Here is a 72,089-nt window from a genome sequence, read left to right on the forward strand (position 1 = left end):
TTTAAATAAATTGATTTCAAAAGACCTTGTGATTGGTTTGCCTAAACTGAAATTTGAGAAAGACAAATTATGCACTGCATGTCAAAAAGGTAAACAAACCAAATCTTCATTTTCATCCAAAAGCATGATTTCAACATCAAAACCTTTAGAACTTTTGCATATGGACTTATTTGGTCCATCTAGAATTAAAAGTTTTGGTGGAAATTACTATGCTCTTGTAATTGTTGATGATTACACAAGATTCACTTGGACTTTCTTTTTAACTCTGAAAAGTGAAGCTTTCAAAGCATTTAAAATTTTTGCTAAACGTATTCAAAATGAAAAAGATTTGAAAATCAAAACTTTGAGAAGTGATCATGGTGGAGAATTTGAAAATGAGTCATTTGATAAATTTTGTGAAGAATATGGCATAGCACATAACTTTTCTGCACCTAGAACTCCCCAACAAAATGGTGTTGTTGAAAGGAAAAATAGATCATTAGAAGAATTAGCTAGAACACTTATGAATGAATCTAATGTGCCAAAATACTTTTGGGCTGATGCAGTAAGTACTGCCTGTTATGTGTTAAATAGGATGCTTATTAGGCCAATTCTAAAATTAACTCCATATGAACTGTTGAATGGTAGAAAACCAAATATATCCCATTTGAAAATTTTTGGATGCAAATGCTTTGTATTAAATAATGGAAAAGATAATCTTGGAAAATTTGATGCAAAATCTGATGAAGCAATTTTTCTAGGATATTCTTTGACTAGCAAAGCTTATAGAATGTTCAATAGAAGAACACTAAAAATTGAAGAATCAGTACATGTTGTCTTTGATGAGATTGTAGACCTTGAGGTAAATCCTCTTGAGTCAAATAGACCCATTGCAGGTGATGAGGATTACTTAAAAGAAGCCCTTGAGGAGATGTATCTAAATGAAAATTATCCTCCGGAGCTTCAAGAAACACCACAAGTCGTTGATTCCAAAAGCTATCAACAACCAAGAGGACTATCTTTGGACAACATCATAGGACATATATCAAAAGGGGTAACTACTAGAAATAATTTAAATAATTTTTGTCTAACTGTTGCTTTTGTGTCTCAGGTAGAACCTAAAAATATAAAGGAAGCTCTTCAAGATGACAAGTGGTGCATTGCTATGCAAGAAGAGCTAAATCAATTTGAAAGGAATGAAGTTTGGGAACTTATTCCAAAACAAGAAGAATTCCAAGTCATAGGAACAAAATGGGTATTCAGGAACAAGTTGGATGAGGATGGAAACATTACAAAGAATAAAGCAAGGCTAGTTGCTAAGGGATACTGTCAAGAGGAAGGTATAGATTATGATGAAACGTATGCACCGGTAGCCAGGTTAGAAGCAATTAGATTATTACTTGCATATGCATCTTTGATGAAATTTAAACTGTATCAAATGGATGTAAAAAGTGCTTTCTTGAATGGTTTTATAAAAGAAGAACTGTATGTTAGTCAACCTCCTGGCTTTGAAGATTTTAAATTTCCTGATCATGTTTACAAATTGAAAAAGGCCCTTTATGGTCTTAAACAAGCACCTAGGTCTTGGTATGAAAGACTTAGTACTTTTTTAATTGAAAATGAATTTTCTAGAGGAAAGGTTGATTCAACCTTATTCATTAAGAAAGTAGGAAAACACATTTTAATCGTGCAAGTTTATGTAGATGATATCATTTTTGGGTCAACTGATGATTCTTTGTGTGAAGAGTTTGCAAAAATAATGCAAGGTGAATTTGAGATGTCTATGATGGGTGAGTTAAACTTTTTCTTAGGACTACAGATAAAACAAATGAATGGTGGAACATTCATCTCCCAAACTAAATACTGTAGAGAAATTCTTAAGAAATTTGGTATGGATAGCTGCAAAGAAGCTAGTACACCCATGGGTACTTCATGTTATTTAGATAAGGATGAAATTGGAAAAGGAGTGAATGAAACCATGTTTAGAGGCATGATAGGATCCTTGCTATACTTAACTGCTAGTAGACCAGATATTATGCAGAGTGTTTGTGTATGTGCTAGATACCAAGCCAATCCTAAAGAATCTCATTTGACTGTAGTTAAGAGAATTCTAAAATATCTTAAGGGAACTACTTCATTTGGACTTTGGTATCCCTCTGATGCCTCACCTAGTTTAATAGGATACTCTGATGCAGATTATGGTGGCTGTAAAATTGATAGAAAAAGTACTAGTGGAACCTGTCATTTCTTGGGATGTTCTTTAGTGTCATGGCACTCAAAGAAACAAGCATGTGTAGCTTTGTCTACCACCGAAGCTGAATATATTGCAGCTGGAAACTGTTGTGCCCAAATTTTGTGGATGAAACAACAATTGGAAGACTTTGATATCTTCCTTGACAAAATTCCTCTAAAATGTGATAATACCAGTGCGATAAATTTGACCAAGAACCCCATAATGCATTCAAGAACTAAGCATATAGAAATTAGGCATCATTTCTTAAGAGATCATATTCAAAAAGGGGATTGTCAAATTGAATATGTTGATACTTTACATCAATTAGCTGATATCTTTACCAAGGCTCTACCTAAAGATAGATTTTTTGAGCTTAGAAGAGAGTTAGGAGTGTTAGACATATCTTAGAATCAAAATCTATGCGAATTTTTGCATTTTTCGTAAACTTAACGCTTCATAATCGATTATCACTAAGTTATAATCGATTATTCATGCATAAATTTCAATTCTGGAAAATCTTGAGCAGATAATCGATTATCATTATGCATAATCGATTATCATGCAATTCTGGGCAGTAATTATTGAATTGATAATCGATTATCACGAGCCATAATCGATTATCGAGCTGACAGTTTAAAAAATAGAGCCGTTGGAGCATCCCATAACGGCTATAAACGACCATAAAAATCTAAGTTTGATTGTTATGTTATTTTCTTTATGGTATTTAGTTTCTTAATGAATTTCATGTAATTCCTTTCTGTTCTTAATATAATGAGCTTTTATTTTTTGCATATATTCTATTTTTGAGGGGGAGCTCATATTAAGGGGGAGGTTATTACATTATTCTTTTTGCTTCTGATCAAAAAGGGGGAGAAGAATAATACAAGGGGAGAAGTATAAATTATTACAGGTATTGCTAACCTTGTTGTTGTTTGTTAGCTTGTATGTTTTGCAGGTAAGCCAAACTTGCTTTTAAAATTGAATTTTTGATTATCATCAAAAAGGGGGAGATTGTTACCAATAAGGAGTATTGGTAAATCTTGAAGAAATTTGTTTTGATGATGCTACAAGAAGTTTTAGTTGAAGAAGATATTAGAATTAGTTAAAAGCAATTTGTAGAAATTAAATGTAGTAGGAAATTCTTGTAAACCTTGTAAACTTGCATTTTTAACTGCAATAATCGATTATGATTAAACAATAATCGATTATCACAAGTCATACTTGAATAATCGATTATCACTTCATATAATCGATTATCACATTTTTGAAAACCTATAACGGACTTGAATAATCGATTATCACTTACAATAATCGATTATTCATGGCAGTTGGGAGCTGACCTTTGGCACTCAGTGTACTTGGCTATATATTTTGTTTTGGAGAAATTAGAAAGTAACGTTTTTGAACTGAGAAAGCTTAGAACACTGTGTGTCAGAGGAACGTTCTTAGAGAGCTTTTTGTTCATCGTTCCCTTGCTTGGTCTTGTGAAAGGAGAGGCTCGCGTATCGTGTGTCGATAGTCGGAGCAGACTCTCTTCAAGTTAGCAAGGTGCTCTGCCTGGTCTTGTGAAAGGAGAAGCTTGTGAATCGTTGGTCGATTGCTGAAGCGGTTCTCTTCAAGTTGGTAGAGTGGTTCTATTCATTTTATTCCTGTTCATTACCTTGTAATCTGTTAAACCATTGTTAGTGAAAAAGGTTAATCACTATTTATAGTGATTAACGACTGGACGTAGAATCTTTTGATTCGAACTAGGATAAAAATTCTGTGTTGATCTTCTTATTCCCTACACTCATTTTATTTTACGTATATCAACTGTTTGATTAATTTTCTGAAAGAAAATTATTTTTACTAAAAGGACCAAATTAAGTTTAATTGTGATCGAACACGCTTTCCGCTCTCTGAGTGTTAATTCCGCTGCGCTATACTCTTCGAAAAATACCCCCTCCGATACCATCAATTGGTATCAGAGCTTGCTTTGATAGTTTTTCAAAATTTGCGAAAATGGCTGGTCACAATCAAAACCATGTATATGCTGAGGGTGCTTCCATTAACAGACCTCCATTGTTTACTGGTGATAACTATGCTTTTTGGAAAGTTAGAATGGAGATTTTTATGGGGTCTGTTGATAGAGGTATTTGGGAAGCTGTACAAAATGGCCCTTATATTCCTATGAATACTGTTGATGGTGTAGAGACTGAAAAACCTTATTTTAATTGGACTGCTGAAGAAAATAGACGAGCTCAGTTTGATATTAAAGCTCGCAATATAATTTCATCTGCTGTTGTACTTGATGATCGAACATGCTTTCCGCTCGCAATATATTTTTACTAAAAGGACCAAATTAAGTTTAATTGTGATCGAACATGCTTTCCGCTCTCTGAGTGTTAATTCCGCTGCGCTATACTCTTCGAAAAATACCCCTTCCGATACCATCATTAATATGAGTTGATAGCACTTGAGACATGCTTAATATTATAAAAGAAACTTGTCTCATGCTTTAGACACCACAAATATGGAAAGAAACAATATTGACCATATCAAACCAGAAATTGATTTTTGATGCAGATTTTTGAAACTGAAATAACTCTTTAGTAGTTGTTTAGCTCATGTGATCCAAGCTAGACAATGTCTCATTGCTTTACATGATCAATGAATGTCTATCACTGCATTGAACTTGACTAAAACGAAAAAATTTGCAAACTGACAAAATCAAACACTATGACAGAGGTAAAATTGCAAAAGAGAAATTGCACATGACTGTGACATAACTGGAAATGATTATTAAAGCTAAATTGAACTCAAACAATGGATTTGCACCGATTAAAATGAGAAACAATTACTAAGGAACATTGAATGAACACAAACAGCAAGCTCAAGGACGAATTAAGCCAAAAAAAATAAAAAACAGTGACAATATATGGACTGCACAACACGTACGTGAAAAACAAATGAAGAGAAAAATGATTTAGCTCTTGAAGCAAAGCGTGGATGTGCTGGCTCTTGATACCAAATGATGGAAGCGGCTCCACTCTTCAAGATTGAGCAGCTTCACGATTCAGATGTAGGCAGCGAAATGAAGAGATGGTTGATGAAAGACTGTGCACACAGGTGTTTGATGAATTGTTTGGTGAAGGTTGGATGTGTGTGTAGTTTCTCCAGCTCAGGAAGCCTTCCAAAAGGGAAGGAAGCTAGACGAAACGTGCTAAAGAGGCACAAACGTTGAAATCGAAGCAAGGAATAGTTGGACAAATCTCAGCAGCATTTCACTAAGGCATTCAAGTTGGATTTACAAAGAAGAGAGTCTCTCTTTTATAGAGGAAGAGATGACTCTGAAGTGTGCCTAGCAAGCTACTAAAATTACAAGAGAAGTGTGCTAGAGAAGCTACCAAGCTTGGGCTGCACGTTCCATACAAAAAACATTAAAAACGTGCTTTTTAAATTTGAACGCTAGTTCGTCTTGGCTGAGCGGCCTGTGGTTTTTGCTGGGCGCATGATGTAATCCAGAAGCATATCAGCCTTGCTTTTCCAATCCGGAAGTCAACTTCTCCAATCCGGAAAGCGCTTCCTTTCTTCCTTTCTTTGTCTCCTTTGCTTCCCTTAGCTCACCAAGCTTCTTTGGTTGATTGGCTATGGTTTCCAAGCTTTATTATTGTCCTACAAAACAATGTAAATGTGTTTAATAAAGAGAAAATCCATCTAAGACTTAGATAAGGAAAGAACTTTAGAAATCTTTATTCTACTTCCCTTTCTTTAGTCTTAGTTTAAGTTGTTTCTTCTTTGGATGGAAAATGCTAAAGGAGTTGCCATCAAGGAATGTAGATTTTTTCCATAAGTAGTGGCCATATGTCACTCTTTCATTTGAGAGGATTTTTGCCACTTGTCTCCCTCTTATTGGAGATGATTTCTCCTTACTCTCCAAGCCAACCAAGGTGATTCTTTTAGGTCTAAGTTTTTTCCCAATTTGAGACACCTTATCCTATAAATAAAGGTTCTCTCCATCATGTAATCTCCTTTGAAATAGAGTACAATTATGCTGCTAATTAATGCACACATACTCTTGTAAGGTCACCCTAGGCTAGAGCAATCTAAGTAGCCTCCTCTAGCCACTTTCCTCCAAGAGTTGGCCCAACCTCTCTTAGAGAACCACCAAACACACCTTCCATCACCATTCAAGACATTTTCTTGAAGCCTATAAATTGAACATCTCTTAAGACAAGAGTAAGAAAATAAGCACACGCATACAAAAGAAAAATCTTAGAAGAAAAGCAAGCTCAAAAGAAAAAGAAAATACTCTCAAGCTTCATAGAATCATAAGCTTATTATTGTAAGAAGAGAGAAAATGAAAAGAGTCTATTTGATTTAATTGTATTGTAAACATATCCTCTTTGCGAGAGTAATCGTCTTAGGACTTGTAAGAAATATGTTTGATTGCATATTTTGAAGAGAATTCAAACACTTAATGCTTAACTCGGTGAGGTTAAACAATAGCTAGATGGGTTTGTCTAGTAGAAACCAAGAGTGGGAGAAACTCAACTAGACAGTGTATCGAGAAGATGCCGATAATGTCTAGGATTACTGGTAGTGGTGAAGAATACTGCACAATTAGGTGTGAGTGGGTTCTAGTCAGAGTAAGTAATAAGTGTTACTAGGATTGACTAGGTGATACTAAGAGTGATACGAATACAGTTGTAATCTTGTTGAAGATTATAATTGTGTATTTATTACTTCAGTTTTGCTAGATATTTTTCTTACAAACTCTGTAATTGTTTATTATCCTAGTTGTTTATAAAAGCTCTCACCAAATGTTATTCTTATCAAGAGCTATCTTTCTCAAAACACTACAACAAATTTAACTAGAAGACTGAAAAATATTTATCTAACTTGCAATTTGAGTGGAAATTTCCAACTCAAGTGTTTAACAACTTATACAAACCATTTAATCTTTAACAAGGTTGGTAAACTACCTTTTCGATAAAAAAAATTTTCTGTAACATTATTAAACCCCGTGTTTTCTAGGTATTTCTTGAAATGGTACTGATATAAGAGAAATATAAAGGGTTACATCTTAGCTTCAACACTAGAGAGGTTTAACTCCTCATAATAGATGAAAACAATACACTGCTTTGAAGAATCATACTCTCTTATACTTTCTATGAGCATTTACTAAGTACAGAGAATAATGTTTACAAAAGTTCTCTCAAAAGTCTCTCAAAATAGCTCTCTAAAAAGTTTGCCTAAACAAAGATGCAACTCTATTTTTATAAATTGTCCAGGATAATGTTTTGTAGTACACTTGTGGCTTCAGTTGTAAAGGTTTCCTTTCTAGTTGGGTTTTCTTTTATGCCTTAAGCCTCATGATTTCTTACTTCAGCTCTTGAGATAACTTCTCTAGGAATGAGTCTTTATAGCTTAGTCTCAAATCCTTAAGGTTTCCCTTTGTCAAAGATTTGCTTTGTGCCTCAGACCTCTTATTTGTCATTGCACCAGTAACAGTTTTATCCAAAATTGTTTGAAATTTATCCATTTTCTTCATTTTTCTACTTTGACTCTCTACTAGTGTTAAAAACCGCAAAAGAAACTAAATTGAAATGATTTATACAAAAACTTAAAATCAAAGCAAAATAAGTGTCAAATTCATCTCAAAATTAATTCATATTCTGCATTTATCAATTGAACAAAACTTGTCAAGAAAAATATCACTTGCATTTCCACCATCAAATTCTTTTGTTAGCATTCCTTCTGTCCTTTGTTTATTTTGACCCTTAACCGAATCTTTTGTAGCCTACTCTATCACTTTTGTTGATGTTCGGAGCATAGTATCTATGCCTCATCACTTTATGTATATATGTGGAATCATATTCTAATCTTTCAGGTGGCACATCTTCTCTTGATAAGAGTTCTTGATAACAAACTTAAATTTAAAATTTAAGTCCTATTAGAAAACCATCCCTTTCAAAATCCATATATAACATTAATTTGGTGCGTCATCTTTTATATTGAATAATGGAATATGGCATGTTTTCAGACAAGATATTGTAGAGAATAGCATGTTCAGGTAAGCAAAAAAACTTCGTTTTAATATATGTTTTCGAATCAATTGATAAAATCAGTCTCAAAAAATTTTAAATATATAAATTATAATAATATTGTTTCACTTTACTAATTTTATTAGTGATATAAAATCACATATGGAAGGATGAAAAATATATAGTTTTAAAAGTTCAGAGCAAGGATTCTATATTTTTATCTTAATAAATTGTTTTATTTGGATATTAAGATGTCTTTTATTTAGAGAAATTTTTTCTAGGTTTTCACTTATCACATTGGCCCCTAATTTATACTTAAATTTTACCGAAGTTTTCATTTCATATTAAAAAATATTACACTATCATTATTTTTTGTTTCATTATACCTCTACTTTCCTTAAATTTTAATAATATTACACAGACTTTCTCATAAAAGAACCATATGTATAAATGGTTAGAACAAAATTAAAGTATAATATAAGAAAATATGGTGAATGTCATTTTGTGATTTACTGTTTTATTTATTTAAAAAGCAAAGGGACTAAAATTAAATTTAATTAAAAGAATAGGATCTAAAAATAGATTTTTGTCCTTTAATTAAATTGGTTTTTGAGTGAATTAAGCGAGGGTAGTGGAACAGAAGAGAATAGCTTGAAGAATCTACTTGTGGCATGATATTTATATATACCATTTGATTAAAGGAACATATGCATATTCATAACTGTCAAACCAGTGTCAAGAATAATGCCCAGCAGTTCAAAAGCACCTTCTATTTTTGAAAATCAATAGATTTGGATGATCAACATGTGAAATTTAAAAGGAGAAAGAGACACTTTTATTAAACATTTTAGTGGGTTATAACCAATTAATGACAGGTCCTTATTCAATAAAAAATACAACTTGTTTTCTTTTTCTTCATTTTTGTACAATGATAGCACTGAAATTAGGACCTACAAATTTGTTTTTCTTTTTAATGAAAATATATCTTAAAGTTTAACAGTTAATTATACAGAGTACACTATTTACACATGTAATCGATAATGCTTATGGGAAATTTAATAAAGTAATTAAATACAGCATAAAACTTTTAGACACAAGACATGAGAAACTAATATGAGTACGGAAATATGGAGGAACAGTTGTTTAATCATGTACACTTAAAAAATCATTTTTATAATATCAATAAAAGCAATGTAATATTTGTTTCAATCTCAAGATTCGTCGAGTCACTCACTTCTTCTGAGACACACGACTCTTTATGTTTTGTATATCTAATAAGGGTTAAATATGTTTTTAATTCCTAAATTATTGGCCGTTTCTGGTTTTCGTCCCTCTTTCAAAGTAAGGTACAATTTGGTCCTCGTTCTTTTCGAAACGTTCGTTTTAGTCCTCGAAAACTAAACACTGTTTAAAAATTTGGTCCTCATTTAGCAAGAAATGAGGACTAAAACCAAAATTCCGAGGACTAAAACGAACGTTTCGAAAAGAATGAAGACCAAATTGTACTTTACTTTGAAAGAGGGACGAAAACCAGAAACGGCCAATAGTTTAGGGACTAAAAACATATTTAACCCATCTAATAATTTTACATTGTTTTTTATGTGTTGTATACCTAATGATTTTATATTGTTTAGAATTTGAAGTCAAAAAAAATTTATATATATTTTCTTCGCTAAAATTATATATGTTTTAAAATGATAAAACTATGAATTGATTTTAAAATAAACAATAACTTAAATATGAGGATTGATTTTAATAATATTATCTCATTAAACATAAAATTAGAATAAATATTTTTTAAATATAAAAATAGATAAAAGAAAATTATATTTGTAGAAATTATATATATATATATATATATATATATATATATATATATATATATATAATATACATTCACTAGTGTACATTCACTGGTGCAATTAAGGAAAACGACAACGGTTATTTTCGCCCATAGGCACACTAGTGTAGAAAGGGCTTTAGACGTATGTTATTTTGAGCTTTTAACGTTTGATCTCTGTCCGACGTCTATACGGGTGGCGTTAATGAGACTTCGAACTCAATAGGTCAGACGTCTATATAGATGTCTGATCCATACAGGTCAGACGTCTATATAGACGTTTGAGACTATAGATCAGACGTCTAAAATGTTGTTGTATTTTATTGGATCTTTTTTCGCTTAAGGCCTCTCGGGTCGCTCTTGGCTCATGGTGATTGAGTTTACAACTTTATATTTTAATTGAAGAGAATGTATTGTACGTTTTTTTGTATTGAATGGTTTTAAAAACGTAATGGAGAGAATTGGAGCAGTGCAAAACGCAAAAAATTGCCGCCTAAGGACACGAGCAAAAATGCACCAAAACCCAATGAAAACACATTTTAATATGTTCAAATGAAAGATAATGCATCAAAGAGTGATGTAATCAGAGAAAAATTAATTTAAAACGGTGCAAAAGTGAGAAAACGAACCTAAAAAACGTAACATGTAAAGAGAAAACGTGAGGAAGATGATAAACATTAAGTGCACGTAACTGCTGCCTCGCGTTCGCGGTGTTTTAATGCAGCCATATAGAAGTCGAATCCCCCCACATCAGACGTCTATATGACTGTAGAAGTCGGATTGGCGGGATCGGACGTCTAAATGGAGTTAAAAAGTGACTTTTTAGATTTCAAAAATGAAAATATAGAAGTCGGCTCCCCCCACATCAAACATCTATATGGTTGTAGAAGTCGGATTGGCGGGATCGGACGTTTAAATGGAGTTAAAAAGTGACTTTTTAGATTCCAAAAATGAGTATATAGAAGTCGGTTCCCCCCATATTGGACGTCTATATGGCTGTAGAAGTAGAATTGGCGGGATCGGACGTCTAAATGAAGTCAAAAAGTGACATTTTAGATTTCAAAAATGAGTATATAGAAGTCAGTTCCCTCCACATCGGACGTCTATATGGTTGCAGAAGTCGGATTGGCGGGATCGGACGTCTAAATGAAGTTAAAAAGTAATCTTTTAGATTTAAAAAATGAGTATATAGAAGTCGGTTTCCCCCACATCGGACGTCTATATGGCTGTAGAAGTCGGATTGGCGGGATCGGACGTCTAAATGGAGTCAAAAAGTGACTTTTTATATTTCAGAAATGAGTATATAGAAGTTTGTTCCCCCACATTAGACGTCTATATGTTTTTATTTACGGAAAATTCCACCGGTCATTTTTTACGTTGGATATTTGAGGGTCAGATGTCTAAAGGGTGACGTTAAAGACATTTTTTGCACTAGTGGCAGTGGTTCCACAACCGAGATATATACTGGTGAGGTGAAAAGTCTACCCCTTTTTACCTCGGTTCTGAACCGAAGCAAAAAGGTGTATGCTTTTTCCTCGGTTCAAATATAACCGAGGCATCAGAGGGTGTTCCTTTTTTACTCTCTTTTTTCGCTAGACTTTTGGCTTTGGTTTAAGACCTAATTAATCACATAAATTATAATATTTTTGTATCCAAACGAATCATTAAAAGAATTTATTATTATGAGCCACTTAGACAAAAGAAATGATTACTCAATAACAATATCTTCTTTAAGTTTTTTCTTAGTTTTTAATAGGCAGAGATAATATATTCTTCTGATAGGGATTATTTCCTAATCAGCAGTCATTTGGGCAAAGCTCCAAAGCATTGAAACCAAAAATTGTAAACAAGAAATGATGAGCTATTTTTGAAGTATACCAATTTCATTCACAAAATATACAAGTGTGGCAATGCCTTCAACCTTTGAGCATTTTCTCTCTCACGCACACATAATTTGCATTCAACGTTGTGTAAGGTCTAAATGAATTTATATGGTTGATTCTTAATACACTCCTCTTTTTCTCACTCAAAATTTTCCTTTGAGTGAGAAAAAGAGGAGTGTATTAAGAATCAACCATATAAATTCATTTAGACCTTACACAACGTTGAATGCAAATTATGTGTGCGTGAGAGAGAAAATGCTCAAAGGTTTATATATATATATATATATATATATATATATATATATAGCAATAAATGTTAACTATAAGTTTGTCTAAACCACCTGAGATGAAAAATTTGACGTCAAGAGTGTTCCATGAAATCCTGTCTCGGTATGCTCCGTTTCCATTACCTCATTACAAAGTTATAATGCAAAATACGAATATGACAGTGTTTATACGTTAAGAACCCAAAATCACTAATAACAAAAAATACAGAATGACAAAACGAAAGAAAAAGATGAAATTGTCATCGAAAGATGCAGGAAAATACAGTAGCAAACACACTATTGTCCAAGACCAAGGCTCCTAAAGAGAAAATGCATCCTCTCCCGTAACAAACTGGATCCTCTATACTATGGTCCCCTTACCACGACTTTTAGCTACTTCCACTTTTTTTCATTCACTCTTTGCGAGCTCAACATTTCCCCCTATTCCCTTCCTAATCTTTCTTCTGCGTACTTTCCAAACCCAAGGCCCGATAGCTAACTTCTGGTCCAAATTTCTTCCGCATTCCTCTAGCCTATTCGAGACTATAATAAATGTATATGAAAGTAACAGATATTCAAGTACAAGTATCAAATAACATACCTGCAATATCTCGATTTTCATGGATCTGAGAGTCCCTCACAATAATTTGATTTGAGAGTACCTTTTTAGCTTTTGTAAGAATCAAAGGCTTTTGGGTTTTGATACAATAAGCATTGCGGAGGTTGTCATCACCAACTCTGAGATGCCAAAAGAAACCCAAACGCAAATCAAACAAAAATCCCAAACCCAAATTCAAAAAATGGAAAATCTCACCTTCTCAAATCGCAAAAATATAACAAGATCAGAACTCTAATTTCATTCTTTTGCAATTCCGGATACACAAGAACATTCCTAATTAAGAAAGTAAGAAGAGGACCCCAAAGTCCCAAATCGAACCCTAGAACGCAATGCACCGCTGCTAAACTCTGACAAACCGAGACATTTTCCGCTACAGAGACGCCAGTGAACGGATCCATGCGTCACAGAGATGGGTCACACCGTAATTTTGAACTTGCATTCCCTCCTTGTGAGAAAGAACTGGAACTGAGAACGATTTGGGGAAGAAGGGAGGCTCCTGCTAGGCCAAACCAAAACAGAGAGAAGAAAAGATGGAGGTTGATGCCTCCCCTTCTTGTGAAGCCGGGACAAAGAAGAGAGAAGAAAGAAGCTGGAGTTTGAACCCTCACAGAAACGACACCACTGCAGGACGCCCTCGCAGCAACCTAGCCGTGACTCGTCGTGCTCGCCGCTAGCGTTGGGTCTGCCGCGGTGAAGAAAAAGTGCAGAAACTTCAAGCTTCTGGATATCTCAGGATGAAGAGAAAAAAAAATGGAGGATACCCAAGGCTCGCGAGAAAGGATACCTAAGGCCAAGGGTTTTCAAAATGAAATCTGATTTGGGTAAATTACCCCTTTCAGACAGAACCTTTTTGCCTCGGTTGATCAAAGAACTGAGGCAGTAGGGCAATTTCAAAATGTTGTCAATTGAATAGCCAGTTTTAGGTGGGAAGTGGCAGAACATTATGCTTCGGTTTGGCTTTAAACCGAGGTAATTTGGTTTTTATGCTTCGGTTCCCCTGCAACCGAGACGTATAAGTTCGTTGAAATTGCAAAAATGTCACCGCCTTTACATATGCTTCGGTTTTCATAAAACTGAGACGTATGACCCACGTTTTTAACTCCGTTTTTGCACTAGTGATTGAACTTTTTTTTATATGAAATTGTATTTTATGGAAAATTTCATGAAACATTTCTTCTATGAAAAATTGTTTTTGGATTTTGTGAAAAATATTTTTGATTCTAATAATGATTTTAAATTCTAATTTCGAAAGCGAAAACCTAAGAAAGTAACTTTTTTGCCAAATAGGGTGGTATAAGAGATATTATTCATCATTTAGATATAATAAAATTATTATTAGCAAAACAAATTTAATAATACTTGTTATACCTAACAGGAAAATCATATAAAAAGTTATCATGAAATGTTTATGCTTTATGATGATACATATGATCTGGGTGTTGAAAATGAAGCATCAATATATATGTATATATATCTATAATAAGTAAAGAATAAATGGGTGGGAATTTGGAATCCATTGTTTGTGGCTTCTAATAGAGAATCATTAAGTTCTTTGACTTCTAAATCATACCTCTACTGTACTTTCATTTTAATTACTTTCATTTTTTGACTTCAGATTTTTCTTCTGATGCCCTGCTTCCTACAATAAACCTTTTTTTGAACATAAATCTTATGTCTTATCATTATTCTTTGCAAGTGATTCTCATAATCAACTTCACTTTCCATATGCTTATATCAAGTGGACTTTTATTTTTGGTCAGCATATATAATAAAACTTTTATTGAATAAGAAAATATTATTAATCAACAAATTACTTACATTTTTTACATTTTTTTAAAGAAATAACAGCTTTTTGCAAAATTTTACTTAAGATTGATTAAAATGAAATTTATTATGAGCAAATTGTACGTTGCCTTGTAAGTTTTGTCGTTGATGTACGACTTAACACTTGAAAAGGAATCAATTAACAATAACTTTACAACTGCTTTTCCGTATCAATTTCAAGTTTCATATCCGTACAATCCGTGCCCTTAAAATATGTCAATTTCATGACAAACTTAATCTTAAATTTGATTAACTTCTTAAAAGGACTAATTTGTTAGCATGAAGCTCACATGATTATAAAATGTAAACTTTTTTAAAACCAAGTTAACACATTTTTCTGTTTTAAAGAAATAAAATACATATTGAATATATATATATATAAGGGTTAAATATGTTTTTAGTCCCTAAACTATTGACCGTTTCTGATTTTCGTCCCTCTTCCAAACTAAGGTACAATTTGGTCCTTAATCTTTAAAAAACGTTCGTTTTAGTCGAAAAAACGAACGTTTTGAGGACTAAAACGAGGACTAAAAACAAAATTTTGAGGACTAAAACGAACATTTTTCTAAATAATGAGGACCAAATTGTACCTTAGTTTGGAAGAGGGACGAAAACCAGAAACAGTCAATAGTTTAGGGACTAAAAACATATTTAACCAATGTTCAACATCTTGATATTTTGAAAAGATATTCCTGGAAGATATCTTAGTTTAGTCTAAAGTTTTAAATAATCGAAATCATTAATGAAAATATTTTCTTCAAGAATATTGCTTTTGGATATTTATGTTATACTAAAAATGGGAAAATATCTCAAGACAAATCATGAATGATCGACCTGCATAGTACCCAAACTCTAAGCCTGAGAAAAATTAAATAGTTTATTATAGAATATTTTGTGTGATTTTAAGCTAAATTATGTTTTAAAATTATACTATTTAATTAAGGACTCAATCGGTTTTAGATTAAACTCAATCTTTTATGTTTAAACTTTGAATTTAAGAAAGAATTTGGACTCTCCTCACTTTAGGTTTAAATGTGACCTTTTATAATCCTGGATAGATTCATTCATATGTTCAAATTTAAACTAAACCCTAAATACATTTTATTTTATTTTATTTTTAAATATTTATTAAAATTTTACCAAATGAAGCGTTGAGATCAAAACTATCACTTTCGGAAGTTATGATGCAGCACCTCTTTTATTATAGTGACACCAATGTTGCTCAATTGCTTTTTCAGGGCTTTTTATCTAGATGCAGGCAATGTCTTCGGGAATAATGCTTTAGCATTTATCATGGCTTTTGCAAATTCTTCCTAAACACATTATCAACTATTAAATCTAGATTGATTAATTCATCTTCCACATATAGAATTTATACCATCATCGGAGACTATTTAGTTTAGGCAAAGTTGACGTAGAAAATTCTTAAAATTAATTAATTAAGGTATTTCCTCATTAACACTTCTTTTATTGGCAAACGATAGTTGTTAGCTTTTGTTAGTGGAAAGAATTGAACTCATAATCTTTCTGGTCTTTCTTTTCCAACCTTCCAAACAAACCTTATAGTTTTCGAATGTTATTGGAGAAGTTGAACCCAAAACATCTCTCACTCTTTCTTTTATCACTAAGTCAATCTTATAACTCATCCTATTAATTCTTTCGTGTAGGGTAGTGTATGTTAACACTTAAAATTGTAGGTGGAGATTGATTTACTAAAATCTTGCTAAGGTTTTTTAATTGTCTAATTATACCATATCATTTAGTAGAAGATAACATTTAGCGAATAGTCTTAGTAAATGATAATATTTAATACTACTTATATACGTGACAATTAAGCAAGTAGTCAAAATTATTAGTATGGGATAATCCAATGTTATCTCTCCCAACGAATTCAAAATTTATTTCTAACAAATTAGTTCTTATAAAATTTATACAAAAAGGTACTCTAACAAAACAAAAATAACAAAAGAAAATAAAGATAAAAAATTTAAAATAAATAAAATAAAATAAAGAATTTTTTTTTTGAAAGAAAAAGATAAAAAGGTTTAAAGGAAAAAAAGATGAAAATAGGATTATTCTACAACTTTTCAAAATAGAATTCATCATTGGTTTTCTAAGGATTCAATTGATTTTTATCTCAAATTTCAAATTAATCAATATATATTATCAATTAATTTGTTGGTGTTCTTAGTATTAACCAAAGCATATTATTAATTAAATGTAAGAACTTTTTAGATCAATCATAATTTAATCGAAGCACATTTTCAATTAAATATTACTACATACCTAATCATGTCTATTCTTTTACCTATTTTACCAAGTGAAAAACTAATTAACCAAAGTAAATTCTTGATTTATTCTTGTTAAAGTATTCACCTTTAATCAAAATGTATTCTCAACTATTGGCACAACCTATTCAATCGCACAAAAGTTTCTAACTTTAATCAAAGTACATTCTCAATTAAAATTGAAAACTTTATATTCACATGATTGTTATATATTATGCTAAATTGCTACAATGTAAAAGTCATTATCTTTACTTGATTAAGAAATAAAAGACATTGATAAAAACTAAATCACAATAAGAATCAAGAAAATAAACAATTTTAAATTTCATATAACCTCATAATTTCATTAAAAAATTACAACAAAATCATCCAAGGGCTTAGCACTCTATGGATAGCAAAAATAACATCAAAATGAAAGAAGAAAGAGGGAAGAACATGGAAAAGATAGGGAGAGGCATGGAGGAGGTATGGCCAAAATTAGACCTCCCAAATGATTCCTAAGATGTTCCTTGATTGATTCCCTTTAGTCTTTTTATATAAAAATTGGGTTGGACCTTTTTCTGCCTTTTTTGTTGTTAAAATATTTTTTTTAATGTAATATCTTCCAAATATCATTTAAAGAAATCCAATATGCATATTTTGTTTGTTGTGGAGATTTTAAAAGATTTAAGAAAGATTTATTAATTTTTGAAAGAGTTGACAATTATTATCTGTTGATATTTTCTTATATAAAATAAATAAAATAATTATTTTAAAATATCAAATAATATATCTAAAGATACATTTCCAAATTATCTTTTATGATGAAGAGTATTGAATTATCAAAGCCCTTCCAATTGAAAAGATAGAAAAAATCACAAAGGCAATTTTTTTTTGGTTGCTCCCCATTTCTCACTTGACCGTGAAAATCTCATTGGATTCCACTTTTCATAATTAGCATGTCACTAGGTGCCATTTCCCTATGCTAGACATGGACCACTTTTAAGCAAACACCATTTTTTTACTTTTTCATGCTCTCTTTTTATTAAGACCAAATCGTCTATACGTATAAACGCTTGTTTTTAAGTTAACCAAATAACATTAAACAAAATAGTAATATAAAAATACCATAACATAAGACTTAGGTTCAAAATCTCAAACATAGAAAAACCTTAAGACAACACTTAGAATTTCAGAAAATGAAAAAACAACTAAGTCAAAACACACATACGCTATGCTAAACGATTGTTAAGTCAAAGCGTCTGAGAGTTGAAGCTAAACGCATTAAGTTTACTATACCCAAGGGGTGTTCAGTTTAACTCTCAAGAAAACAAAATAATGTCAAGACAATGTCGTTGACAAAAACATCCTTAAAGACTAAAACTTAAAGCACCAAAGAAAACACAAACAATGTTAAATGTTATTGTTCCAAAAAGGAAACATCACAAAAAGCGTTTACTCAGTTTAAATGATACCATGAGCTAAACTATTACTTCATCCAACGATAAAGTATTTACTCAACGCTTGGTATCTTTAGAAGAAAAGACGAACTATTAAACGCTACCTTAACGGTAGAAAATCAAAAGGCACTTTATTTTTCTCAGCAAACATTAAATGACATTGAATGTTTAACGTTCAAAAACAACAAAAGTGATAAGAGAAAAGACATATTTGTTACATGCACAATCTACTTTATTCTTTGCAGATAAGCTACTTTAAACACATCCACAAGCTTCAAATTAAAATATCAGAAGTGGACGTTAGAAAAAAAAAAGAGATATTCACATAATGTTCTTTACTTGAAACAGTGTCTTAAGAAAGTACAACCTACTTCTAGCAAAGTACTGAAAAAGCATGTCTACTCTGACAAGTTGACTTTAACTAATGGTTGTTGTACACCAAGAGAGAAAAGACACCTCTCTTGTTACCCCAAGAGATGAAACTCACTTCCCCTCCAACCCACAAGGGATGAACACCTCCTTTGAATCTTCACAAAGGATGACAGACTTTCAACTCAGCAACAACAACACTCAATCATACTCTAGTGAAAGTTCTCGCTCTTTGCCAACACGCCAAGTTCTCAAAGCCACAACACAAGGGTTACACAAACCCTACAACACTTATCACCGCACACTGTAGATAAGAATTTCGAAATACACTTATTTGGTATGTTGTATTTTAGAATGAGAGTCTCAATCTAATTTATTGAGATCTTACTCAAGGATACCTCCAAAAATCCGTTGTTAGTTGTTTAGTGTGTAATAATCGATTATGCATCAATGAATGCACAACAGTCAAAAACTTGCTTGAAAAATCTCATAATTGCTCATGATAATCGATTATGGCAAGGCATAATCGATTAAAATAATTGGTAATCAATTATCTTGAGTATAAAATGAGTTTTTATGATTCAAAATTATTTTTAACGCAACCTAAAGTAAACAATACACATAATCAAATATAAACCACACCCTATACATCAATCTACTAAAATACAAAAGTTTTAATATAAAAAAAAGTCATCATGAAGATCTTCCTACAATAAGAGCATTTGAGACTTGTCTTGACATCATCAAAATTTCTACTCTTCAAGATATTGAGGAGTTTTGCAAGTCATATGAGTTGTCACATTGATGCTAAGTCAACAAGCTGCCATGCTAGATAAGTGAAGTAAAAGCTACCCACTTAGATTTGAGCCATCAGTTGACATGGATTCTGCATAGTTGTAGGTTTACCTAGAACAGTTAGTCAAGGAACTTGAAAAGGCAAAAGTGATGAGCTTGGTAACTTGATTTGATGGGTGAGACTTGTGAATGCTAACTTGGGAACCTGTTACTTGGAGGAGTAGGAGCAAAACCACATTGTCGTGACTAAATGCACCGAAGGCTGACATGTTCTTAGTATAAGGATGACCTACTATAGGCAGTGTCTTGAGAAGCTAATTATATAGGTTAGTAACAAGGAGAACAGATAGACACGTACATATTACACATTTACATTCACATCAAACCACATTTCGTAAGAGATGACATTGCTCAAGGACTATAAATGAGATAAAGGTATTAACAAAACATAATCCTACTACCATTATTATGAAGGTGTCGTCAAGTAGTAAGATCTTTTATTGCTTGGATTTAATCTAGTTAATTGGTGATTAAGTCTATAATGGGCTTACTAGCAACTAGTGATTCCCTTTCAGAATATTAGTATTAAACTAAGGTAGAGCTTCATGTAGATTGGTTTAATAAAATATTGTTTTATATAAACCGTTTAACTATACCAAATCATCATGTAGAAGATATGAAGCTTCAAACATATATGGGGGATAATAGTAGTAGAACATTTGATTTCTTAGTTTTTACATAGAATAATATTATTTTAATAAGTTATCTAAGTAATATTTCAGTTTAATAATAGAAACATTGTTCGCATGCCTTTTTGTTAGTGTAGGTGCATGTTACGAAATTTTATTATAACAATTTCATTGTTAAACAAGAGTTGTTGTTCAACTATAATAACAAAAAACTATGAGAGTTAAAGGAGAGTTCACTAAGAGACAAACAATTGAATCATATTACTTTTGTGTGTGATTCTTTTTTATTGTTACAAAAAAGTTTAGCAATCATGATTTTAATTAAGGGTAGAGAAAAACAAAGCATATAACATAGACATGATTCGTGTATAGGACACGACATTTTCTCAAACAACAAGTGTTTATGTCTTCAAATGATATAACATTATGCAGTCTTGTATTTTTTTTTATAACCTAACATCACACTTCATGAATATCTATATGATTATTCTATGTTGCAATGAATGTTTATTTCTTATATTTAACTAAAATTATTTGAAAAGCTTACACCACATCAACAATATCTTGAAAATTGAGCTAAAGCTTTTCTCTTCAATAATTTCGAAGTTTATGCTTTGTCGACTTGGAAAAACTTTATCTTCTTTGTACGACTTTGTTCTTTTCACAAGTTCTAGTAAAGGTGTTATGTCTAAGGCTAGGTAAGTACAAATAGTTATTAAGGTGCTTCTTAAAGAAGATAATAACATTTAATGCATGCATGGAGTGAATTTAATGCATCTTCTGCGTGCAAGATCATTGGATGCAAGGAAGTTGATCGATGTGAAATTGGTCAACAACATGAAAAGATAAGAACATTCCTATTAAACACTCATAAGACAAACCATGATGTGTCAAGTATAATAGATTAAACAACATTTGACAAAAAGGCGTCTAGAGAAAGAAGCAATAAACGCTATATCTTATCAATTGTCTCTACTTGAAAAAACTCAGACTTTACAAAACATGCTTCAATACTTTATCAAAGTATTGGTCATTAAATGCATGTATGTATTGTACCTTGTCTGCTTTATTTTTTCTCTCTTTATCTATGCAAATATTGACAATACCAAGATATACTCAAAAGTACCGCACGAGGATCATAAATATGTTGAGAGATAAGAAGACATTCCTAGAATGTTTCCTAAAGCTTTATGTCCTACCATAGTCGTACAAGCTCTAACTACAAAATCAATGCTACTCTTCCCAAAGCGCAAAAAAGTACATATCTTCGTACAAGAAGTCACCTACTCTCAACAAAGTCAACCAATCTCTGAGTAACGATCATCTCTCGAAGGAAGCTATAAAATGAGGACTTGCATAAGAGAATACAAGACATTTTGCTATCATTATATCGCTACGTTGTTATTCTCTCAATAAGCATTTATCGTCTGAGTTTGTTCATTGAACAAAAAGGAAGAATTTCACAAGTTCTCATATTTCTTTATTTTGTATTTATCCTCTCATTGAGAGTTGTTAGAATCTATACTTGTATGCTAACACTTATTGTGTTTAGGAATTCTGAAGGAAATTAAAACATTTTTATTATTTAGCTCAAGAGAGTTAAACATTCTAGATAAGTTGTTAGGATTGATACCACGAGTGGTAAGAATACTTGGATACTAGGAGTGGTTAAACTCGGACTAATCAAGATTGGCTAGGAGATCAAAAGTGGTTAGAATACTCGGTGTATACCAGGAATGGTTTGTTACCAATAAGCAGTATTGGTAAATCTTGAAGAAATTTGTTTTGATGATGCTACAAGAAGTTTTAGTTGCAGAAGATATTAGAATTAGTTAAAAGCAATTTGTAGAAATTAAATGTAGTAGGAAATTCTTGTAAACCTTCTAAACTTGCATTTTTAACTACAATAATCGATTATGATTAAGCAATAATCGATTATCACAAGTCATACTTGAATAATCGATTATCACTTCATATAATCGATTATCACATTTTTGAAAACCTATAACGGACTTGAATAATCGATTATCACTTACAATAATCGATTATTCATGGCAGTTGGGAGCTGACCTTTGGAACTCAGTGTACTTGGCTATATATTTTGATTTGGAGAAATCAGAAGGTAACGTTTTTGAACTGAGAAAGCTTAGAACACTGTGTTTCAGAGGAACGTTCTTAGAGAGCTTTTTGTTCATTGTTCCCTTGCTTGGTCTTGTGAAAGGAGAGGCTCGCGTATCGTGTGTCGATAGTCGGAGCAGACTCTCTTCAAGTTAGCAAGGTGCTCTGCCTGGTCTTGTGAAAGGAGAAGCTTGTGAATCGTTGGTCGATTGCTGAAGCGGTTCTCTTCAAGTTGGTAGAGTGGTTCTATTCATTTTATTCTTGTTCATTATCTTGTAATCTGTTAAACAATTTTTTAGTGAAAAAGGTTAATCACTATTTATAGTGATTAACGACTGGACGTAGAATCTTTTGATTCGAACCAGGATAAAAATTCTGTGTTGATCTTCTTATTCCCTACACTCATTTTATTTTACGTATATCAACTGTTTGATTAATTTTCTGAAAGAAAATTATTTTTACTAAAAGGACCAAATTAAGTTTAATTGTGATCGAATACGCTTTCCACTCTCTGAGTGTTAATTCCGCTGCGCTATACTCTTCGAAAAATACCCCCTCCGATACCATCAATTGGTATCAGAGCTTGCTTTGATAGTTTTTCAAAATTTGCGAAAATGGCTGGTCACAATCAAAACCATGTATATGCTGAGGGTGCTTCCATTAACAGACCTCCATTGTTTACTGGTGATAACTATGCTTTTTGGAAAGTTAGAATGGAGATTTTTATGGGGTCTGTTGATAGAGGTATTTGGGAAGCTGTACAAAATGGCCCTTATATTCCTATGAATATGGTTGATGGTGTAGAGACTGAAAAACCTTATTTTAACTGGACTGTTGAGGAAAATAGACGAGCCCAATTTGATATTAAGGCTCGGAATATAATTTTATCTGCACTAACCATTGATGATTTTTTCAAAGTATCTGTTTATAAAAGTGCTCAGGAAATGTGGAAATTTTTAAGAGTCACTCATGATGAAGTATTGAATGTGGCTAAGTTGACTTGTTCGAACTCATGGTCTACATCAAACTCCTCAAGCTCAAGCGATTCTAATGAGCAAGAAAATCTATGCTTGATGGCCAACGATAAATCATCTGAAAGCAAAATCTTGAAGGAAAAGAAGGACTATCAAGGTTCCTCTTCAAGCTTCAAATGTTATGGATGTGGTGAAAGAGGCCATGTGAAAGCTTATTGTTCAAGCAACAAAAGAAGTAAAGAAAGAAAAGAAAAGAAAATTCACAAGAAGAAGAAGGTTCGCATTGCTTGGAAGGATAATGCATCAACCTCCTCTAGTTCAAGTGATTCTGTTGAAGAAGTAAACTTGTGTTTAACAGCTAATTTTGATGATGCTAGAAGCCAAGTAAGTAATTCTAGCTATGAATCTAGTGAATTTGATGTACAAAAGGCTTTTCTTGAATTGCTTGATGAATCTGAGAAATTGAATGCTACTCATAAAATTTTGAAAAAAGAATTTAAACAATTGCAAATTAAATATGAGAAAGCATTAGATGAGGAAGTAAGTTTGAGAAATAAAATTTGCAAGTTGGAAATGAAAGAGTCTTCAAATGTTGAACATCCTGTTGAATGTCTTTCATGTAAGAATCATATGCTTAATATTGATATTCTTGAAAATCTTCTTAAAGTTGCAACTGGAAACAATAATGTTGAAATGCCTATAACTGTTAGAAAGGTTTATAAAAACAAAAGTGTTTTTAAAAGTAAGAACAAAATTAAAAGAACCCGTAGGGTATGGGTTGAAAAAGGAACTGTGTCTTATAGAAACCCAAATGTTGTCACATGCTTTTATTGTATGAAAAAAGGACATACTTCAAACAATTGTAGAATCAAACATTTTGATGTTCCTGATGGAAAATGTGCTTGGATTCCCATTATAAAGTAATTTGTCTCTAACCCTGAGGACCCAAATGAGATTGTGGGCACCAAACCTCTCTTGGATGGTTTTGCAGGTTAAGTTCTCAAAAGGAGAGGAGAGATCCATGGTATTATGCTTTCGGAAATAATGATCTAAGAGCACGAAGTGAATCCATCAAATGGCATTCAAAGCCTTGGTTCGAACTCCATGTGATTGAGCTAAGTGTTGTTTGAACTGTGTTATTGCACTTTGTTCTGGTTATCTTTCTAATTTTCCATTATTTGATTACTGTTATATTCATTTAAATGAGTTGGTTGATAGATTTTCATTGGCATTTTTAGATAATTAAGTTATTTGATGATTGAATTGGCATTTCCATTTCAAAGATGTTTTCTGTGGAGATCTATTTATATGCATGCCATATGAGCTATGATTTGCTCCGCATAAAGCTTGATTTCAAATTGTGAAAATCACTGTAGAATAGTCTTTAAAAGCAGTTGTCGGAACTGCATTTCCTTGTTTGAGTCAATTTTCCAGTTTTAAATTCTGGTTTGCCAATATTTCATGGATAAAATCCATTGAACCAAGATAAACAATGTTATTGAATTAAATCTGATTACTGCATATTGTTGTTTTAATTTTTATATATGTTGTTTTATATGCAGAGTTGAATTCATTGGGTTGAACAGATTGGGATATGAGAGTGCATGAATCATAGTTGTTGTTTTGAAAGTTGTAAATTGTGTTGTCAAAGTTAATTTTTTTTTTAACTGATTGTGCTAGCTGAAATGCTTTCATGTCAAACCTGTAGCAGCTGTGATCATTTCCATTTAAGCTACTGTTGCATTCATTTTAGTTTATAAATTGGTTGCTTAATCATTGATATCTTAATTGTTTGAAAAGTGGTTGTTGATTTCGTGGGTTAATTGAGTATGCTAAAAACTAAATTTGAATTGCATATTTAAGGGGGTATCTTTACTTTTTGAGCTTAGAAGAGAGTTAGGAGTGTTAGACATATCTTAGAATCAAAATCTATGCGAATTTTTGCATTTTTCATAAACTTAACGCTTCATAATCGATTATCACTAAGTTATAATCGATTATTCATGCATCAAATTCAATTCTGGAAAATCTTGAGCAGATAATCGATTATCATTATGCATAATCGATTATCATGCAATTCTGGGCAGTAATTATTGAACTGATAATCGATTATCACGAGCCATAATCGATTATCACGCTGACAGTTTCAAAAATAGAGCCGTTGGAGCATCCCATAACGGCTATAAATGACCATAAACGGCTAGTTTGTCCATTTTTCTTATAAATAGCCCCCCATAATCGATTATTAGACACTCCTTTGCACCCAAATACTGCTGAAATCAAATCTAGAGCTCAAATCTTCTTCATTTCCCTTCACCTTCTCAAAATCTCATTTTCCCATTCTTCCTCCATGGCTGACTCAAGAAGGCACCGTCGCAGAACAGCTGGAGCCTCCTCTTCTTCTCAACCACGTCTTTCAAACATAGATGGATGGATTTCAGATCAAGGGAAACACGCAGACTTTGTTAATTCTTGGCAAGAAAGGAAGATCATGGCGGTAAAGTTTATTCGTCTTGACTTTTTCCGCTTCTATGGCTTTCAATTTCCAAACACTTTTGCTGAGCAGGGGTTATCGCATCTGTTAGAACAAAAAGGCTGCATTTATCCTGATCTGATAAGAGACTTCTACTTCAACTTGCGCTATCGAGATGGGATAATATCTACTAAGGTCAAGGGAGTACGCATCATTTTAGATGATGACATATGGACCAATGTTGCTCAACTTCCCATCTAGGATGATGCTGTCAAAGTCCACTTAGGACTTGAAGATTTCAACAGGATGATGACTTTTCAATCCTTCCTACGTCATCCTGAACGACAAACAAATAGAAGGCAATTACTGGTTGGAGGTTTTAAAGTTGAAGAAAGGATGATCCAGTACTTGATTGTCTGGATTTTATGTCCTAGAGCAACCAACCATGCTCAATGCTCTGAGCAGGATTTACTTCTATTGTACGGGATTCTAAATCACATACACATCGACTGGCCTGCTCTCATTGCTGACACAATGGTAAAAGCCAAGAAATCCCATTCATATCAACTTCCCTATGTTCTTCTTATCTCTAGGATTTTAGAATTCAAAGGTGTACCTGTTGAAGGAGAACTAGTTCAAAATATTGAAGCTGTGGAATTAGAAATTGGAGATACAACCTTTCGTCAAATGGGATTCATTACTAGAGGAAGAGTCCTTATTCACAAAGATGATGATCATCCTGATGTAGATGAAGATGATGACATGGACACTCATATGACCCAGTAAGTGCTGCTGCTCCGTCTGATGCTGAACCATCCAACATACCCTCCTCTTCCTCAACTTCTATGGAAGAACATTTTGCAAGGTTATCTAAACAATTGGAGGATATGAGTCTTGCACAAAAGACTTACTTTGAGGAGATTTATGAGTGGCAACGATCTGTTGATGAGTACATGGTTGATCAATTTCTTGATCTTGATGTTCGTCTATCTAACATCGAGAATCATCTCAACATTCAACCTCCCGAGAGATCTCCTAGTCCTGAGTTTTAGATATAGGTTCTATGTTAGACTGTTTTGTTGTTTACTTGCCATTTCATCTATGTTATAATTCTGTCTGTTATGTGTCTTCTTATAATGTAATCTTTATTTTCATAAATAAAATGATCTCTTGATTATATGCATCCTTTGATTAATTGAGGGGGAGATCATATTTAGGGGGAGCCTTTAACATCCGATCTTTTTGCTTCTGATCAAAAAGGGGGAGAAGAATAATACAAGGGGAGAAGTATAAATTATTACAGGTATTGCTAACCTTGTTGTTGTTTGTTAGCTTGTATGTTTTGCAGGTAAGCCAAACTTGCTTTTAAAATTGAATTTTTGATCATCATCAAAAAGGGGGAGATTGTTACCAATAAGGAGTATTGGTAAATCTTGAAGAAATTTGTTTTGATGATGCTACAAGAAGTTTTAGTTGCAGAAGATATTAGAATTAGTTAAAAGCAATTTGTAGAAATTAAATGTAGTAGGAAATTTTTGTAAACCTTCTAAACTTGCATTTTTAACTACAATAATCGATTATGATTAAGCAATAATCGATTATCACAAGTCATACTTGAATAATCGATTATCACTTCATATAATCAATTATCACATTTTTGAAAACCTATAACGGACTTGAATAATCGATTATCACTTACAATAATCGATTATTCATGGCAGTTGGGAGCTGACCTTTGGAACTCAGTGTACTTGGCTATATATTTTGATTTGGAGAAATCAGAAGGTAACGTTTTTAAACTGAGAAAGCTTAGAACACTGTGTTTCAGAGGAACGTTCTTAGAGAGCTTTTTGTTCATTGTTCCCTTGCTTGGTCTTGTGAAAGGAGAGGCTCGCGTATCGTGTGTCGATAGTCGGAGCAGACTCTCTTCAAGTTAGCAAGGTGCTCTGCCTGGTCTTGTGAAAGGAGAAGCTTGTGAATCGTTGGTCGATTGCTGAAGGGGTTCTCTTCAAGTTGGTAGAGTGGTTCTATTCATTTTATTCTTGTTCATTATCTTGTAATCTGTTAAACAATTTTTTAGTGAAAAAGGTTAATCACTATTTATAGTGATTAACGACTGGACGTAGAATCTTTTGATTCGAACCAGGATAAAAATTCTGTGTTGATCTTCTTATTCCCTACACTCATTTTATTTTACGTATATCAACTGTTTGATTAATTTTCTGAAAGAAAATTATTTTTACTAAAAGGACCAAATTAAGTTTAATTGTGATCGAATACGCTTTCCACTCTCTGAGTGTTAATTCCGCTGCGCTATACTCTTCGAAAAATACCCCTCCGATACCATCATGGTTTGTACTCGATTGTAATCTTGGATAAGAATATTGGAACCTCTCAAGAGTTCTTGAGGGAGATTGGACGTAGCTCAGAATTGAGTGAACCAGTATAAAATACTTGTGTTATTGTTCATCCTATTTAAAATGCTTTTCTTAAATGCTTTATTTTGAACACATGTCCAATAACTATTGCAAACAGTCTTTGCAAAAAATTTTGAAACATTATTCAACTCCCTCTCCCTCCCCCCCCCCCCCTTGCTTCTAGTGTTTCCCTGTGATTTCAGTTGGTATTAGAACTAACCTCAAAGGTTAGTTCTTTGTCGGACTTGAGGAAACGATCCTGATGGAGAAAAAAGGATATGTACCTCCCTTGTTCAAGGGGGAAAGTTCGATTATTAGAAGCAATGAATGATTGCTTTCTTTCAGTCATCCCACATAGACATGTGGGACGTGATTGAAAATGATAACTTTATACCTTTTGATGAAAAGGGTGATGAATTTCTCAGAAGAAAATGTCAGTTTCAGAAGAGGAGTACAAGAAAGTACATGCCTTCAAAGAAGCCAAGAAAATGTGGGATATTTTGATTATCACATACAAAGATTCCAACGAAGTAAAACGAAACAAGTTAAGCCTATTGACAAGACAATATGAGTTGTTCTCAATGGAGTATAATGTAAACGTATAGAGCATGTTCATCTGATTTCAAACGATCTTAAATGAGTTAAGATCATTGGGTAAGGTCTATGAAAATTTCATAATATTGATAAAATCTTATGTAATCTTTCCAGACAGTGGAGACCACAATTTACTATTCTAAGAACCTCAAAACATTTTGATGGGACAAGCTTAGAGGAACTTGTTGGGATCCTAAAGGTACACGAGCTAGAGCTTCAACATGATAGAGTGATGAAGAAAGAGAAGAGCATTGCTCTAAAAGCACAAAAACCTGTCAAAAGGACACCTACAAAAGCATTTAGTGTTGAAGAGTCATTAGAAGAGTTAGACGTTGAAGACTCAATGAGTGAAGAGGAAAAAGATAAACTATCGTTCATCTCGAGAAAGATATTCTCTATGTGGAGAAGAAAGAGAGGCAGACCTTCCAAAGGTAGACGTATTGAATCAGTAAAGACCTAATGGACAACAAAAAGGAAAGACCTATGAGTGTAGAAAGCTATGACATTTCAAGTCAAAATGTTCAAATCTTGAGAAGGCTAAGAAGAAGATGATCTTCAATAAAAAGGATAAAAAGAAGAAATCCACAAATTTCAAGTTGTGTTATTAAACAAAACAATATAAAAACATATTGAATAATTTATTTCCTTCCTTATCTTATTATAATTGTTATTCTAATTAAAGAAGTAGAAGTCTTCGAAGTCACTTTGTAAGAATCTTTATCTCTTTGTTTAACTAAAAAATGTATCATTTCTTATTTTTTACACTTATTCTTAATTTATCTTTTATCATTTTTTTCCCTTTATTATCGATTCTTGTTTGTGTAATAAAGTGACATTAATTTGAACTACTCCATAACAATATACATACTTATGATACTTATGAAAAACTACCAAAATATTTTAAAACACAATCCAACAATATTTTCTTGTGTTTTCCTTATTTTTTACATTTATTCTTTCTTAATTTATCTTTTATCATTTGTGGATTCCCTCTTTGTTGTTTGTGTAATACACGCTTTAACATTGACTTGAATTAGTCGGTAATAATACAAGATCCAATGATTATTTTAGGATGATGTTGTTTCTTATTTGTAGAAACAGAAAAATAAATGCTTAGGAAAATTTTTGTTTGACAAATTGTATCATTTATAGATTTCAATTAGTAAATTGAGTATCTAATAGCATCACGATTATGTATTGCCATATTTATTTATTATATTTATTATCTATTAAATTAATAATTTTTTTATTAATAATTAGTATTAATTTCTCAATATTGAAGGAAAGAAATTAAAAATTCTAATAATAATTTCAGGATTTTTTATATATATCACTTTACCATTCTATATCACCACTATATAGGCCACCATGAAACACAAAATGTATTGTCTTTATTTTTTATGCATTTTGATTATATCATGTTCCCATGTTTTTCTTATACATCCTCTGTTAAACAATAAGATAAATTGTTAATCCTAATAGCCTACATTTTATAAAATTGATAAAGGAAGGTTCGTTCTGAGTTTAATTTTAAGAGAAATACATACATAGAATAATTTTATATTATTTAATTTGGAAACATTATGCATATCATATTTATGATATATTAATCATAAAGTTTATAACTATCTTAAAAATTATACCAATTACTTTTCAATAGATTGATAATCTAAAAGGTTTTTACATTACCATCTTAATAATAATAAAAAAACTTATACTTAACATATTACTTGCATTTTGTCATCACGAGACACGATTAAACTGTTCTATTTCAACATTCGATTCTTTTGACATCTAAAGACACGATACTCTTGTAATGCAACATTCAATTCTTTTATGAAAACTGATTATTTTGTGCACTGATTCAAAGTTTAAGGATAATTATTTGTGTAGTTTGAGACTCTGAAATAAAAATCACATTGCACTGAGACAATTACAATGAAAAAGCAACTTAAAGTGGAGAACAACACAACCACTCAGCCACTACAATATCATGAAAGTGAGTTAAAACTTGAAAGTGGTTCTCCACTCATGCAACAATAAATGGAACTCAATATTTTCTACCACCTACTCTATTTTCTCTTGTCTCTCTATATTTTCTAGCTAATTAATTACAGAGACATACAAACATGGTCTGAAAGGAATTTAAAGTCTCTGTTGAGTTTTTCATTCCTGTTCTTTTCCTGTCTCTTCAAAATACATTGGATATTGATTTTGATGTTTTAAAGTATAGTAAAAAGATTTTTAAATTACCAAGTGTATTTAATGTTAAGTAAAAAACAACAAAAATACCCAGATAATTTGTACTCGTTTGAGAGGACTTATCAATTTTTAGATCATATTTTAATATATTTTTCACTTTTCCCTTTCAATAAATTAATTTAACTTGATGATATAACAAGGATAAAAAAAGGGCCATGAGATAAACTAAACAAAGTATAGAATGAATAGGTTTATCAGTTCAGGAAAGTGTAAATTTCATGTTCTGACACAGGTTTGGTAGAAACACATTTTACTTAACACATTGATGGTTAAAATTGATCAAAAACTTCAAAAATCAAGAAAGGGTCAATTAAGTAAGCTGTGACATCTGCCAAAGTTTGTGACCTTTAATAAATTTCAACCAGCAAGAGTGAGTTGGTTTAAAAGAATATGTGAAAGAGTGTGATCCTAGTATTCATGTGTATCTGCAGGGATTCAAAGAGAAAATGCAAGTCCAACCACTTAAAGACAAGTGTTCCACTCCACTGGTTACAAATGTCCTAAAAGATTTGCAATTATAAAGGAACCAAAGTACACTCACTAGTCACTAGTCTTTTGTCTTGTCATATGGTCCCAGCAACTTAGGATTCGTCAAGGCAAAGCCGGCAGCATGAATACTTCTACATCCTCTCTTTTTTTCTCAAGTTTATTCTCTATTGGTCACATAAGCACCAAACTTACCAGACAAGACAAAACAGAATGTGTTCTTATTCTGTTCCTTTCTTTCATAAAATAAAATCAAAGGACTTGAAGAAAAGCATCTCTCCATTATAATTCCTTTTCTTCAATGTATCTTCAACATATCTATTTCATGATTTTCTCATTACAACATCACTGTTTTCTACAGTTTCCAAGTTTAGCTAATTTTACATTTTAATCTCTCTCTAGTTTATACCAAACAAATTTTGTTTACTTTCATATTTAAAGGAAATATTTGATTAAGAAAATCTTTTTATTGGAAAATAGTATATCCTCTGACATACACAGTCAATGTATATAGAATTTTATATTTGTTTGACTAGACATTCTCTGTTAGTATTTGTAAGGAAATTTACCCAATCACAAATTGTTGATTTTTAGAATAAATACTTTAACACTCTTACCTGTCATGTTTTCTTATTGGTCCACACTAACCATATACTGAACTTAAACTCCTTTTTTTTTCAAAGAAAACATAATATTCTCTGTTGATGTATTACTTTATATTAAAGAAGTCCCAAGTGATTTGGTTTCCTCAGCTACAATCTCCAATGTAGATTGAATTCAGCAAATTTTCATTGGCATTATTGAAGAAATTGCTGGATAAATTCATCTACTATAAATTGTCTCAATTACCTATGCTAGTGAAAAGGACTAAGGGGTTGGAAGCCAAGAATATTTCTTGAAAAACATAGGGGAAGAAGTGTGGTTTCTGATGCTTTCAAGGAAAAAGGAAAAGTTGATTCTATAATTCTAGTCACAGAATTCTTCTCTAAACTTTTGGAATATGATTCCTGCATTTTCCAGTGGGACAAAAACAAATGCAGGTGCACACTGATATAAATTGATGGGTCAATTTTAATACCAAATGCAACGTGTGAGGTGAGGTGTCACAGAAAGTATAATGCACACAATTCCAATGGACAAGTGCTTCCTCCAAATCAAAAGTAGAACTGAAGAGAGCCCACATAGAAGAAAGTAAGAAGAATGACATCTCTTTTCAAGTAGCTACGAAATATATTGGATCAAGTTCAGTTTTTGAATTGCTTCTGTCCAAGATTCTATGCCTCACAAGGCCACTTTCCTAAGGGCATTTTCTTTATAAGGACATCATTGAGTACAACCAAGGCTTGTGAAGATCTTGTCAAGGAGAAAAAAAGACATGCAAGAGCAGTTGTAGAAACTTTCATATATTTTAGTTGAAACACCAAAGAAGTGCTCTTCAAGATTACAGGACAATCATATTTCACTTTATTTATAAGGTTTAGCTGTTTGGATCCAGAAGGGGTGTTACATAACAGGTAGATATATCATTTTATACGTAATAAAATCTTGAGGGCAACCCTCAAACAGTAAAGTTTTTGCCTTGTCAAAGTTTTAAGTTGGAGTCTTGTTGGTTGCCCTTTGAATATTTTCTTGTGCTTCTATATAGAGTAATAATATCATATTTTTTGGCTTGAAAGATAATGTACCATCAGCAGCAGCAGCAGATAGCAGCAAGAAACTTGCATGCTTTAAGGATGCACAGCCACACTGAGAGGCATATGATGATGCAAGGAGGCAATGGGGCTTGTGATTCAGGACTTGTTCTTTCAACCGATGCTAAGCCTAGACTAAAATGGACACCAGATCTTCATGAACGGTTCATAGAAGCAGTCAATCAACTTGGAGGAGCAGACAGTGAGTCAATGAAAATGATGAACAGTTTTTGAATCAGAAATCTACAATTTCGAAGCTTATATTGATTCCTCTTACTTTGCAGAAGCTACACCAAAAACAGTTTTGAAACTGATGGGGATTCCTGGACTTACTCTCTACCACTTAAAGAGTCATCTACAGGTAACATATTATTCCAATTACCAGAATAATTAAGATAACTTTTATTTCATTTTGGTGATGTTATGTGTTTCGGTATACCAATAATCTCGTTTAGGAGTCGAGATCAAGGATAATTTAAATACATTTTTCTCTTTCAATTATCTGATACGTTTTTAAAGATAAGACTTGACATAAGTTTCAAACTCTAAAAAAGATAATATCTCAGATGCGGTGATTAATCCAAACACCTAGACAATCTGTTTCTTATATTGCAGAACTTGCTCACTATTCTATTTTAACTGGTGAACCAATTAGCTTTTGTAACCAAATTAAAGTTCAATAACATCAAAACCTCATTCTAGTCACTGGCATTTACTGGGAAACATAGCTGAAATTATTTGTATTAGTTATCTTGTTAGTGCATATGTATTTGTGTGTACTTATTAGTTTCTCTTTCCCCTTGGCAGAAATACAGAATCAGTAAAAATATGCATGGACAAACCAATACTGGCAACAATAAAATTGGTGAGAACTTCTCTTTTGATGTGTTTTCCATGCATTTTTAATTGAATATCATGAACTACACAGAACCTATCTTTACTAATCATATAATTTGAAATTTAATTTATCTTACCGGTATCAACTACAGAAGCAACAAGCAGAATGTCAGAAGCAAGTGGAATTCAAATGAAACATTTAAGCATAGGCCTACAGACAAACAAGTAAGAAAACTTTCAAGTTCTGTCATCAAGCTTCCAATGTTCAAAATGAATTCTCTTTAATGGGAAGCAACACTAACAATAATAATCCTCCATCCAGAAATTCAGAAATTAATGATGCCTTACAGATGCAAATCGAAGTACAAAGAAGACTGCATGAGCAGCTTGAGGTATAGAACATCTTTGAACATTTAAACTTAATTTATATTGATAAACTACGAAATAAGTAAGAAAACATTTGCAATGGTCACTTCTACTTTAAATTTGAAAGTAAAATTTTAAGCAAAAGTAAAATATAATACATACATAATGAAAATGAAAATTTGTTGGAAAATTCAAATGTAAGTCTAAGTTTCACGTCGGATAGAAATAGAAAGTTGAGCAAAATATAAAGTAGAAGTCTCATGAATCCATTTCTTTAAGGTTTTGAGTTGGAAAAGCTGTCAATCTCTCATATGGATGGACTCAACTTTAATTGTTGTTGTGCTTTCCTGGTGAATTCTCTCTTTATATCAAAATTCATGAATTTGAACAGTAATTTTTATGTTATTTAATTCAGAATGTAACAGTAATTTCATCAGAACCACGTTAGAAAACTTATTGTTTGAGTCTTGTATCTCTATTCACTGGTCTCAAAACTTTCACTAGAAGCTGAAATACTTCACAATTTTGTTTTCAGAATCCAAAAATTTTCTGTTTTCAGTATACATTGGAGTTTGCAAATTGTTTCTGTTCTGATTCTTTTTCTTCACTCTTTAAGCAGGTACAGCGACACTTGCAGCTAAGGATAGAGGCACAAGGGAAGTACCTTCAGTCAGTGTTGGAAAAGGCACAAGAAACACTAGGAAGACAAAATTTAGGTGCAGAGGGTGTTGAAGCTGCCAAAGTTCAATTATCTGAACTGGCATCAAGAGTATCCTCTCAAAGTCTTGACACTAAATTTTCAGAACTGAAAGAGCTACAGGTTCTGTGGCCACAGCAAACACAAGAGGGCCAAGCCACTGAGTGTTCAATGGGGAGTTTCTTGACATATAGTGAGGATTCTCAAAGAGACAGAGAAACACATAACATGAGCCTGAATCTGATAGCCTTCAATGGCCCTCCATTTTCAGTTTCAAAAGATTGTGTGGAAGAGTCAATGCATTTGAAGCCTGATCTCACATTGAGTGAAGATGTGAAGCAGAATATGATGTTTCTTTCCTCATCAAGTGATGGTAAAGTAGTGAAGGGAGATTTCTTACAAGAAGGGCCTTCAAGCCTCTTATCCATGAATGTTGGAGTTCTAGAAGAGGAAAAATTTGGGAGAACAACTCTTTCAAAGGAAGAAGGGTGGAAGGTAAGAAACAGCACTGAATCTGGGAGAATGGCAGTTAAATTGAACCATGAGAAGATTTCTCCAGATTATAGACTTCCAAACTTTGAAGTGAAACTGGACCTGAATTCCCATGATGATAATGATGCTTCTTCCCACTGCCAACAATTTGATTTGAATGGTTTCAGCTGGAATTGCTAGGACTTTTAGTCTGTAAAATTTGGACATGAAAGGATAAGAATATTACATGCTTAGTTCCTACTCCATATGAGTTTTCACTTTTGGGGAGTAACTTGCAAGTAGTTTTTGGCACATGCCAATTACAACCCTTTGACAATAACTGAGATGAATAGAATAATTTGCTATATTCAAAAGACTGCATTTAGAATTACTTATGTACACTACACCAAACAAAAGGCAGTAAAGAATACACTATGACCCTTTACATGTATGATCTTAATTGAAGAGTTCATAGGTTATTTCCAAACTGATTTCATTAAAAAAAAAGAAGTAAAAGATTATTTCTTTATCACCAAGATAAACTTAGATGGGATTGTTGTTGGAATAAAAATAGTAACAATTAAACTTTTTGTTCTTACCGTTTTCTGATGGCAATTATTTAGTTTGATAACTTTTATCTGTCAGCAGCTTTCCTTTGTAGCCTCTTTTAGTTGTTGAATTTCATTTTCTTTTTCTTAGTCTTGAATCTTGTGATTACTCCTTGATTGTTGGATGCACTTCTTAGATCTTCATCCCTGTTGTGTTAATCTTTGGGAGCAAAATGGATATTAGGTTGCACTAGAGTCAACTGGAAATTGTTTTCCTGCAGAGGTACACGTTATGAGAAAAAATTTCTCTTATATTTCTGATAATCTTCTTTTTTTTTTATCGGCAAATTGCTGATAAACTTTTTCAAGAATTATGTAAAAATGTAAAAGGAGATTTATAAATCTTTCAACCTAGAGAAAAACTCTAAACATAAGCTTCTATTTCAAAAATAGTCAAAACTTCTTAAAAAGGTCAACAAAAACCTATTTATGCTAAGACTATTCAACTAATGGACTTATTAAGTTCATCCAAGAAGCATCTAATTAGTTGAATAACAAATAATGCTCAAATAAAAATTCTAATTACATTAACAAAGACACAAATATAAATGCCCAATACAAGATAAACAATTTCTATTATAGTTGTGATTTGCTTGAAAAGTACTTGGTATAATACTTGTCTTTAAGTTTTTGAGATTGTGGAGTCCGAAGAAAATATTTAGTTAAAATTACAAGAAGATTAAGAGAGTGATGTTGTAAGATACTACAATTTTTTTAATCGTTACTTTAGTGGTATATTTATTTATAGAGTTAAATATGTTTTTAGTTTTGGATTTCGTCCCTCCTCTTCGAAAGGATTTCGTCTTGAAAGGTTTGTTATTTTCGTCTTCTTACGGTACTTAAAATCAACAACCTTAAATTTTCTGCGAGGTGACAAAAGACAAGCCACACGTGTGTGATCCCACCTTCTATTGTAACTGTGTGCATTTTGCTTTTCTTTTTTGAAATGAAATTATGTTTTCGTTTCTAAAATAAGATTAGGGGTTTTTGATGTTTGAAAACAATTAAGGTTCTTACACTTAAGATTGAAAAGAAATAATTCTTGAGGGCTTAATTGATCCCTCTCACAATCTTCTATTTATAAGAATAAATTGATACACAAATACATGATAAATAGGGTAACCCTAGACACAATATAATCATGATAAATAGGGTAATCCTAGACACAATATAATCATGATAAATAGGGTAACACTTGACACACTATAATGATGATAAAATAGGATAAATATCCTAACACTCCCCCTCAAGCTGGAGCATACAAATTGTATGTACCAAGCTTGGAACAAATAAACTCAATCCGAGGACCCCTTAATGACTTAGTCAATACATCTGCGAGTTGATCGTTTGACCCAATAAACTCAGTACATATTTCTTTGGTCAACAACTTTTCACGAACAAAATGACAATCAATTTCTATATGTTTAGTCCTCTCGTGAAACACTGGATTTGATGCAATGTGGAGAGCAGCTTGATTGTCGCAATACATCTTCATAGTATGGATGTCACAAAATTTAAGCTCTTGAAGGAATTGTTTCACCCATATAAGTTCACATGTTAATGATGCCATTGCCCTATACTCGGCTTCCGCGGTTGATCGAGCTACTACATTCTGTTTCTTACTTTTCCATGAAATAATGTTTCCTCCCAGAAAAACACAATATCCTGTTGTAGACCGTCTATCAATAGGTGAACCTGCCCAATCTGCATCACAATACCCAGATACATGAATGCTTTCTTTATCTTCATATAACAATCCTTGCCCGGGAGCCTTCTTTACATACCTTAGAATGCGAATGAGAGCATTCCAATGGTCAACACATGGAGCCTGCATGAACTGACTAATCACTCCAACTGCAAAGGATAGATCTGGCCTTGTAATAGTGAGATAAATCAGTTTGCCAACCAGCCTCCTATACCTCTCTGGATCGGAGAATAATTCACCTTCTTCTGTCCTTAATTTCTGGTTTGGGTCCATGGGACTGTCTACCGGTCTACAATCAATCATGCCTGTTTCTTGTAATATATCAAGAGCATACTTCCTTTGGGAGATTACAACTCCATCTTTTGATTGCGCTACTTCAATGCCTAAGAAGTATTTGAGACTTCCAAGATCCTTGGTTTGAAAATGTCTACACAAGTACTCTTTTAGTTGAGATATTCCAACATCATCATTTCCTGTAATGACAATATCATCAACATATACTATTAAGTAAACACATTTCCCGAGAGAAGAATGACAATAAAAAACTGAATGGTCTGCTTCACTACGTTTTAGCCCAAATTTTTGAACAATGGAGCTAAACTTTCCAAACCAAGCACGTGGGGATTGCTTGAGGCCATATAGAGATCGATGCAATTTGCATACCATACCAGACTCCCCCTGAGCAACAAACCCAGGAGGTTGCTCCATATAAACTTCTTCCTCAAGATCACCATGTAGGAAGGCATTCTTGATATCCAATTGATGAAGTGGCCAGTGACGAATGGCTGCCATGGCAAAGAAGAGACGAATAGTAGTCATCTTGGCAACAGGAGAGAAAGTGTCACAATAATCAAGACCATAAACCTGAGTGTAACCTTTTGCAACAAGCCGAGCTTTGAGCCGATCAATTTCACCATCAGGGCCAACTTTAACTGCATACACCCATCGACAACCAACCGCCTTTTTTCCTGGGGGAAGGGGCACTAGCTCCCAAGTATTACTGTGGTCAAGAGCCTGCATTTCTGCAATCATAGCTTGTCGCCATCCAGGATGATCAAGTGCTTCTTTCACATTCTTGGGTATAACAACAGAGGACACTGAGGATAAAAGAGAAAAATAGGAGGGCGACAATCGATGATAGCTTAGAAAATTATAAATGGGATGAGGGTTCCGAGTGGAACGAGTACCTTTTCTGAGGGCAATAGGCCATGCTGAATCATTTGCACCAGGAGGCGTGGGAGGAGGTGACGAGGGAGAAGAATCTGAAGTAGGAGATTCACCATTGTCTTGGGGAGGTGGACTATCCATTGAGGCCCTGTGTGGGATGATCTCAGTATATGGAGAAACAGGTGTAGAAGGATTGTGATCAAGACTTGGAATGACAGAGACAGTGGAGCTATTCGACTCAGCCATTGGAATAGGAAGGACTTGCTGGAGGATAGAAACATCCTGAACAGATGGAGAGAAGTAAGGAGTCTGTTCAAAGAATGTGACATTGGCAGACATGTAATACTTCTTAGTTTCAGGAGAGTAACACCGATATCCTTTTTGAAGTCGAGAATAGCCTAAGAAGACACATTTGAGAGCGCGAGCGGAGAGTTTGTCTAGACCTGGAGACATGTCATGAACAAAACATACGCAGCCAAACACTCGGGAAGATGTATGAAAGAGAGGATCATTAGGAAACAAAATGGAGAAAGGGACTTTATTAACAAGAGAGGAGGAGGGCATCCTATTAATAAGATAACATGCAGTTAAGATGGCATCCCCCCAATGATGGACAGGAATATGGGCACCAAGCAAAAGGGTACGAGCAGTTTCAACCAAGTGTCTATTTTCTCGTTCTGCTATACCATTTTGTTGTGATGTATGAGGACAAGTAGACTGATGTAAGATACCATGGGAACTCAATATTTTGATTACTTGACCAAATTGATTCTTGATTTCATTCAAAAAGGATGTAAAGATAGCTAACAATTCAGAACGATTTTTCATAAGATAAACCCAAGTACATCTTGAATATTCATCAATAAAGGTAACAAAATATCTAAAACCAAAGGAGGAGATACGACTAGGTCCCCATATATCAGAATGGATGATGGAAAAACTAGAATTACATATTGATTGAGACCTTTTAGGAAAGGAAGATCTAACATGTTTTCCTAATTGACATGACTCACATTCTAAGGTTTGGAGACCACTAAGTTCAGGACACATCTTTTTTAATTTGGACAAATGAGGATGACCAAGTCGATCATGTAGCACTTTAGGATTAGGAGCAGCAACACAAGACACCCTTGGACGAGATCCAAAATGGTATAATCCGCCAGCTTCATATCCTTCTCCAATCTGTCTCCCCGAACCACGCTCCTGTATAACAAAAGATTTATGATCAAAGGTTATTGAACAATTTAACATTTTAGTCAACTGGCTTAAGGAAATTAAATTAAAAGGACAATTAGGGACAAAAAGGACTGAGTTGAGATTGAGGGAGGGAGACAAAGAAACATGACCGACTCCTTTGGAAGAAGTTTTAGATCCATTTGCAAGGGTTATGAAATGAGGTTTTTCTCGAAAGGAAATAGATGAGAACAAAGAGCTATTACCAGAAATGTGATCAGAAGCACCTGAGTCAATTACCCATGAATTTTGACATTCCATAGATTGAGAAACGCAGGCTGTTGATGTATTGGGAGATTGAGATGGTTGTGCCAAGATGTTAGACTTTAACCTTAAATACTCTTGATATTCATCCTCAGAAAACATAGAAGTGGAGGTTTCAGTTTTCGAAATATTGGCGGTTTTGGAAGGGAAACCATGTAAGGAGTAGCAATTCTCTTGAGTATGACCCATCCTTTTACAATATGTGCATGGAGTACGTCCCCGACCTCCTCGTCCTCCTCCTCTAGTGCCACGTCTTCCTCTTCCTCGTGTGGCAACCATGACAGATGGTTCCACTAGTTCATGCGCTTCTTGAGTTTGAGATACCGGGACACGCAGAAGGCGAGTGGTCAATGTTTCCATAGAGGGGACCTCATGACTAGTTAGAAGTTGATCTCTGAGATGATCAAAATCGGGATGTAGGGCACGAAGGATCAACACCATGTAAAATTTGTCTAGTTTCTTTTTGATATCCTCTAATGGATCTACTTCCAAAAACATCCTAAGTTCTTCGACAGCAGATTGGGCTTCAGCCATGAAGGACACCATATCATGGTCAGCCATTTTAAGAGATGCAAGCTTGTTCGTAGTGTCATAGAGACGTTGAATATCGTTGGCATAAATGTTTTGGGCATTCTTCCAAAAGGAGTGACAAGTTTTGAAAGCCCTCAAAGATACAAGAAGTTTGGGTTCCACTGATTGCCATAACAGGGTACACAACTGGAAATCTGCTTGTTTCCACTGAGCAGCTTTTTCAATAGGCACATGGCTTCCATCTCGCTCAAGGTGGTCATAATGCCCTTGGCCGAGGAACCACATTTCAACCGCAGCAGACCATGATAGATAATTTTTTCCATTTAGCTTCTCGGAGGTAATTGATGGACTTCCAGAGAAGGAAAGAGTACTGCCAGACGCCATCTCTGAAGAAGACAAATAGTACTAGCGAGGAACAAGAAAACCCTAAGGGTTTAGACGAAGGAAACTGTGACAGTGATGGACGACCGGTGGCCGGCAACGGCGGGCGGTGAACGGCGGCCGGCGACGGACGACGGTGGCCGGCGGCGACGGTGGTCGGACGGTGGCCGGACGGTGGCCGGCGGCGGCGACGGTGGCCGGCGGTTGACGGTGGCCGACGGCGTGCAGCGGCGGGCGACGAAGAACTGTGGCGCCGGACAGATATATATTACGAGACAGAAACCAGAGCGGGATCGACCCGCTCTGATACCAACTTAAGATTGAAAAGAAATAATTCTTGAGGGCTTAATTGATCCCTCTCACAATCTTCTATTTATAAGAATAAATTGATACACAAATACATGATAAATAGGGTAACCCTAGACACAATATAATCATGATAAATAGGGTAATCCTAGACACAATATAATCATGATAAATAGGGTAACCCTTGACACACTATAATGATGATAAAATAGGATAAATATCCTAACACTTACCATCCCCAACTTCTGGATTAAGAGTCACCAGCAGCAATGCCAACAGGGAAGCTTTTTCAATTCACGGCGCCAGCATCAAGCTTGTGCTTTGAAACCATCTCACTGTCACGCATACAGGAATCACCAGATTTCTTCTTTGATATAAAGGTTACAGATGAAAGATCATACAGAACATCATCCGCTTGAGATGCAGTTCCCTTATTCAACTGCGAAAGGAAGGTCATGTATGCTTCCTTGTTTGATTTGTCATCCATTTCACTGGGAGAATCATCAAAGGTATATCGAGTGTATCTTGAAGGATTTCGAATGTAATCCGGAACTGCTAAATTAAATTCTTGTGACTTTGACAACTGGTCCGAAGCAGAACCTCCCATTGACGAGGTCTTCATGCGAACATCCCTAGCTTCTTCGTGCCCATCATCATCATAATTATCTTTATCATCACATTTAGGGTCAAACCGAACCCGTTTCAGAGGCCTTCCATAATTATCCTTACTCTTCAAAATTGACTTGGGGTTAGTAGCATCAAAATCCCCTAATCTGACTTCAGAAACGAAGACGTACTTAATTTCATTTCAAAAAAGAAAAAATAACGTGGCACACAATTATCAGAGAATGAGAAAGTGACATCACACTTGACTCGCCGTTTACCACTTCATAAAAAGTTTTTTTTTTTATTTTTAAGAACTAAAAATATGAGTTTCCAAACTATGAGAACAAAAATGAACAAACTTTTTAAAGATCGACGAAACTTAAAATCGCTTGATAGTTTAGGGACTAAAAATATATTTAACCCTTATTTGTATATAGAAGTTCATGTAGTGTTTTAATTATTTAATCAACGTCTTATTTGGGTAAGGTAATTTAGAAAGGTAATTAATTTATTTGAAGAATCTAAAATTTTTTATATATAAATGATTTGTTTGGATAATGTAGTTAAAAAGAAATTAAAATGTTGGAAATGAATAAAATAGAACAATTTTATATACCATAAAATATATAAAAAAATTGAAATTTAACTTTACTCTTACTTTAGTCACAGAGGTCAAGATAAATTGATTTAGGTAAGTCTAATAGGCTAAAAGCTTAATTGAGTTGGTTTGAGTTGAAGGTCGAAACATGTTGACCTAGGTAGTTAGTTGGACTAACGATCATGACGAGTCAACATAGGTTGAAGGTCAAGCCGATTTGTACAGGCGAAGGTTGAACTAATTTGAGGCAAGTCGAAGGTTGATCCAATTGAGTGAAGGTTGAAGGTTAAGATGATACATCCTTGCATAAAGGACGAGCTCATTCGACTCGACACAAAGGAGGAGTCGAGTCGATCGTGGTCAAGGTCAAGATGAGTCAACTAGCTTGAAGGTCAAGAAAATTAGACTTAGTTCAGGCCCAACGTCGAGACAAGTTAGCTAGGCCGAAAGTCAAGACGAGTCAACATAGGTCAAAGGTCAATCCGATTTACACAGGCCGAAGTTCAAGTGGATTCGATGCAAACCGAATTCGAGCCGATTTGGTGTGGGACAAAGGTCGAGTCAATTTGGTGCAGCCCAAAGATCGAGGCGATTCGATGCAAACCGAAGGTCGAGCCATTTTGACACATGATAAAGGTAGAGTTGATTTTGCGCATGCCGAAGGTGGAGCCGATTAACCACAGGCCGAAGGTCAACTAGATTCTACATAGGCCCGAGGTTGAGCCGATTCGGCACAAGCTAAATGTCAAGCCAGTTCATCCCGGACTAAGGGTATAATAAATTTAACCTACACTACAGGTCGAGTCGATTTTGTCTAAATTGGAGGTCACGCCGATTTAACTGTTGTGAAATGTTGAGATGGGTGGGTTGGCTTGGACCGAAGGTCAGAATTGGTCGGCATGGGCTGAAGGTCGAGCAAAATCGATCCAAGATTAGGGTCATGACAAGTCAGCCTAAGCCAAAGGTCGAGACAAGTCAACTTGGGCTAAAGGAAGATGAGTCAGTCTAAGATAAAGGTCAAGCCGAGTTTAGTCGATCAAAAGGTTGAGATAGTCACTTTGAGCCGAAAGTTGAGCCAAGCCAACCTGGACTGAAGGTGAAGTCGAGTTTGTAACACCTCGAATTTTGGGATGTCACGGGTTTAAAAAAACTGAATATTTATAAATTTTCATATAGCGAAAAAACATATTTTTCAAAAAGCTTAACTTTTAAACATGCATAATTTATTCAAAACATAATAGTTCCAAAATTTTTGTCCAATTACATTATTCCAAAAGTAATTAAAATGACTAAGGAAATAAAACAACTATAATTACATTGTTTCAAAAGTTTATAGGAAAATAACTTTTTAAAGAAACCCACACTTTTCCCTTGTCATCTCACGAATCTATCATGCCTCTAGAACATTTGCAATATCATCTACTCATGTATAAAACATTATATCATCATCGCCAATAATTTGATTTTCACAAACACACACATGTATGGGGTGTTCGAATTGGTATCGCGCAGCGAAATGTTTTAAGGAGCGTGTAATCAGACAATAACTAAGAGGGGAGGGGTGAATTGGTTATTTTTTAAAATTTTGGATTTCTTTTAGAACTTTAATAGAACAATTTATGAATAAAAGATGCAAAGATAGATAAAAGCACATATAATTTTATCCTGTTTCGAATCAAAAGATTATATGTTTAGTCGTTAATTACTATGAAAGAGTGATTAACTTTTCACTAAAAATGAATTTGATGATTACAATTACAAGAGTGAAATAATAAAAACAGAAAACATCTTCCTTCAACACACTAGGAAATGAACATCAACTCAATCAACTTGAAGAGAACTGCTTGTACCTTTAGACACACTAAAAACAAGCTTCTCCTTTCTCAAGACTTGATCAAGCTAAGACTTAAACTTAAGAACTTCCTCAAAACTGATTTTGTGCTCTCAAGAGTTTAGGTAACTTGTAAAAGGTTTAGGAGGGTTCTATTTATAGGCTAGGGTTCAAAAAATGAAAAGACAGCTCCCAACTGCCAGTGATAATTTATTATCATAAGTGATGATCGATTATTTTAGGTTGTTATGGCTTTTGGAAAAACGTGATAATCGATTATCCTTAGTGATAAACGATTATTGTCGAACCTCGGACAATATCAAAACTTGCGGTGATAATCGATTATCCCCTATGATAATCAATTATTGTCGCGACAAACCCTTTTCTACTTTTGCTTGTGATAATTGATTATCCCCTGTGATAATCGATTATTACTGCAAGAAATCAATAAGTTATAAGACTTCTAAGTGCTTACAATTGTAAAATAATTCCTATACAATTGATTTCTACAGAAAATGCTTTTAACAATATATGTATTTGTTTCTTCAAGTCTTCAAGTGCATCATCATCAAAATCTCTTCATAGCATCAATGCTTCTCATTGGTAACATGGGCTACTCAACCGATAAAACAACCATAAAAACAAGATATATACATATTGATTATATCAATAATAATCAAACACCTCATACATAATAATAGGATTACTAATCCTCTAAACATAACAAATCAATCATATCTGATTACTCACTCCCCGAGCCTCAATCATTCATCATCGACCCTCGATTCTCGATCCTTGATCTCTAGCCATTGATGTCATCACTAACGTCTCACACATAAACCCTTGGTCTATCCGCTCATCATCACCTATGCTAACTACTTACTATGATCATTATAGTAACACCACTATCAACATAGCATAACCTGAAGCATCTTCAATACCATGATCATCTTCAGAGATACACCACCATCATAATTATCTCAATCATGAATAACACCAAGAGCATCACCAAACCATTAACTCTATCATTTTTAAGATTTAGTCACACTCTTGTACCCCACCTCAACTGACTATAGTCGCTTCTACAACCCAATCTGTAGCTTCCCCATACAGATACACTCGAGACATCCTTCTTCTAGCTTCGGGTTTGTTCTCCTATCACACAAGGCATAACATTTATCCCCATCAACAAAGAAGATTCAACAGTCGAATATCATTCTCTTTTCTATAACATTTACCGAAGAGAATGTCACTCTCTTTTCAACAACCAATGCCAAAGAGAGTCACCCATTTTTCAACAACCAATAGCAAAGGGGATATTCCTCCCTTTTCAACAACCGATACCCAAGGGAAAATTTATCCACAAATAGAGCTAGGATTTACTAGGTACAATAAGTAGACTAATCTCCCATGCCTCATGCTCATTATAACCACACACACTCTTGTGCATTCCATCTTCCACTCATGCTTCAACCTCAACCACAAGTCAAACCTGACCTTAAACACAACCACTAATCTCATTCTCTTATTAGCATCACTTTCCATTGCTCCTCAAGCTTAGTCCACTTTCATTCTTCACAAAACACATTGTTTCTAGTAAAAATACTCTAGGATAATCGATAATCATAAGTGGTAACCGATTATTCCCGAAACACGCACATGTACACAAAATACATTATGATAATCGATTATCAATGTTTCTACTCAGTAAATCACTAGAATTCATCACACATGAAAGGATAATCGATTATCATCCCAGATAATCGATTATTTCCGAAACCAAACTCAAAACAATTGCGCAAATAATCAATTATCATTAATGATAATTGATTATTGCTGAATTGAAACACATCGTGGACATAATTCAAGTCTGCAAACACACATGCAACAATCTTAAATTAGGAGGGAAACTCCCCCCAAAAATCATGTATGCATGCAACCCTCACGTAACCTTATGAATAGACCCTAATACATACATTACATCACTTGAATAATCCAAATCCAATTATTGACATGTTATACCTCAATAAAACCAAATTATACAACATATGATTATCACCACACCCTTACAATATATTTTTGCATGAAAAACCCGAAGCATCATAACTTTGTTCTCCCTTAGCATCAAACCCTTTGTTGGGATAACCCAACAAAACATACATAATACATTCATAAGGAAAACCCATCACAAATATTACCAAAAATATATTCTCATGCACACACAAACTCTTGTCCAACAATAACAACAGATAATCATAATCATAATCACATAAACATATATCAAATAAGGATTTTCATGCAAGTAAAATCAAGAATACATTACATACAACAAACAATGGTAAGTTTCCCCATATCCCTTAAGAAAATCAAGAATACCCATTTTCATCACACAATAAAACAAACAAACAAAGGTAAGTTTTCCCATAGCTTGGCCAATCCTAAGGCTTTCTCTATGCCCAAAGATCTTTTCCAATATAGTTGCACTCTCCTGTTCACTCTCTCTCCTTTCCTCTCACTTTTAAAGTTGGTCTTATATTCTTAATGGTTAGAGTTTCTGTGGAAGGTGTCTAATATAGTTACAACTATGTGTAGAACATACTTAGGATACTCTATTTATAATAAAAGTTCATAAGGAGTAATAACAACTAACTAAAATAAAAGATATAAATAAGATAAAATAAATTTATTTTTAACTTAATTAATGATGATAAGCCTTTAGATAATATATTTTATCTTAATATTTTTATTCTAATTAAGTATGATAAGTCTATCAATAATATATATTATTATTATCTAGCCATAATATCTAATTATATATAATAATATCTCAATATATCTTTTAATTAACTATATAAAAACATCCAAGAATATCTTTTAGAATATCTAATAATATTCTTTTCTAATAGTAATATTCCTTTTAATCTCAAGATTATATCTCCTATTTTGTTTCAACTACTTTTTAAAATAACAACAACTAAATATTTAAAAAGATTTATATAATATCTTTTTATGAAATTTCCACATTATTTAATTTTCATGTTTTTCCTTTCTACAACCCTATTTTAATTTCTTACACCACATAAATAAAAAGTAAAAGACCCTTTTTGCCCCTAAGCCAAAAATATAAATAAAATAACATAACAATTATGTTCTAATAAAGGTGTACACTCAATATATATATATATATATATATATATATATATATATATATATATATATAATACTTTAAAAAAACTACTAATCATTACCTTTATATAGGATACATACATCGATAATGAACTAGACCTCCAAATTTTGCTTCCTTTATTATATGGGTAGTTAAATGAACCATAACTGTGAAAAATGACGGTGAGAATAACATCTCTAAGTGGCATAACCATAATGTGATCTTAAAGCATTTCAAGTTCTTGAAGATTTAAATTTTTATTACAAAGGATTTTAAAGAATGGGGAAAACTCCACCAAGGTTACCGTGACATGGTTCGATAAGAAATTACATATTGCCAACAACAATAATTGTTCCATAATAATATGGTAATCGTGACTTTTTAGTCCTCATATTTTATGTTGCACCTCATCAACACATTTAGAAATGTTACTTAAGTAACCATCACTACAAAAATGTCCAATTTTAGCAGGGAGTTTTTTTTACATTACCGGGGGTTAAACCCCCGCTAAATACGTTTCCAACGGTTACGAAAACCACTGGGAAAACCAGCGTCACAATTACCAATGGTTATTTCCGGGGGTTTTCAAAACGCCGGTACTAGCAGGGATTTTCACAAAAACCGCCGGTATCGGTAGGGGTTTTCACAAAAACCGCCGGTAATCACTATGAGTTCCCAAAACCGCCGGTACTTCAGGGGTTTTCACGAAACCACCGGTAATTACCTGAGGTTTTCCAAAACCGCCGGAAAATCATTTTTAAAAATAAAAAATAAAATTATATATTTATATTTAACATTCAATTAATTTTTCTGTATTATGATCTTTTTCAATCAATTTATAATCAATATACTCTATTAATGAACATATTTAATTGAACAAACAAAATGAAATTCATTTCATACATTAAATCATGTAATAATATTTAATACATTATTTGTACATAAAACTATTTAATCTAATATTAAACCCGTGTAAAACGAAACCCTCATAATTACATGGTTGACATAAGGAGAAACGATAATGTGACAAGCTTGAAGAACATAATGTCATGGTTGTATAGGCCTATCAAAAATAAAAAAATAGCATCACTTCATAACACCAAACCAATCAATCCAACTAAAACTGAAATTAAATTATTAAGTTGAATTGTTTATGGGTTTTAGATTTGAAAGTCAATCCAATAAAAAATGAAACAAACTTGTTCATGTTTTTTATCATCTATGTACATTTAGATTATCTATCTTCATTCAGAAACTTTGTTATTATAGCTCAAGCCAAATTTAGTTGTCTCTCTAAAATTTGAACACATGTAGTGACAATTAATTTAAACAACTTATACATAATGATATAATTAAGGTCAACTACTCTATACATTAATGTTTAACTATACTTTTGAGATGATATTATGATAAATTTCATTTTAACATTTCCCAATTTCAGCAAAATAATAAAAGATTTTCACAAAAATGTATGAAATTTGTTTACAAAACAATAGCAAAGACTAGGGAAAAAAGATTTACTTGGACGGAAAGAACAACATCAATGGTGATTATCTCCTCTGAACACCCAAGTTGACTAGAAGCTATTATCATTTTTGAGACCATCGGATCCTAGCAAGGATTACTTCCCATTAAACACACCTAAGTGAAATTGTAAGAAATATATATGGATATGCTATGAACAACATACTAGAGTGTCAAATATAACAGGAATGAGATGAGAAGATACATAATAAATTAGCATCAGTCATTTGAAAACACGATGAAAATGAAGCATTGTAGTTCTTACGGCCCAATAATGTCGATTTGCAATGTCCCGACCACCTTGGTAACATCTACTTGTGCAACTTTATTCTTCCACAAACCCAAATTCTCTTCTCCTTAAAACAAAAAAGACAAGGTAAGAACAAAACAAAATATGGACGTTCATATGGTAAGAATAGGCCTATAAAATAATTACGTGTTATGCTTGTAGAACAGCTGATCTAAAGCCCACTTGTAATGACCTGATAAATGTATCAATTGAATATTCCTTTCAAAAAGAGAACACATAACATGAAAACAGAAAAATACTCTTACGTGCAATTTTGTAGTAAGCAATTAACTCTCCTGGTCGTTCAGTTTGAACTGGTTCAAAATCCAAGTGTTGCATCAAACTAATATTATCCACTTACACTGAAATTAAGAATCAAAGGATAAACTATCTTCAACTCTGGTCCAAGAACAAGCTTCAAATCATGGAAACAGATTTCTACATTTGGTTTAATCTGCACTTTCTCCATCTGCTTTTCAACCTGAGTTTTATTGTGTTTATGTACTGTCATGTTTCAATGGTAATCAAGGGTAATAGCTCTTAATGCGAACTGCCCCAAAACTTAAACTTTCCTATAAAACAACTAAAATTGCATCCAAAGAAAATAAGATAAAATAAAAGGATTAAATTGCTTATAGCATTTTACAACGTCATAGTCTTCCTAAGATGGAATGGATCAAAGGTTTTGACTTCATGAAACATCCTAACCAGGTCTAATTGCAGCATGATCCTGAGAAAAATGTTTTCCCACTAAAATAAAGTAAAGTTGCAGATAAATTAAAATTAATTTTTATATTAGATGATATATTCATTCACGTTTAAAAAAAATTCATCTCATCTTAAATAAAATTCATTGATGAAGAGGTGGTTTTTGGCAAGGAACGTGCACTGAAAATTTTCTGCAAAGTGTGTCTTGCAGTTTTAAAATAATTAAAAGGAATGGAATAAGTGATTTAATCCAGTCACTCCACACAATTCACTATGTTTTTCCTAAAAGGTGAAGCATGGTTTAATAAAAAAAAATATATCCTTTACTAATCGAACACAAATTGCAATGAATGGAATGATTCCACAAAAGCATATACATAAAAGGAAGTAGTTTAATAAATAATTGAATCCACTAAGAATTTATATTCGTGAACAAGACTCTCGGCTAAAAAAACATAATTCGTTATACATAAAGGCCGTAAAGCTTAATTAATATTGGCATCCAAATTCAAGCTTGTTCTATATACTCCAAGATTGACAACAGGTATAACTCACGGCAACCACTCATGGCAAACTTTCCCCCATATGGTAAGAGAGGATATATAAGATATGATGAAGTGTAGATCTGGAAGTGAAACTACCGTATAGCAATAACAACATGAGCAGAAACATATATTCAACCAAACATCACCAGATAATCATACATTTCAATCAAAGATTAGCTCCCCTACCTGGATTCCTTTGTTCTTTTTCGCGAAAATTAGCAGTTCCAATTCTTCTACATGATCTAAGGTAAGTCTTACTTGGCTAGATCTATAGAGTTTTGTCCAACCTCTTTACTTACTTCTTCCTATCTCTGACCAACCTTCTCTCCTCCCTTCTTCCTTACTATTTTCGTTAAGTTTTTATAAAGAGGAAATTAAGGTTTTATCCTTGAAGATAGCAGCCCTGTGTTTGGATGTTTCTCACAAAAGAAGGAACTAATTTTCCTTAATTCCAGCCTAATGTTTTCCTGTCTCCAATCAAAATCCTGTACATGTTTTGTTTCATTTAATTATTAGGAGATAAGTTTAATTATTAGGAGATAAGTTTGGAGTGAGGTCAAATCATAAAATTACAAAGAAATGAACGGTTGGAGTGTGGGAAAAGAAGACACTTTCATCATGAAAGAGGGAAAGAAAGGTACAAATTTGAGAATATGAGAAGAAGAGGGTGAAAAAAAGGTTAATTAAGTGAGCCAATGAGTCAACTCATTTGACCCACCAACCCGTGGTGGTTCGGGTAGGGTCGGGTTCAAATTTTTTCGACTCGCTAATAAATGAGCCGGGTTGGGTTGACTCACTAAGTGGCCAACCCGTGATGGATCGGGTCGGGTCGGGCTGGGTTACCCGTTTTGACAGCTCTATATAAGAGTATAAGAGGGAATGTAGGTTTTTGAAAATTTAAGTCAACAAGAAAGGTGTAATGATGAAAAGTGTATTTAATTTGTGGAAATCATAATAAACCTCTTCATAAAACAATTAAAACTCTCACTATTGTTAGTATTAAGACAATTCTTTTTAATCATCTTAAATAATATTAACTTGTAGAGGGTTTTTATCACCTCCACAAAGTAACTGTCACAAAATAATAATTTTTTTAATCCATTACTTCAACAATTAAGAAGAAGGATTTGGTTTTGTGGGAGGAAAACTTAGTAGAGAGAACAATTATATAATGCATAATTTCAAACTTTTGAAGAACCAAGGACAATTTCGGATCTGTGAGTACACTTCACGTTATTATTTATTGGAGAGGTGGTATAAATCAGCAACCAATGGCAAATGTGCCTATAAAAACATTCAAGTTTAAGCCTATAAAGGATATTATGTTGTAAAAATGTTGACATAATCACGAACAAAATTTCCATAGGCGTGTAGATCACTGTCCTTAATGACTTATCCGTGGTGTATTGCGCAAGTCCCCCAAGATACAACAGGAACTTCTCAGAATATTTCTGAGGATCTCAGAACTAGCAAGGATCTCTAAAAATAGTATAAAATAAACCCAGAATAATTTTAGAAGTGAAAAAGAAGAAAAGAAAAGGAGAGAAGACTGACTTGGGATGTTTTTGGAATGGGGGAAAAAGTCTCTATTTATAGAGTTAGGAAAGAATAAAATCAATAAAAAACAATAAAAACCATTAAATATTTTACCGTTGGAGCACTTAATAAAATGAATTTAAACGTTATTGGCAATTAAAGTTTTGAACGTTGCAATCCAACGTTGTTCTTTTGCAATAATCTAACATTATTACAACAATCTCCCACTTATTGCAAAAGAAAAAGATAAGAAACTTTTATTTTGGGTCTCATAGGATGTAATGCATCAGACTTGGTATAGCAAGCTATAGGAACCAATATTAGATTGAAATACTTAACACATAGTGTAGTTGGTATAGCAAGCTATATGAACCAAAGACACTTGACGTGTGTTAGAGGTTTATCAATCACAATACACCCCCACAATCATTGTCGTTATCGCTGTGTTGCGCTTAATAGGCCATGCGCGTGCCCGGTATTCATGAGTGCTCTAGAGATCATGCCAAGATCTCATGCAAGCGGCCCCACTCGACACTCATATAGGTGATTTCATCAAGTGTATGCTGCAAATCATACACCACCCGTAAGGGATGTGAAAATCATTAAAACTTTGTTTAAGCTAAAATTCTTTCACCACATAGAATTTTAACGACAAAGTTTAACCTCTCAATATTGCAGTCTCTAGCACTTTCACACACACCATAGGAAGGGACATAATTGATTAAAATCAATTTAGTGCTATCATAACTAACAAGTAACTTGTTTTTACCCATATGAACCTTATTCATGGGATCTCCAATCATAAAGGTTGGGTTACCATCACTTGTTTGTTTGTCAGTGGCTTAATTCTCATTCCCCTCGATGTTTCTAATATCATTTGTCTTCCTAGGGTTTTGTCAGAGGATCTGCTAGATTCCGTTCTGACTTCACATAGTCAATGGAAATAGTTCCACTCTTTAGCAGCTGCTTCACCAAATCTATTCTTTCCATTGTAATTCTTGTTTTTAGCTATAACTATTGTCGATTAGCAATCACAGTGTATTGACACCGATGGGGTTGGTTTCATTCCTAGTGGAATGTTTGATAAGAAGTTTGTCAACCACATAGTCTCACTACCAGCCATCTCAAGAGTGACAAACTCAGATTCCATTGTTGATCTTGCAATAATAGTTTGTCTGGCTGATCTCCATGTAATCGCACCACCCCAAGTGTGAATACATAACCACTAGTGGATTTTGTCTCATCTGAATCAGATATCCAGTTAGCATCATTGTACCCTTCTAGTACAGTGGGAAATCCACTATATTCAATGGCATAATCCCTTAAACCTCTTAAGTATCTCATAAGCCTGGAAAGTGCATCCCAATGTTCTTGATTTGGACATTGAGTGTACCTACTCAGTCTACCTACTGCATAACAAAAGTTCATCAAGTGCAGTAAGCTCCCAATTATCTGGGCATACTGAGGCTGAGATAATAATTCTCCTCTATTTTTCATTAATTTAGAATTAGCATCATAAGGGGTACTCACTGGTGAGGTAATAAAACCTAAACTTCTTAAGAAGTTTCTCAACGTATTGTTCTTGTGATAGTAATATACTATCTCTCATCCTTATGATTCTAATACCTAAAATCACATTGGCTTCACTTATGTCTTTCATGTCAAAGTTTGATCCTAGAAACAATTTAGTTCTAGCAACAATCTCATTGCGTGTACCAAAATTTTAAAATTAAGTAAAATTAAGTAAAATACCTGGTTGGTAAATTAAGTAAAATTACTTCACTTAATTTTCGAGTAATTAAGTAAAATTACCTACACCCCCACAATTTTAAAATATTTAAGATTGGTAAACGAGAAAATACCTGGTTGTGTTTTTCTCTTTGTAGGTAAAATATATGAAAATTTACTCAAGTACCTCAGCTTCTTCGTCCTCATCCGCAGTCCTTACAAATTCGATCAAAAGTCATCATTGTTGCGAGCACCTTGGCAGCCTCCGAAGTTATGGGTTTCGCAAACATTGTCTGAGTTCTGAAAACAAAGTTTTGATCCTTCGAGATTGAGTTGTTGATGTCAGCCATAAGTCCTTAAGATTGTTGTAAAAATGTTGGCATAATCACAAACAAAATTTCCTGAGGTGTGTAGATCACTGTCCTTAATGACTTATCCGCGGTGTATTGCGCAAGTCCCCCAGGATACAACAGGAACTTCTCAGAATATTTCTGAGGATCTCAGAACTAGCAAGGATATCTAAAAAGAGTATAAAATAAACCCAGAATAATTTTAGAAGTGAAAAAGAAGAAAAGAAAAGGAGAGAAGACTGACTTGGGATGTTTTTGGAATGGGGGAAAAAGTCTCTATTTATAGAGTTAGGAAAGAATAAAATCAATAAAAGACAATAAAAACCATTAAATATTTTATCATTGGAGCACTTAATATAATGAATTTAAACGTTATTGGCAATTAAAGTTTTGAACGTTGCAATCCAACGTTTTTCTTTTGCAATAATCTAACATTATTACAACATATTATTGATGGGAATTTCTTCGTTGATTTGTTGATTGGTAAGTTTAACAATGTATATTTCTGTCAATAAAGATATTGTTAAATATGACAACAACTAATTTTTATGTTTTTAACTTTAAGATGTTATTTGGGTGGTGGATAATATCAGAGAAAATAGATTACCTTGAGATGTTTTAGCAAAGTCACCAAACTCCTTCACAATTTGTCTTCTTGTCGTCCGGTCTCGCTCCAAGCTCTGCTCTCTCGCTCCTTCGTCCGGTAGGGAACCTGTCAAAGATCCCCCATGTCATAGTCAGTATTCAAACCGTTCGGCAATTCAACAGAGCAGTAATAAATGTGCAATGAATGCAACCTATCTACCACTTACCTCTGACTTGTATTTATAGTTTTCGCCATGGGCTTAGGACTAGTGAAAAGTTAATCACGGCCCAATTCTAGTCCAATGGCTCTAATCACTATTTATCTTAACCGTAGTCTTAATGACTCAGTTCACCTATCGGTTGATCTTGTGCAACTGTCCGCTACTCTCTAGACCGCCCGTTCCGTACGGTACATAGTTGTTACTCACCCGAGTGGAAGGATGAATGGTCGAGTAAAATAGCGCGCAGTGAATGTTTATGCAAGTTGTCCGACAATGCTGTCAGAGGAGTAAAAAGATAGAAAAAACCCCGACGGTTAGGTCGATATCGGCGCCGCTATCTGGACCGTCGGGCCCGTATGGTACACAAAGTTAATACATATCTCATACCACGGAAGAGGTTTGGCCATGGATAAGCATTTTACCATGGTAAACATCTCTAGGTTCATCCTGAGCAGTAGTTGAATTATCATCGTTACTGCCATCCAACTCTTCTTGAGAATATTTAATTTCAATGCCTTCAAACCAAAAAACCTTAAATAGGAAGACATTGTCTTCCACATAATTCATATGGATCATATGATTTTCCTATATATTCAACAAAATGGGAGATTAGAAAACTTGAACAATACACCATAACCACTGCCCCTCTAGTAACTCATAATATAGTTATATATTGTTTGTCATTATTGATGTTTTCACTACTCGATATGTTTTCACTAGTCTTTATTCTTGTAAATAGTTTTATTATTTTATTTTAGAACTATTTTTTAATTCAATAATTACCTCTAAAGAAACTACCAACTTATAATAAAGTTTTAAAAAAACATTTATTTTATAATTTACTTTCTATTTTTTTATAAATTTAACAATAAAATCTATGTTTTAATTTTTTTATTAACATAATAAATTTGGATCATACGTTGCTAGCAACATTTAGTGTTTATATAATGTTTTTTTAAAATGAAACTATATTTAATTTATTATAATTTTTAATAATTGTGAATTAAGTTGTAATTACATTTCAGTTTAAATTACTATATCACTATGATTATGTTTAATTTAAATTACTATGTTATATGGTTATTTTTATAATGAAATATTTTTAATGATATATTTGAACACTTTGATAAAAGTTTGTCATGTCTTTTATCACAATTAAAACAATTAAACTATTTGAAAGTAATTTATAAATAAATATTATTGATACAAAAATATAAATATCTCAAATGATCTCATACATTGTCATTAGGAGTTTGTAACTACTAAAAAATTATTATATTTAGGAAACTAGAAATATGGTAAAATATGGTAAGAAAAACAATGTAATAAACCCACAAAATAATTAATACAAATGGAGGATTTAAATCCCTACAGTAAAATAAGTACAAATAAAAAGAGATTTCAAACATTCACAAAATAATAATCACTGATAAGAGAGATTAAAACCCTCCACCTTATAAATCAAATTCATTTGCAAAACACCCTCAAATTAATTTGCAAATATTAAAAACTCCCGCAATTTAAAATAAAAACATCCGTAACTTAAAATAAAACCATCTCCAGAATAGTTTTTTTGTAGTGTAAGATGATATCATTTTAAATCTTGAACATTTGAAACCAGTACAATGTAGATAGAAAAACTATATAAGTAACTAAAAGGAAAAAAGGAAATTTGTTTAATATGATAGATTTTAGTTGGATAAAGTTTTAGTTTAGCATATTTTTTAGATTAATAGATTTCACATTTGACAAATGAAATAATAAGTAAATAAATTTCTCCTCAATTGATAAATTTTCGGGTTTTTTTTTTAAATAGTTATGATGATCAATGGGCTAATTTATTTACTTCCGATTTTTATCAAATTGAATGTTTATTTATAAAACAAATTCATTTATTTCGTAAATCAAACTTTCTCATGCGACTTACTCACCCTATAAAGATTTATTTCTTACAATAAACTTATTTTTTACTATAATTACTTAAAAAGAACACACATTAAGAAAATTTCAGAGTGAAATTGTTATTACACGTACAATATCAAATTAGTTTTTTTTTTCTGAGTTTTTAGTGCTTGTCAAACATTGTATGATCAATATTACTAGAGATGTCAAAATGAGTAATCCGACTCGACCCGACCCATCATGGGTTGGTCACTTAGTGAACCAATCCAACCCAGCTTACTTATTAGCAAGCTGAAAAAATTCGAACTCGACCAGACCCACCATGGGTTGGTAGGTTAAACGGGTTGGTTCACTAGTTTATTTAAGGTTAAACCCCTTTAGTTGTCTTTATTTTTGTGAGTTTTTTCCAATTCGATCACGTTTTATTAGAATCCCCAATTTAGTCCTAAAAAATGCTAATTTAAGTTAATTGGCCCTTGCCGTTAAATTGGTTTAACGGGGTTAAATTTTTTATGAGCTAGGATGTTGACGTGGCCAATTTTTTAAACGTGGCATTTACAGAGCTCTGAAGGTGGAATTTAAGAACATTTAACATTTAAAACTAGGGATTTTTGAATGTAAAATGTAATTAGGGTTTGTTGGTGGATTTTAAATTAACCCTAATTCCTAATCACATGGCGAAAGCTATGTCGTCAGCTATGCCACGACGCCGCCACCATAGTCTTACCACCAATCATCCTCGCCGCCACGGCCAACCACCATGCTCATCTCGCTAGACCACCCAAAGCCACCACATAACCCTAATTCGCGCCACACTATCACGTCGACACCATCGTTGTTCATCTTCACCGTCAATGTTGCCGCAGCTGCCATAGAGACCACCCAACAACCTCCGAAATCGTCGCGACAAACCTTTATTGCGAACACCATCTTCCTTCAGCCTTCTTCGAGAACCTGCAAGGAGAGCCAGAAACGCAAGTCTCGCATCGCACAACTGTAAGCACCTCCACAGCCAACATTCGAAAGTCGCAAGCCGCCATGAGCCATTATCTTCCTCGCGCAACAACCAACCTCCATGGCCACCTCCATTTCGTCCACCTGCAAACCAAATCAGAAGGCCAATCTCCTTCAAGCCAGAACATTAATCGCGGTTCCCTTCATTGTAGAACCAGTCTCTCGCCGGCCATTGCCTCACCAACCAAATTCGCGACGCACAAGCACTCAGCGCTTCCATCAACCTCGCACCTCCATCACGTTCTCGTGAGTTTCGCGCTTAAGGAAACCCCAATGTGATTAGGAATTATGGGGAAACAAACCCTAATTTCAAATTCAATGGGACAACAATTTCAATTTCAAGGAACCCTAATTCCTGATTACATTTTACACTCTAGAAATCCCTAATTAAATTTCAATGAACCCTAATTTCGGATTACATTTTACACTCCACAAATCCCTAATTTTAAAATGTTAAATGTTCTTAAATTCCACGGACACAACTCTCTGAATGCCATGTTTAAAAAATTGGCCACGTCAACGTCTCAGTTCATAAAAAACTTAACCTCGTTAAGTCAATTTAACGATAGGGGCCCAATTGACTCAAATTAGCATTTTAGGACTAAATTGGGATTCTAATTAAACGGGGATCGAACTGAGAAAACCCTAGAAAAATAGGGATAACTAAAGGGCTTTAACCTTTATTTAATTATAAGTTTTTTTAAATAAAAAAAATTAATTTTTTTAATTCAAATCTAAATAAATTTCATACTAAAATGATGTTAAAGTCCAAAGAAATTTCAAAACTAAATAAAAATAGTATCATACAATCTAAGCGTAATCCAAAAACATGTACCAAAGGCGAACAAATAAGTTTTTAATATTGATAATTTTTGTATCACTTGTCCATTTATAATATTAGAGTCTTGAATAGATAAATTTATAATATTTTTTTCTCTTGAAACATCTTCTTCTTTATCACCATCTACAATATAATAAAAAAAATGCTAACTAATAATATTGAAACAAAAATAAATAAATAATTAAATTAAATTAGGTGGATTGGTGAGCCAACCCGGTTCACCACGGGTTCAAACCGGTAAGCTGGGTTCTAAGTGAGCTGGGTTGAAAACTAACCCGCATAAAAGAATTATATTTTTCTTAAACCCAACCCGGCTCAAACTCGTGGTAGGCTGGGTTAACTCGCGGGTTACAACCTATTTTGATCACAATACTTTAAATGTTATTAAAATTTTATTTTGCTAATTTTATACTAGTTTATTGCTTAATATATGATACAATAATAGTTTATATAATGCTCTTAAAAACCTTTTAGTAGAATTTTTAAAAAGCAAAATAAATATATTTGACTGAAAAATATAATTTATAGAATTTATGAATAAAATCACTTAAACTTTAATAGTAATATAAATTTATCTTACTTTTACTCTATCATTTTTAGTTTCATATTAAAATATGTATGCGTAATATAATACTTGTATATAAATTGTATATATTAACAGAAAGAACATTTCAGTACTTTTCATAAAAACAAATTATTTAAGTCATGACGCCATCTTTGTTGATACGATGTGTAAAAATCTAATATTTGAAATTAAATTAAAACTAGGATGGATTATTATCGTAATAACATTATAATTAATTTATATAAAGAAAATAATACCAAAAAAAATTCAAAATTTAAAGTATATCACAATTAAATCATAAATACATGCGAATGGTTAAAATTACGGTTATCATTTGTGAAGATAACCTTACAGATAGGTAGATTATGTGACATTAATCTTTTAAGGATTTTATCATAATCTTTTATCTTCTATGCGAAAACCATGGTTACTATATTTCTCCATTGCCTATATATACAAGGGACTCGTCTCACGGTTTTTACTCCTCTTAATTGCTTCAAATCTTCTTCCTCTTCTTTTTGGTGAATTCAGATTCTTCTTGCTTCAAGTTTGAACATTTTCGAAGCCAATTACACGGTACATTATATTCGATTTAATTAATGGTTGATCACATCACGTGTGAACTTTATGAGCATATTCGTTCTATTTCAAAGTTTTAACCGTCAAAAGTTGATCGTGCATGATGATTTGTATAAGAAAGCACATTGATTTCAGGGACAAATTTGCTTGGGCTTCAAGCTAATTTGTCAAACAAGTTTTGTAGCATCTTGCCCTGCCCTGTACCTACACATATATTCTTGTGCAAGTGTCAAAAAATGGTTCATAGATGAACCCTTTTTCATGTTAATGTAAAGTTCTTATTTTTCGTGCATTATTTGCGTGATCATTTTGCAGGACCAACACGGTACATTGATATCTAAGGTCTGTGGGTGGAAGAATGGAGAAAAAGGGTGTGAAGGCAAAGACGAAGATCGTGTGCACTTTGGGACCATCAAGTAGGTCTGTGGAGATGCTGGAGAAGCTTCTCAAGGAAGGGATGAACGTGGCTCGCTTCAACTTCTCTCATGGCTCTCACTCTTATCACCAAGAGACCCTTGACAATCTCAGGAATGCAATGAACAACACTGGCATTCTCTGCGCTGTCATGTTGGATACCAAGGTTTCCAAACTCTTTCACCTTTTACCTGCTTTTGCAAGTTACTTTGTCATGTTTTTATTCTCGACTTTTTTCATTTTGGTTACATTGGTAAAAGAATACTTCAAGTAGGTATACATATACAACAAATTCAAATGAGTGAATTGTTCTTTTTGGGGATATTCTTTGACGTGCTTCATGGCATTGGTGGTGCTTCTTTGAGAGCTTCATTCTGCATTGATGTTTTGAGAATGATTATTTGACATATTTGGTGTTTGTGTTTATGTTTGAAAAAAAAATGACAGGGTCCAGAGATCAGAACTGGGTTTCTGAAAGAAGGGAAACCTATACAAATCCATAGAGGACAAGAAATCACAATTACAACTGATTACAGTATAAAGGGTGATGAGAAGATGATCAGCATGAGCTACAAGAAGTTGGCACACCATTTGAGTCCAGGGAGTAATATTCTGTGTGCTGATGGGACAATCAGCTTCACTGTCTTGGAATGTAACAAGGAGAATGGCCTGGTTCGATGTCGGTGTGAAAATTCTGCAGTTTTGGGCGAGAGGAAGAATGTTAATCTTCCCGGAGTGGTTGTTGATCTTCCAACCTTGACAGAGAAGGACAAGGAAGACATTCTGGGGTGGGGGGTTCCTAATAAGATTGACATCATTGCTCTCTCTTTTGTTAGAAAAGGTTCAGACCTTGTAGAGGTCAGAAATCTACTTGGAGAGCATGCAAAAAACATACTTCTTATGTCCAAGGTATCATTCCATCCTATTGTCAAATCATCAAATGAAATATCAACCTTTCTTCAGAGTTGCTAAATAAATGCAACAGGACTTGTTTTATTAGAGAAAATGTTTGTTTTTACCTTTGTTTTTTCCAAAATTACCTATAGAAATGTCCTGTTGTTTTCACTTTGATTCCCTTTTCAAAGATTCTCAAGTTACTTGAAAACAAGAAAAAAAGGTTAAAGCAAAAAGCTCCTATCCTACATTGATCAATCTCACAAATTGTACTTATTAGTCGTCTTCTTGTCTTTGTCAGGTTGAAAATCAAGAGGGAATTGCCAATTTTGATGAGATACTTGCAAATTCAGACGCATTCATGGTGGCAAGAGGCGACTTGGGAATGGAAATTCCAATAGAGAAAATCTTTCTTGCTCAGAAAGTAATGATTCACAAATCAAACGTACAAGGCAAGCCTGTGGTAACTGCCACCCAGATGTTAGAGTCCATGATCAAATCACCCCGGCCTACGCGAGCGGAGGCCACTGATGTTGCCAATGCAGTCCTTGATGGCACTGACTGTGTTATGCTTAGTGGGGAAACTGCTGCAGGAGCCTATCCAGACATTGCTGTCCAAACCATGGCTAGAATCTGTTCTGAAGCGGAAAGTTTCATAGACTATGGTGATTTGTTCAAAAAAATTATGGAAACAGCTCCCACTCCAATGACTCCTTTGGAGAGCATGGCTTCAGCAGCAGTCAGGACTGCAAAGTGCATCAATGCTGCTCTAATCTTAGTGCTGACTAGAGGTGGAACCACTTCAAAACTTGTGGCCAAGTATAGACCCAGCATGCCTATTCTTTCTGTGGTAGTTCCTGAGATAACCACAGATTCTTTTGAATGGTTCTGCAGTGACGAAGCTCCTGCAAGGCATAGCCTTATCTACCGCGGCCTAATACCTGTTTTGGCCTCTGGTTCTCTTGGAGCCTCCCAGACTGAGTCAACACAAGAAACCATAAAGTTTGCTCTTTCATATGCAAAGGAAAATGACTTGTGCGCCCCTGGAGATAGTATTGTAGCACTGCTCCGAGTTGAAACCTCTACTGTGATCAAGATACTGGATGTTTCTTAACTGAAGACAAAAGTCTAGGACTAGGACTGATACCTTGTTTTTTTGTTTAGTATTGTTTTTGTTTTTAGGCTTGTTTTTACGCTCTTGTAGTTTATTTTTCAGAAAATAGCTCTTTGCCTCTTTCGGATTTCATTACAGGGAATCTCATTTGGGAATTAAGCATTAATGTATTGTTAGTCCTGTAATTTGAGCATTACAGAATTTACTTTTTGATCTTATGAAAATCTAATTTAGATCCTGTCTTTTACAACAATTAATCTGGTCTCTGAATTTGACGTCACCGCTAATTTGGTTTTTGAATTTGACAGTCAATTTGATCCTTGACATTAGAAATCAAATTCAATGTATACAACAATGAGGGACCAAACTCAATGATTTATAATTGCTAAAGTCTGGGATCAAATTGACCAATGTACAACAATATTAGGGACCATATTGATTGATGTGAACCAAAGTTAAGAACTAAAATATCAGTTAGAGATCATGTGCTGAAAGTAATTTTTTTGTATTTTTAAAAACTAATGTTATTGTTTTCTCGGGAACTAAGCATTAGCATGTTCGTTTTCCTTTTAGATTGGTAAACAACAGAATGCACTATATTTTACCAGAAAATAGTACTGAAAAAATAGTCTTTTTTTTGCAAATATTTACAAACATATGCGTATTTGAGTTGTACAAGAAAGTAAGACTAGGAAATCTAAAACATACATAGAATTAGGAAGGATTTAAGAGGCATGGCAGTGTCTTCTGATGAGGATGATGAAGACTAGACCCCAAAAGGGTTTAATTAAACGGTTAACTGATGCAATTTTAGCCAGAGCATTAAGGTGTTTTAGCTCTCAGCGACTGCGACTGTATCACAATCACAGTAACAGCTGCATCAATCGCATGTGTGCAATTTCCTACAAGCATAACAACAAGAGAGTTTTGATCAGGGAGAAGGAAGAAAATTGCTGAATGATTGCAGCACTGGAAACCAGTTCCTCCTTCCATTTCTTGGTCTCTCTTCTCCAGCTCTGACTAGCTCACTGTTATGATTTTCAGTTCCATTTCCCACATTGGCTTCAACATTTGAATCCTCATATGGCATCTGAAACCTGCATACTGGACAAGAACCGTGAAGTTTTAGCCATGAGACAATGCAATCATCATGGAACATATGCTTGCATGGCATCTCCTTTGCTTCATTCCCAACCTCAACATCCTCCAAGCACACTGTGCACTGCAACTTCTCCTCACTAGTCACACTAGGCAATGCTTCAATTGCTGCCTTCTGTGCTGGAGGGTTCACACTAGCATACCCACCAGGACCAATCTGTGCCAAGTGTTGCAGCAACAAATCAAAGCCAGATCCTACCACAAGGTCATTCAGGGAGCTCCCAACAGCATTGTTCTCATTTGGACTACTTGTGTGGTTCATGTTAGGGCCTCTCACAATTAGTGCACCTTCATTGAATGGATCAATCACAAGTATGCTGCTGCCATCCATGTTCCTATTGTCTTCAAGATTTTCAGACTCAGACACCATCCTAACATGAAGTCCTCTGAAAAGATGCATCATGTAGGATGAAGTTCTTCTTCTTCTTCCAAGCACAAGCTCATTTTCCATCTGCTGCTCAACCTCTTCTTCCTCCCCCCTTGAGCTGCTTCCCCCATGTGGAGCAATCCTTGCTAGAGAAGGACTGAAAGCACCCATCAAACCAAGAAAAATTGGGGCATAAAGTGAGAACACCCAAGCTGACCTCAAGTCAATAACATCATTCTGGTCCCTTAGGTTCTCCATTACCTCAGAAACCTCTGTCTCGCAAAATGGGCATATGTTCTCAGTATCACTAATTGGGTTCACCATTTTAGAGCATATGTTGCACCAATGCACACCTTCCATGTCATTATTCTCCATCTCCCTTTCTGAACATAACTTGTGCCAATCTTTTCCCTTTCTTGTTTATCTAAATGTGCAACAATAATAGCTTATCAATAATAACCATTCAATGAAGGTGCCTTCTTTTCAAAATTTAAACGTATTTGGTAATCCTCTCTAGATACCTCATGTCATTTTCTGGAATACCTTCAAATGTAGCATAGTTGAAGCACCTTCATCCGAGGAAGAGGAGAAGAATCTGAAAGAGAGATGTTATTGCAAAGATCAAACAATGAAATATAAATTAGGGTTATGTGTGATTACCCCATTGGAAAATCAGTTACGTAAAATAAAATGTGGTTGTCAACATACTAATCAAAAGGTTATTCATACCATTTTTATTTTTGAGTAGTGAAAGTGGATGAAGAATTATCATTCCATCGTGTAATGCCATCTTATACCTCTTCCAAATGTTCTTTTTTAGTTTTGGTTTGTTTTAGGTGGGAGGGTTACACCAATCATTTTTTGCTTTATTATGGCTTTTTAAGGTTAAATTAGAATTCAGTTTTTGCTTGATTCGTTATTACTATGCAAAGATATGTTGATTGGGAAGATAAATTTAGAATGTACTCTTTTTTAGCTTGATTATTACATGTTCATTTCAATATGGAGTTTTCTAAATTTAATGAGAACGAATTTAGGAGAAAATTAACCTTTAATTAAAAACTCAATCTTCATATGAAGGATTTGCCACCATGGATTTAGAAGAGATATTTTACTGTGCTATTATGAGCTAATTTAACTCATACTCTTAAACTCCATATCATGCGATTATTGTCCCACCATGGAATTTTAATATGTACTTCTAAATTATTAGAAAAATTAATAATTTTGCATTACTTTGAAATAAAAATTAATACATAAATTAAAAGTAAACAGTGTTATTACTATTCTAACCTGACGATGATCGAGTTTTTTTTTCTATCTGTATTTTTTAAATGTTGAAAATAAAAAAATTCAATTCAATTATATATATATATATATATATATATATATATATATATATATATATATTGAAATATTCCTTTGCATAATGTTTAATTAGTTTACCATCTTTTTTCTTTGTACATTAGAAAAGTCGAATAATTTATGTTTACGCAATTAATTCAAATGTTGATATCATGATTTGAATGCACTTTTCACGTACCACGTCCGGAATATTAATAGATATGTGAGACATTTAAATTAACTAGGAAAAGAAATCAAATTTAATAGGACAAAATTTAGAGAAGCATAAACCATTTATTAATACATAAAAGTAATTTGATATATATTTTAACATTTCATGCAAAATTATCACCAAGGACAAGGTGACAAAAAAAAGTCAAGTTTCAGGTAGTCCAACAAAAAAAATGTAAGTTGGAATGACCTCTTTAACTCGAGAGCCTAATATAATTTATCTCACCCAACTCGATTGTCGGTAAGCCAGTTTGGCGTTCTAACATCATTAAAAAAATTAAATGTAAGATATTTGCCTTCACCCATCCTTGCATGTTAGCTCGGTTAATCCGATAGTCACGCATCATTATAAAAAACCTAAATGTAAGAAACTCGTTCTTGCTCAGCACCCGTCCACCCAATCTAATATGGAATAACATGCCTGAATAGAAAGGAAACTAAGGACTAAACAAACAAGAATGTAAATGGAATTAAAAATACAACAAATGAAAACGAGAAAGGAAAGGAAACTTAGAAGAATGAAGTCACGCCACTTGGAAGGATCCAAGATAAGTGCAAGGCAGGATCACCACTTGTTCTTCACAAGATAAGACCCAAGATTCAGATTAAGAGATAGATTTTATCTCAAAGAAAAAAGGTAATTTAATTCAAATCACTCTTATTTTCATTCAATGAAAGGTGTGTATTACAAAGGAGACCATAGGTTACTTATATAGTACTAAGAGAGGAAGTAAGTTGAGTAAACTAAGGGATGTGGGACTTAGAGACCTTAAATATGAAATGTAACGTATAAAACAGGTTTTAGGTCCCACATCTCTTAATTTTAAATCATCATAGGGGAATATAAGCTACCTAACTAGCGTAAAGATCAAAACTAAAGTTATACAAGAGGTAACTTGCATTACAATCAACTAAAGGAGAAAGACTTATTTATTCTTCTTTCTTTTAATTCAATATTATGTGAAGTCTCACATTGCTTGCACTTTAAAGAGAAGAAGGATATATAACCTTCCCTACAACCAAACTAAGAGAAAGAAACTAGAAAGGAAAAATACAGGTCTATGAAAACCTATGCTACTAAAGGCCAAATTACATCCATAAAACCTATTCTACTCTTTTTATTTCTTCATGTTTTCCTTAGGTCTTGACCCGTTTATGATCATATCATCCTCCCAAGTTGGAAAGGATTTGACCTCAAATCTTGAAAGACTTACACAAAGAAAAGAAATCAGTAACTCTTGGATCAAAGGTCCTTCTACAATAAGCATTAAACTAGAAGAAGGTCTCCTTAGATTTTGATTGAATTTTTTGGTTAAAATTAGGAGACCTATTTTAGAAAAACTTAATTTTTATATTAAGTTAAATGTAAACAAAGAGATAACACTAAATTAAGATGTAGTTTGGAAATTGTTTTTGAAGAATGCAAATAAGGGAAAAGTAAGGTGGGATATTCTCACAAAAGAGTTTGGGAACAAAGAGCAAAAACTTAATAATGGGAGAAAAGTGAAAGAATGGAAAAACTCTCATAAAATTGCTTAGATAATTCAGAATTATGGGTGGGGAATGTGCCTTGAGTAGCACTTCCTCTAACACTCTTGCCTTCGCCTTTCCTCTCACAGATTCTTCTTGCTCTCCCTTTACTTTCTCCTCTCTTTCACTCGTCTCATTTTCTTCTTTTGTTCTCTCATCTCTTTTCTACGTGATCTTGAAGAACCTCTTTATGAGAGATTAAACAATTGAGCTTGAATCACTCCTTTTCTTCACCTCTCTTGGACCTCATTATTAGGTGGTCCTTATGTATATCCTTTGGAGTTAGAGGTTTCAATATAATCTTACACCCTTGGAAAGTAAATGACATCTTATTGGTAAGACCATCATGTTGAACATTTCTATCAAATTTCCAAGGTCTACCTAATAGGATGTGAGTTGCTTCTATGGGTACAACATCACAGAGAACCTCATCTTAGTACTTTCTTATGGAAAATGAAATATGGACTTATTTATTGACCAAGATTTTGTTGGAACAACCGATACCGATTTTGCGCAACGGAAATATCAAAACACAGTAAGATACGGATTGTTTAAAAGCGAAGAGCTTGTTCGGTGAATTTAAAAAATGGTTCCTTTAATTTTCTCTTAAACGTTTTATCAAACAATTGATGAGCAGAAAATATAAAGAGTGTAGGGAGTAGAAAAATCACACAAATGATTTTTATCTTGGTTCGAATCAAAAGATTCTACGTCCAGTCGTTAATCACTATGAAGAGTGATTAACCTTTTCACTAAAAATAGTTTTACAGTTACAATACAGTGATTGACAATAACAGTAACAAAAACACCTTCCTTCGACGAACGAACCAGAAGGAAACAGCTCTGCCAACTTGAAGAGAACCGCTCCGACCTTTGACACACAAAGCGCGAGCTTCTTCTGTTCACAAGACTTGACAATAGCAATGAACTGGCACTTGAGAATTTCCTCAGATAGCATTGTATTCTCAATTAGGAAAAGTTGGTTTCTGAAGTGTTTGGTAAAGGTATATATAGCCTACTGGTCCGAAACTGAAAAGACTCGTTTCAACTGCCAGTGATAATCGATTATTGTAAGTGATAATCGATTATCTGCGAGATTGGGAATAGTTTGAATATTGACATTTCAAATCGGTTGGTCTTCAGTTCTTCAACTCCTTCTACCGTTCGGTTTAACCATGATTGCCTTCTACCATTCGGCTTTTCTTTGACATCGTTTGGTCTTCAACTGCTATGTGTCATTCAGCCTTTTAGCATTGTTCAACTTTCAACTATGTTCAACACCATTCGGTCCTGAACTTGTGTTCGGTCAATGTTGGTGACCATTTGGTATACAACTGATTTTTCGCCATGTTCAACTCTATTCGGTCCTGAACTATGTTCGGGCATGAATAGTGTTATGCCTTCAACTGTGTTTGGCCTTCATCTGATTGTAGTCGTTTGGTCTGCATCTGCGTTCGACCGTTGACTGATAGTGACCGTTCGGTCTTCATATGTGTTCGGCTCGAGTCGTGATTGATTGGTCTTGGTCATGTCTTACGTGCTCTTGGTCATGCCCTCCACTGCTCGGTCATAATTTTACCGCTCGGTCATTACTGACTTTAGTTGTAAAGATTTAAACTTAATACTACAAGGGTCTTCATATTCTTCACTTTGTAGCATCATCAAAATCATTATCTTTTAAGACATCAATGCTCCTCATTGGTAACAGATTTCACCCTCCTCACTTAAGCATTGAAGCTTGTAGGGCTTGGCATGCGCGATAGTAGGTAACTTGAGTTTGTGTACTACGCGTGTGCTGGCCACATTGATGTAACTCCCCTATATATTATCATCGAGCAAACATTGGTAGCTATAAGACATCTAGTGTGAAAAATATTTTCCTTTTGAGTTTGATCCAAGTCCTTGTGGACTTGTCCCAATAAACGTCTTATAACTAGCAGGTCTCCATCAAATGAAATCACTAGAGGAAGAAGAAAAGTGAGAAGTGTGTGAAAGTGAAGAAGGTGGAGAATCATTGGTGACAACCTCTTCTCCTTTAATTCACATTGGCCTTTTGTTGGGGCATGCAAATGCAATATGACCATGGCCTAAGCACATGAAACATTGCATTTTACTAGAGCGTGAAGGTGACTTAGGCTTAAAAGTAGGCACATTTTTAGTAGAATGATGACGAGGTTTATTAGAGTTCTCCTTAAAAACATTTGTATCCTTCTCCTTTGATGATGAATTTTTGTAAAAAATGTCTTTGGAAGCATTTGAAAACTTGTTGCGGTAGGACTCTTTTATTAAAATTTGTTTTTCCACTTTTATAACCCTATGTACCACAACATCCAAAATATCATCATCATGAAGTTCAAAAATATCTTGTATGTTTCTTTTGAGACCACTAATAAATCTAGTTATCTTGGCTTGATCGCTCTCAATTGTATTAGTACAATGTAGGAGCACTTCGAGCTCGCAAACATACTTCTCCACACTTCATCTACCTAGATTAAGTTGTTGAAGCTTAACCAAGAGTTCCCTAAGTTAGTGAGGAGGTATGAAGCATTGGAATAAAATGTGCTTGGAATGTTCCCAAGAGCTCGCATGTGATCCCATGGTGGTTAAGTTCATCCTATATAACCATTGCATGACATATCCCTTTAAAGCTAATGTAGCTAATTTTACACAAAAAAAATTATCTACATTGTACAAATCAAAAACTTGCTCTACTTTAGCTACCCAAACTAAAAAAAATAGAAGGATCTTTTTTTCTTTTGAGAGGTGGCAAGTTCAACTTTGGCAATTGAAGAAATTTATCAAAAGCTCTATCTTCTTTATGCTTCTTGGAAGGACAATGACCACGAGGAGAATGCTTGAGCTCTTTGTGTCCATATCCTTTCTTTCCTTTCATCTTAAACTCGTTGTCCTTCCGCATATTAAGAGAATCAAGTTGATGCTTAATTTGTTAAAGTGCTTTTTCCATGTCCAATTTGCTAGATGCACTCCCATTATAACTATCTCCTTTGGAGAAGGATTGTCTTGAACTTGTAGACATGTTTGCAATACAAAATAGAAGCAAAACTTAGAAAATAAAAGGTTAGAATACCAGCAAAAAATCAAAGAAAACAACAACACACTCCTTGGTTTAATGCACACGGTTTTGCCCAAAAGAAAGGGAATGACCACACCAACTCACTTGTAATCTTCAATCAAGATAGAATTGTTTCTCAAAGTCCTATTTCAGAATACTTAAACAATAAAAAAGACAAGTGAAAGGATGTACAATCAACCTAAACACATACAAGGACACAATCCAAGAGACATACACTTCAAGAGGCCAAAAAATCAATTGAAAACTACCAGACAATGATGTAGAAGGAACATAGTAAAGCAAGAAAAGTTTGAACAAAAAAGTGGCAACAAACTAAAGTACTAAAAGAGACAAAACAACAAGTAATATGAAGGAATCAAAATAAAGGAACAACTGAAAAAATTGAAACAAAAGAATGCACACAAATAAGAAGCAATTACATTAAAAACTATTTGCATACATGAAGAGAAAGATCTAAAAATGAGTGGAAATAATTTGGCATGCTTCAAACCAATATATTCTGTAAATTGATGTAAGTAGAAGCTAAAATATTGATGTCAAACACACACAAGGCCAGAAGGAAGTCTCAGTTAGAAGCAATTAAGCATGAAATTTTTAAAGAGAATTTTTGGTGATTGATGTAGCACTTTTTTTTCAGTTTCGGCTAAGACAAGGGAAAATGTGTGTGTATGTTTGATCAAAGTGAAATTTGTGTTTGATGATTACTTCTACTAGTGCAAAACATACAAGAAAAGCATACACACTTAAATCCTGATTTGATCCATCTTAATTCAGCATACAAGAATCAATGATGCAAGTGACTCTAGCAAGTGCAATTCATGAAAATTTCTAGAAAACTCCTAAAAAGGAACCACATATGACTCAAATCAAGGGTTAAAAAGAAAATAAAGACTCAATATAGACCAACCAAGACGAAATAATAACTGGAAAGACAAACTAAATAGAATTTAGAAGCCTACTTGTTGAAGACTTCCAACAAGAGTTTGTTGCTTTGATCTTCAGATCTTCTTAGCTTTTTCGTAGGTAGTATTCATTGGTTAAAGTCAACCTCTCAAAGCAACCATGCTTTTTCAGTTCTTTATAAAAAGTAAGTTATACAAACTTTCTAGCGCGACTTTTGATAGAGAGAACATTTGGTGAATTTCTTCTTTGTTTCTAACATCCACTTTTGATTTGTATATGATGGAGCAGGTAGATACTTGACATAGGTAATCTGCACAGAGTCAAGTAGATATGCATGCAGGAAGATATGTCATTTTTCTTATCACTTTTGTTGTGAGACATTGTGCATTTAATGGCATTCGATGCGCGTTCAAAACAACTATAAGCATTTCAAATTTTTATTGGTCAATCAACGTTAGATCGTTTAAGCATTCTAAAGAAGATACTTGTCGGTTCATGAGAGTTTCACCATTTCATGAAAACTTCGATGAACACATGGTATCACTTAGCCTATGAAAGATTTTTCCTTACAATGCCTTATTTAGTAAGTACTTATTTGATTCAAGAGCGCGTTTAGTGAGA

The 72,089-nt window shown here is 33.6% G+C and overlaps 4 protein-coding genes and 1 pseudogene across 5 annotated transcripts; 3 read left to right on the forward strand and 2 right to left on the reverse strand.

The window, feature by feature from the left end:
- The first annotated feature begins 22,982 nt into the window (after positions 1-22,982).
- Positions 22,983-24,387, forward strand: LOC148200468 (uncharacterized). Its single transcript, XM_088112471.1, has 2 exons — positions 22,983-23,726; positions 24,334-24,387. The coding sequence occupies exons 1-2, from the start codon at positions 22,983-22,985 to the stop codon at positions 24,385-24,387; spliced, it is 798 nt and encodes a 265-aa protein (XP_087968597.1).
- An 8,099-nt stretch (positions 24,388-32,486) lies between these two features.
- Positions 32,487-36,232, forward strand: LOC124843879 (myb-related protein 2-like). 2 transcript variants are annotated; one of them, XM_047320715.2, is made up of 7 exons: positions 32,487-33,088; positions 33,251-33,467; positions 33,550-33,626; positions 34,073-34,130; positions 34,255-34,327; positions 34,425-34,494; positions 35,085-36,232. In XM_047320715.2, exons 2-7 carry the CDS (start codon positions 33,254-33,256, stop codon positions 35,835-35,837), a joined length of 1,245 nt encoding a protein of 414 aa, XP_047176671.1. In that variant the 5' UTR covers positions 32,487-33,088; positions 33,251-33,253; the 3' UTR covers positions 35,838-36,232. The 2 variants fall into 2 exon arrangements, with proteins under 2 accessions (XP_047176671.1, XP_047176672.1); XM_047320716.2 differs by having other exon boundaries at positions 35,088-36,232.
- A 5,849-nt stretch (positions 36,233-42,081) lies between these two features.
- LOC124843884 (uncharacterized) lies at positions 42,082-43,654 on the reverse strand (annotated as a pseudogene).
- Positions 43,655-60,590: 16,936 nt separating this feature from the next.
- Positions 60,591-63,052, forward strand: LOC148200469 (pyruvate kinase, cytosolic isozyme-like). The gene is made up of 3 exons (XM_088113719.1): positions 60,591-60,999; positions 61,281-61,742; positions 62,029-63,052. Exons 1-3 carry the CDS (start codon positions 60,778-60,780, stop codon positions 62,839-62,841), a joined length of 1,497 nt encoding a protein of 498 aa, XP_087969845.1. The 5' UTR covers positions 60,591-60,777; the 3' UTR covers positions 62,842-63,052.
- Positions 63,053-63,506: 454 nt separating this feature from the next.
- Positions 63,507-64,935, reverse strand: LOC148200470 (E3 ubiquitin-protein ligase SIRP1-like). The gene has a single exon (XM_088114703.1). It carries the CDS (start codon positions 64,739-64,741, stop codon positions 63,773-63,775), a length of 969 nt encoding a protein of 322 aa, XP_087970829.1. The 5' UTR covers positions 64,742-64,935; the 3' UTR covers positions 63,507-63,772.
- Between the last annotated feature and the right edge of the window lie 7,154 nt (positions 64,936-72,089).

Source organism: Vigna umbellata, chromosome 4 (genome assembly GCF_029865625.1).
Source record: "Vigna umbellata cultivar VRB3 chromosome 4, Vumbellata_1.0, whole genome shotgun sequence".
Taxonomy (NCBI): Eukaryota; Viridiplantae; Streptophyta; class Magnoliopsida; order Fabales; family Fabaceae; genus Vigna; species Vigna umbellata.

Excerpts from the sequence above, each read along its gene's own strand:
- LOC148200468 (XM_088112471.1), top strand. The coding sequence starts at position 22,983 with ATGGCTGGTCACAATCAAAACCATGTATATGCTGAGGGTGCTTCCATT. Across the intron at positions 23,727-24,333 it reads TTGATGATGCTAGAAGCCAA|GTTAAGTTCTCAAAAGGAGA; the intron begins GTAAGTAATTCT and ends ATGGTTTTGCAG.
- LOC124843879 (XM_047320715.2), top strand. The coding sequence starts at position 33,254 with ATGTACCATCAGCAGCAGCAGCAGATAGCAGCAAGAAACTTGCATGCT. Across the intron at positions 34,131-34,254 it reads TACTGGCAACAATAAAATTG|AAGCAACAAGCAGAATGTCA; the intron begins GTGAGAACTTCT and ends TATCAACTACAG. Across the intron at positions 34,328-34,424 it reads ATAGGCCTACAGACAAACAA|AAATTCAGAAATTAATGATG; the intron begins GTAAGAAAACTT and ends TCCTCCATCCAG.
- LOC148200469 (XM_088113719.1), top strand. The coding sequence starts at position 60,778 with ATGGAGAAAAAGGGTGTGAAGGCAAAGACGAAGATCGTGTGCACTTTG. Across the intron at positions 61,000-61,280 it reads CTGTCATGTTGGATACCAAG|GGTCCAGAGATCAGAACTGG; the intron begins GTTTCCAAACTC and ends AAAAAATGACAG. Across the intron at positions 61,743-62,028 it reads ACATACTTCTTATGTCCAAG|GTTGAAAATCAAGAGGGAAT; the intron begins GTATCATTCCAT and ends TGTCTTTGTCAG.
- LOC148200470 (XM_088114703.1), bottom strand. The coding sequence starts at position 64,741 with ATGGAGAATAATGACATGGAAGGTGTGCATTGGTGCAACATATGCTCT.